The sequence below is a fragment of the Mustelus asterias genome, chromosome 11 (genome assembly GCF_964213995.1).
Source record: "Mustelus asterias chromosome 11, sMusAst1.hap1.1, whole genome shotgun sequence".
Taxonomy (NCBI): Eukaryota; Metazoa; Chordata; class Chondrichthyes; order Carcharhiniformes; family Triakidae; genus Mustelus; species Mustelus asterias.
This window is the reverse complement of record NC_135811.1, coordinates 94,675,765-94,730,890: the sequence shown is the minus strand read 5'-3', so window position 1 is coordinate 94,730,890 and position 55,126 is coordinate 94,675,765. Positions and strand designations below refer to the sequence as shown.

The 55,126-nt window shown below is 42.6% G+C and overlaps 1 protein-coding gene across 1 annotated transcript; it reads right to left on the bottom strand.

Moving 5' to 3' along the window:
• Positions 1–3,338: 3,338 nt before the first annotated feature.
• On the bottom strand, positions 3,339–50,343 carry vat1 (vesicle amine transport 1). Its single transcript, XM_078223986.1, has 6 exons — positions 49,792–50,343; positions 42,944–43,151; positions 33,738–33,908; positions 33,324–33,413; positions 23,119–23,354; positions 3,339–10,001 (listed from the first exon to the last, which is right to left on the bottom strand). The coding sequence occupies exons 1-6, from the start codon at positions 50,113–50,115 to the stop codon at positions 9,915–9,917; spliced, it is 1,116 nt and encodes a 371-aa protein (XP_078080112.1). The 5' UTR covers positions 50,116–50,343; the 3' UTR covers positions 3,339–9,914.
• Between the last annotated feature and the right edge of the window lie 4,783 nt (positions 50,344–55,126).

Here is a 55,126-nt window from a genome sequence, read left to right as displayed (position 1 = left end):
AAAATGTGCCTTAAATAAGCAAATAGATTGCAAAAATGACTTGAACAATGTAAAAAGAATCATTTTGGAATTGTGACTTAATGGTCTGGAGTTGCGATCGAGTGGAATAAGCAACAAGTCATTATTGAACCAGGAGTAAAGAGAAAAATGATAGGGCAGATTTAAATAGAGGCTGCAGAAAGCTGTAGCACAAAGCAGCTTGGGGATCCTTGTTCATGAAACCCAGAAAGCTAGCATACAGGTGCAGAAAGTAATAGGGAAGACTGGCTGTTATTAAAGGGAGCTGGTGTAAAATAGAGGTGCTGCTGCAACTGTACAAGGTACTATTGAGGTCACATTTGGAATACTATGTAAAGCTTTGGCCCCCTCTTTAAAGAAAAGATATATTCTCAGAGGAAGTAGAGGTGGTTTACTAGGATGATGCCAGGTATGAAGGGACTGGCATACGAGGAAAGATCAAACAGATTGTGTGTCTGTATTCCTTGGAGTTCAGAAGAATGAAGTGATATGATTGAAACAAAATTCTTGGGGAAATAGGGTAAATGTTAGGAGGGTGTTTCCACTCAAGAGCTTGCAGGAACAGAAGGCATAGTCGCAGAATAAGGAGGTGCTTATTTATGATGGATTTGGGGAAGTTTCTTCTGAGCGGTGAATCTTCGGAATTCTTTACCCCAGGAAGCTGCAGAGGTCAGGTCCTTGCACATTTAAGACAGAGATAGATAAGAGTTATGGAGATAAGGTAGGAAAGTGGGCTTGAGTGTTAGATCAGCCGTGGAGGAGTGGGCTCGAAGGGCTGAATGGTCTTAAAAGTGAAAGCAGCAAAATTAAAAATGTACACAAATTAATGTAGAAACTGGAGTATTAAACTTGAATTTAGAAAAGTGCAGTTGAGAAATATGACATTTCACAAATTGGTTTTTCACAGTTTCTCAGCCGTAACTGAACTTTGCATCCTATTAAAGCCCAGTTATACCTCACTGAGCAACTGTGCAATTCAGAAGATTTTGTTTTAAAATAGACTAACAGCATAAAAAAAAATAAAGATACAAGTCACCATAGACCCAGGTGACCAGCACACCTCAGGCAGGTTGAGAAGGCAGGGCCTTCATATTAGCCGGAACAGGAATTGAACCTATGCAGTTGTCATCACTCTACATCACAAATCAACTGTCAGTCAACTGAGCTAACCAAACCCCAACAAATCAGTGATTTCTAATCGATTGCAAAGTGGAGTTACTTCAACAGAGCAACCTATTGAGGTGTAGATCCACTGACAGCAACTTCTAAATTTTAGCGTTTGACCACACATGGGCAGATTCCAGATGTCATCTGCTTAAAAAGGTGCAACAACTGTCAACACCAAGTTTTGCTGTCCTTACTACTGCAAAATCCAGGACAATGTTTGTAAATTTTAGCAAATGTCAAAACATGCCTTGATCATTTAGATAAGGATAACAGAACCTGTGGAGGAGTCAGACTTGTCTCAGTGGTAGCATTAGCATTGCTGCCTCAGTTTAAATGGTCATAGATTCCAGCCCCACCAAGCCAGGAGGACACAGTGGCAAGCACTGCTGCTTCACTGCTCCAGGGACCTGGGCTCGATTCTGGGCTTGGGCAACTGTGTGTGGAATGTGCACATTCTCCCAGTGTCTGCATGGTTTTCCTCCAGGTGCTCCGGTTTCCTACCACAGTCCAAAGATGTGCGGGTTAGATGGATTGGCTATGCTAAATTACCCCCAAGTATCAGGGGGACTAGCTCGGGTAAATGCATGGGGTTACAGGGATAGGGCCTGGGTGGGAGTGTGGCTGGTGCAGACTCAGTGGGCTGAATGGCCTTCTGCACTGTCGGGATTCTATGATTCCATGACCAAAAAAAAAAAATCCAGGTTCATACTCCAAGCCCCTTATGAGGGAGTGCTACATTGTCCAGTGGTACCATCTTCAACTGAGACCTCATTTGCCCCTTACAACAGAAAGATCTCAGCACTTTGAGGAGATTGTTACTCAAGATTATGCAACACACAAGCTAAAAATATGACAACTAAGAGCTCTCAGTACAAGTGCTCCAAAACTTGAAACCATGTTTGAAAGCAAACTTATCACTCTGGGGTTGAACTTGAAGCACCTGCCAAAAACACAAGACGATAGTGAAATATATTTTATATTTAACATTTTAGATACTGAGCAGCAAGTTGTATACCCAAATTAATTTTAAAAGTCTACCATGTGGGAGAATGTACAACTAAGATTCCCAATGACATTAAATGCAAGAAAGGGCATCTTTTCCAAGAGTGAGAGGGGATCTCAGAAACTCAAATATAGAATGTTCCTGATGTGGGGGGGGGGGGGGGGGGGGGGGGGTGTGTGGAAAGAGAGTCCAGAACTGTGGGTAAAAAGGACCTTTTAGGACTGAGGCAAGGAGAAATTTATGGGTGGCACAATGGCTAGCATTGCTGCCTCACAGCGTGAGGGACCCAGTTTCAATTCCAGCCTCAGATCACTGTGTGGAGTTTGCATGTTCTCCCTGTGTCTGCGTGGATTTCCTCCGGGTGCTCCGGTTCCCTACCACAGTCCAAAGATGTGCAGGTTAGGTGGATCGGCCTTGGCCATGCTAAATTGCCCCAGAGTGTCAGGGGCTAGATTAGCTTGGTAAATATTTGCGGTACAGGGATAGAGCCTGGGTGGGAATGTGGTCGGTGCAGACTTGGTGGGCTGAATGGCCTCCTTCTGCAGTGTAGGGATTCTATTCTATGAAATTTCTTCACCCAGAGTAGTGAATCTGTGGAATTCACTTCCATGGAAAGTAGTTGAGACCAAAACGTTGTGCGATTTCAAGAAGAAATTTGGGGAGGGGAGGAGGGGGCGGAAAGCAAGATCAGGATATTGAATATCAGCCATGATCAAAATGAGTGACAGAGCAGGCTTGAAGGGACAATTGGCCTACTTCTGCTTCTAGATTCTATGTTTCTATACAAGTTCAAAAGCAAATTAATCGCCACATCTTTGAAATAAAAGGAGTCAAGGCTGCAATAAAACGAGGATGTGGAGATGCCGGTGTTGGACTGGGGTAAACACAGTAAGAGAGTTTTAACACCAGGTTAAAGTCCAACAGGTTTATTTGGTAGCAAATACCATTAGCTTTCAGAGTGCTGCTCTTTCGTCAGATGGAGTGGAAATCTGCTCTCAACAGGGCACAGAGACGAGGAAACAGAGGCAGGCAACGTGTGGAGAAAAACAAGTTAAATTGATGACCTTTCATTAGAACGGGAATGTCTCAGACCCGAAACATTTAACTCTCTCCTCAGATGCAGACCGACCTAGAGTATTTCCAGCATTTATTTCAGATTTGCAGTTTTGCTCATGTGTCATCCTTTTTGAGATCAGTAATTCCAGTCAAAACCTTTGGGTTTCATGTATGCATTTTATTAAACATTTAAGGCATATGGTAACACCTGGCATAAACAGCATTACATTTCATAGTATCCATCTAAACAGCAACTGCACAGTTTTAACTGTTTCACAGACAAAAAGCAGCTTTTAGTACAAGATTAAAACACTGAATAAACCAAGCGCCATTAATGTTTTGACCTGTTTTTCAAAAAAAACAAAGACAGTTTGTGCCTTCAGTGACTTTCCAGTTGCAAGACCCTTTTGAGACTAGCTGTGGCCAAATAAAATCCCAATTGGGGCATGTCAAAGCAATGGTGTTTCATATTTGGCATAAATCAACTCTATTCTAATCCAAGGGAAGTGCTGGGGTCTATTTTGATCACTGCCTTATAAAGATTTAATATTTTTCCCATTCTATGTGCAGTATTGCCAACATAGTATACTGTACTGATTATCCTGGATTAAAAAAAGGAAATCCCTCTATGAAACCCAAGAGAAACAGGATTGGAGTTTCTAGATGGAAGGCATGTTACCCCATGCAAGCTCTTGAGCAAAACTGATACCCACCTATACACTGAGCCACTCATGAGCACCAAATTTTACTTACAGCCATCCTGAAATGAAGGTTTCAAAAACAGTCCTTATAAACTCAGCAGTTAAAGCCACCGTCACTGTTAGAAATGTTCAATCTCCAATTTAACTAAAGTGAACTATTGTGAATCTTGAAGCTATTTTATGTTGAGAAACCTCATCTGCGACTAGAGGAAGGAGGAAAACAAAGACAGCTTGCATGCAAAGACGCATCATTGGAAGATAGAAGTAGTCACGTCATCAGATCTAGCATCGTCAGCCCAGGTAACACCCAATGTGCTTTAACTAAGACAAACTAATGCCAAGTCATTTTTAAAACGGAGGGCCACACGTGAACGGTTCATGAAAAAGCATTCGCAACGTCTCTACCCAGTCTGGCCTCCAGTCCCATTCCAAATTTAGAGAACTGTGCTCCCAAGTTGTTGAGCAAGCTACTTAATTGCAGCAAATCAAGGCAAACCCACATCCATGGAATGAACCTCATTCTACTCCAGCCACAGAAGGTGCCTCCATACAAACAAAGGACTCATGCGAGTAAAGCAGGTTTTTGTTTTGAAACAAAGAACAAAATTCATTCAAGTTCTGTGCTGTCATATTAAAATGGTGACTTATGCATGACAGAATAGAACCCACAAAATCATAGGTGGGAATTATTTGAACAGGGAAGTGGGCAAAAAGCTAATGTTTTTCAATTCAAAAGCCAAACTGTTACCAAGGAAATCGAGCTTCACAGACATTTCATACAATTGACCACCTCTGACAACCACTTGGAGCCAAACGGTTCCCTCCCATAACTCTTTCCCCCGTCCAGACAGCCAGCCAGCAAACCACAGCTGCAACACTGACCGAATGTTTCTCACAGCACCACTCCAACAGCTGTGTGTAGTCACAGATTAAGCAGAGTTAAATCAAGGCTCTTCAAACCACTGTGTACACTCAAGAGGCCAGATTTGTGAACCATGCTAAGTGACCAGCAGGGTGCCGCAGGGGCAAGTGTTGAGTCTGTAGTTCCGAACTTTGGTTTTTTTGGCGGGGGGGGAAGACGGGCGAGGGAGGGTGATCTGCACAGTACTTATGGTGGTGGGGTGCAGTTATACAAAAACCAGTGTAGGTGGTAAATAGGCAAGGTATACATACAGAATTGGACTGCTTTCATACTAGTTGTAGTTTTGCAACAATATCAAATTTCAGTAAAACCCAATGGTCACTGGGGAGATTGAATAGCAACAAAATTTAACTGCTATTGAAATTCATCTCCATCCATTGCCAATCATTTTCAGATGCATCCTGGGTGCTTGTGTGCACAGCAGCAAGATGTGTATGGAACCAAGAGACTTACAGAATTAATGATAGACCGCATCCTTCAAATATGCATTTGCTCAGACTGCAATGAAGAATTGGACTACCTTAAAATAAAATGGCATTATGCTTTATGGCACTTTTTGGACCAGCTTCTTCCAAGCTGTTACCATGGCTACCATACTAGTCTGGGAAAGTCTGCCATGTTGCAACTAGCTGGACAGCACAGACATCAATTGCAATATCCCAATCACAACCAAATGAATACCTTATGCTGGAATGAGCCCACAGTTCCCTTCCAAAATAGAAAGGTTTAAAAGGTCTTTGCAATTTAGATATTATTGGAATCTGAACACCCACTCATGTCAGAATGTACACAGGGCTGCTAATCAAAAAAGGGACTTGCAACTGTAAATCAAAGATAGCAGGTTTACATAAGCCACATGAAGGCTAATTTGGCCCTTTTAAATCCTGACAATGGACAAAAGTTTTATTTAGAATTAGTCCCTTTGATGTCAAGCTCAACCACAGAAATGGTTCGAATCACATTCAGAATCAACTGGTCCCCTGGTTTTTCTCAAGTCATATTGGCACATTTTAAAGTTAAGACATTTGAGTAGCTGCTCAGGCTCAGCTTTGAATAAGGCATGTGAAGTTTCAAACTACCTCAGTGGACAGATGAGTGGGTGCCAAATTTTCTTTGGGAGGGATGGAGGAAAGAGAAAGACAAATACTTGACTGGCAGAAGGCTTCCTGGTTCAATGCCTTTCCAGTAGGGGTTGCCACACTGCAATAGCAGCATGCCTATGAATACAGAAACCAGCTGCATAACTTCCCTGGGCCTCAGTCTATGTTGAGATAACTTAGGACCCCTTTAGCCAAATGGATCAGCTACTTGCTGGAGCAGAGGAAAGCTACAGGAGGCAAAAATGCATTGCCATGTCAGCTACAATCACTCCCTCAACAAAATCCAAGGACAGTCTGCACCAAGTATTCCCAATGCAGTAAACTGGTTGGTGGAAGGGGGGGGGGGGGGGGGGAGAAAAGAGAGACAGAATGGGACTGAGTGGAATAATGAATAGAAAGTTATAAAACAGTGACCAGTGAAATAAACAGCCAAAAGTCACTCAGTTGTCTGAGATTTTGCTTGACAATAACCTGGTTGGTTCCCAAATTGTTCCAAGTTACAAGTCAACATGTCAAGAAACATGTTCCCTTTTTAGCCAAACACAAGACTTGGGCCAGGTCCTTGGTACCTCTACAAAGAAGCTCATCTGTCCACTTGGGCAATACATCATGATTCCAAATGCTCAAATACTCTTTGGTCCCCAGTTATTTCTGTAATGTTGTAGATTTTATTTGGTAAACAAGACATGTCCCCTTTCACATCACATTTTAAAAAAGAAAACCTTAAAAATCTTGGCATGTATCCAAACTAATTTTTCCACTATTTCAAGAATAGTACTCCCTCTCCATTAACATAGCACAAGAAAGGGATTAGGACAATAAGGCAATGTGATAAAGAGTACAGAGTTAAAAAGATTATCCAATTAATGAAGCTTTTGTAGCCAAAACATCAGTTGGACATTTTGACAAGGATTTATTTCTTACACCATCACCTCTTGCTTACCTTTTATCTATGAATTCTCAATCACATTCCCTCTCCCCAACAGAATCCAATCCATCCTTCATGAGAGAGAGTCTACACAGAGATCAGTGATCTCTTCAGTTTGATCCAGGGTGCTGAAGGATTAGGACACTTTCAGATGACTTCTTGTGTCAAAGTCATCCTGTAGGGCAAAAGCTTGTTCATTGCTATTCTGTAGACCACATTCTGATGTACAATAGGTACGGAGTAATCTGGCAAACATTTCCATGTAGAAAAAGGCTTTCCTGGCCCTCAAGACTTGCAATTTTAGTTAACTAACATGTAAACAAGTGGTTTTAGATGGGGTTGGGGGAATGTTGCGATGAACCCAAATATTTCAAACCACGGAAAAAAAAGACTCAACTACTGCAACTTATCCTAGGAGAGCTCATATACTCATTTATCCTAGGAGATTTGTTTATGCTAATTTACTCAACCCAACTCCAAGAGTTGACAAAGCCTACATGCATTAAGCATGAAACCACATGTTGGCTTTCATTCTCTGCAGAGTTGTGGGTCTAGGTTATATTTGATTTTTTTTAAAAACATGTGAAATGCCAAGGACAGATAGACCCCTCATTACCAAAAGAGTTGTCCATGGGAGTCTCAAAGTGGAGTGGCTTCATTGGGTAGAGCTTCACAAGGTTGAACTAGTTTCAATACTGACAAAATATATTTCAAACACTCATCTTGGAATCTATGCACGCTTCTCTATAGATTTTTCCAGTGTTAGTTAGAATGGAATAAAACTAGTCGAGTATTCACAAGGCACTGGATTTGTACTCCGGTTTGGCAGGCATTTGAAGATTTGAGAGGCAGAGGTTACCATTAGATATATTGTTACCTCCAGCACAAAAGACACTAACAGTATTTTAAACTAATATGCAACTTGAACACTTGGGTCTGAATTTGGCATTTTGTCTTGCCTAAAAGCACCAAGTTGTTAAATAAGCAGTCAAGTGCCCCGTGCAGAATAATGCAAATAAACCCTATTGACAAATCTTGAGATATATTTAGCCTCATACAGGGGATGGAATGTGTAAAGTAGAGATGCTTATCTAAGCACTAACCCAAAACAAGAAAATAATTTTGGCTCTAGTGCAGGATTGAGTGCTTAGTTGGAATCATTGCTCAAGTGCAGGAGGCAATTGTGCTAGTGCCACTACTAAATCCACATTGTAGCCATTAGTCCAAGCCTACGCAGCTGATGCAAAAATATAGGCAGAATACATGCTTTAAGAGGTCCAGCATCCAGCCCCGTAGAATTACACTTCAAGCTCTTCTGTAATGTAAACAGAGCAAAGGAAGTTTCTTGGAGGAACTCGCATTGGTCTTAGTGGCTCAAGTTGCTCAGTCAAGGGGTCACCAATTGCCTTGTGTCATGTTACGATTTAAATCATAGATCCCAGATGTGCATAGCATAGACAAGCCACCTGGTTTCAAGATCGATTTGCCAAAGCATGGAATGCAAACAGATGGTGTTAGATCATTCCAGGACAGCTCCTAAACAGTTGGAGGCAATGGTCCAAGATATGGCCAGAGTTTTCATTCTAAATATGGATCCAGTTCAAGTACATTTATATACCTAGTCCCTGCACCATGCCCCTAATTTACCAGTGCACCTTCTACGCTCACTAAAGGTCAGAGGCTATCGCTTACACCAGCCAGGAAATAGCAAGTAAACAGGGGAAAAAAGAAAACCTGTTAAAACAAGAGCAAGGCACGGTTAGTGCAGTTAGATCTGCATGTATTTGAGGCGTACCTTTAACACAACAGCTCGAAGCAGCACACCCATTTGGAAAGGACAAGGGCAGAAGTGCATGGGGAAAAACAAAAAGTGGCTGGTTATTAATTCCAGGTTAGACCAAGTAGCACAGAAATAAATTATTACCTTTGGTTAGACCATAGCTGGGAACGTGCAACAACTTCAGGATTTGCTCATTTTAGGGAGAACGGGTCATTTTAACTGGGAATTGGCGAATTAAAACTCTGGTTCAGATTAGGTTTCAGATAATTGAAGAACAATTAATCGTTAGATCAATGCAGAGCAAGATCAGGCTCCAATGAAATAGTTAGTGGTTACTGTTTCTATAGCGACGATTGATACGAAAACGAACGCTGGTGTTGTTCTAGGTGATGATTTGCTATTCATTGGGTTATAAACATTCGCTGAGCCAAATCAACCTGGATCAGTGCACAACCCCAGCTACAATCCTGGTAAACACACATTTCATGAGATCAACTGAAATAAAGCAAATGGGAGTCCTTCAAACCTCACCCCCCCACCCCCAATACAATTAACATTTCCATGGGTTCAATCTAGTCTCTGGACTGTGAATCAGTTCGTACTAACCCTTTAGGTTTCACACATGGACAGATGGAATTTGAATTGCAGATGGTAATGAATAATTGAATCAAATAAAAAAAAAGACAGGGGAAAACACAAGGGGGGCATTTGCTGCACAGGTTACATGTACAGCAGATGGTGGAATTGGAGCATAGCTGTATGCCGGTAGTACCTCCAACTTCAAGGCTTTTTACAATTACACCAACCCATGCTGTCCACAGCAATTGGTCAAACCTGTGCCTCTGATTAAAGAATACATTGTGAATCTGTTTCAGTTTTATCCTGCTGGATCTTTGATCTATAGTATTAGAACCATTCACAGTAGTTTTGAATCATTGGAGAAAAGGGTGCCAAGACAGAACGAAGTCATGTCAATTGGAGAGGTTGAACAAATTTGGAATTGAACATTCTTGGGGATAGGAAATAATAAAAATTTGTACGAAAAAGGCCCATTAATAGGGTGGTATCCTGCAAGCAGCAATCCAGCTCTAAATAATCAGATTACAAGGAGCAGTGAGGATTGGCTTCCCTGCTTCAAGCTCAAGTTAGTCATCTGTCCATCTTCAGGTCATAAAAGGTTAGAACTTTTTAAACTAATTTACAAATGTTATTCCCTGCCTTGTATCAGAGGCAGCCAGACTAATCTTCAGTCTTCTTTACTTCGGGGACCAGAATGACTTTTCCAATGTTTTTGCGTTCCTGCATTTGCTTCATGGCATCCCCAATCTGCAAAGTAAAAGAAATGTATTTACCTTTCGAGAACCTGCATTGTCAACTCAAAATGGTTCCTTTTCTAACAAAAAGACACCATTGTGTCATTACAACTCTCAACAGCCCCAATGGATTACTTGAGCAATTTTACTCTGAGAAACTTGCAAACCTTGACCCAAAATCAAGCCAAACTGTATTGTAATCGCTCCAGTTAAAATTAACACAATGGGAGAACTTCAGCGCCTTGAGAGCTGAGGCACAAATGGTGGAACAATTACACCACCAATAATAAACGTCATCCAAATATTCCCCACCCCAATCACCATGAAAAGAAACAGAGGATACAAAGTGTGCACTTTCCAGTTGCCAATTAGCCCAGTAGTCCTACAATACAAAGAACAAGGCTACTTGGAGCAAGTGGAAATTCAAAATAGAACCTTACTTGCTAGGTGAGTCATTGGCTGCACCACATGGGCCATATAAAGCAATAGCATATTACCAAGCATGAAAAAAAGTTATATCCACAAAGCACTAGGTCCCGGCCGAAGTCCCCCACTATAGTTTAAGCTGTGATCATTGAGTCACCACATGGCACCCTACACAATATTGCTGAAATCAAGTTCAGCAATTACTGACAATATTGCAAGTAGAATTAAATGATGGAGCACTTTGTTCTGATCTACAATTGGACCAGTCAAATAAAGAACAAAGAACATAGAAAATTACAGCACAGGAACAGGCCCTTTGGCCCTCCAACCCTGCACCAGCCATGCTGCCCGACTTAACTAAAACCTCCTATCCTTCCAGGGAATATATCCCTCTATCCCATCCTATTCATGTATTTGTCAAGCCGCCCCTTAAAAGCCACTACCATATCCGCTTCCACTACCTCCCCCAGCAGCAGGTTCCAGGCACCCACCACCGTCTGTAAAAAAATCTGCCTCGTACATCGCCTTTAAACCTTACCCCTCACACTTGACTCTTCCACCCTGGGAAAAAGCTTATGACTATCCACTGTCCATGTCTCTCAATCTTGTAGACTTCTATCAGGTTGTCCCTCAACCTCCATCATTCCAGTGAGCTAACCACTGTGCTATCATGCCGCCCGGTTCTGCCATTTACTGTATTTCCTTTCTGTATTAGACCTTCCAAAATGCATTACCTCACATTTGTCCGGATTAAACTCCATCTGCCATCTCTCCGCCCAAGTCTCCAACCAATCTATATCCTGCTGCATCCTTTGATGGTCCTCATTGCTATCTGCAAACTTACTAATCAAACCAGTTACATTTTCCTCCAAATCATTTATATTACAAACAACAAAGGTCCCAGCACTGATCCCTGAGGAACACCACTTGTCACAACCCTTCATTCAGAAAAGCACCTTCCACTGCTACTCTGTCTTCTTTGACCGAGCCAGTTTTGTATCCACCTTGCCAGCTCACCTCTGATCCCATGCAACTTCACCTTCTGCACCAGTCTGCCATGAGGGACCTTGTCAAAGACCTTACTGAAGTCCATGTATTCAACATCCACTGCCCTACCCTCAATCGTCACTTCCTCAAAAAACTCGATTAAGTTAGTGAGACACAACCCCCCCATTTCACAAAACCATGTTGCCTCTCACTAATACATCCACTTATTTCCAAGTGGGAATAAATCCTGTCTTGAAGAATCCTCTGCAACAATTTCCCTACCACTGATGCAAGGCTCACCGGCCTGTAATTACCCGGATTATTCTTGCTACACTTCTTAAAAAGGAACAACAATGGCTATTCTCCAATCCTCTGGAATCTCCCCTGTAGCCAGTGAGGATACAAAGATTTCTCTCAAGGCCCCAATAATTTTCTCCTTTGCCTCAGTATTCTAGGGTATATCCCATCAGGCCCTGGGGACTTGTCTACCTTAATGTTTCTCAAGAACCCCAATACATTCTCCTTTCTGATCTCAACATGACTAACATCTAAACTACTAGCATCATTGTGTACATGCATGTAGTGGGTGGGGGGTAATGAAATATTTAATATAGTACCAATTTGGAAGAAATTACTTCAAAATTTTAGTGTCACAAGTAGGCTTACATCAACACTGCAATGAAGTTACTGTGAAAATCCCCTAGTTGCCATATTCTGGTGCCTGTTCGGGTACACCAAGGGAAAACTTAGCATGGCCAATCCACCTAACCAGCACATCTTTCAGACTGTGGGAGGAAACCCACAGACATGGGGAGAACATGCAGACTCTGCACAGACAGTTACCCCTGGCCAGAACTGATTAAGCACTTAGCAAACATTTTACCAATGACTCTACAAGCCTGAGAGCAGTAGCTACCGACTGATTTGCAGCAAGCACTGGAAGGTCATACATTGATGACCAGCCATTAAAATGATAGATGGGGTGGGGGCAAACTTACAAATATGTTCTGATAATGAGGAGTTTTGCCAAAACTGGGAAACAAAACCTTCTAGAGTATCACCAAAACAAAGGGCAAATATTAATTTGTTGCACAACAGGGTCATTTAAGTAACACCCTCAAGGGTGGAAACCAGAGCACCTGGAGGAAACCCACGCTGATACAGGGAGAACGTACAAACTCCACACAGACAGTGACACAAGGCCGGAATTGAACCTGGGGCCCTGGCGCTGAGAGACAGCAATCCTAACCACTGTGCCACTTCAATGGCAATGGCTAAAGTTCTAGCCATTCCCGCCACTCTGCATTTGTATAGCACCTCAAATTGACCAAAAATGCCCAAAGGTGCTTCACAAAAATTTCCATTAGGTAGATTTCCACCACCCCTCCTTCATTCTTTAATGGGATGTGGGTATTGCTGGCAAGGCCAGCACTTTGCCCATCCCAATTGCCCTTGAATTTGCATGGCTCAACTACCCTCTGAAGTGGCTTGGCCAGAGTCAACCACATTGCTGTGGGTCTGGAGTCGCTTGTAGGCCAGACAGGGCAAGATTCTCTTCCCAAAAAGGACATGAGTGAACCAGGTGGGCTTTTAAACAAGTGGTAGTGACCATGAAACTATGACCAAAAGGCTTGGTCAGCGAGGTAGATTTTAAAGGCACATCCAAGTGAGGACATAGTGAAAAGGGAGAACTTCAGGGCCTTGTGAGCCAAGGACACAGCCAATGGCTGAACAATTACAAAAATCAAGGATGGTCAAGAGGCTAGAATTGGAGGAGAAGTGTAGAAATCTGGAAGGGTGGAAAGCCAAAGGAAGTTGTAGAATGGGAAGGAGGGACAAAACCATGGAGAAATTTGGAAACAAGGGTAAGAAATTTGAGCTGCTCCTGAATCAGGAACAAAACATAGGTCAGTAAACACAGGGGTTGAGAGACAGGGGCAATGGGGGGGGGGGGGGGGGGGGGGGGGGGCGTGGGAGACCAGTCAGGAGTGCACTGGAATAGTTAAATCGAGAGAGAGAACAGGGATAAAGATTTCAGTGGTGGGAAAGCTGAAGCAGCTGGAAGAGTCAGGTAATTTATGAAGGTGTTAGGGGCAGTGCAGAGGCAGAGTGGTTAGCACTGCTGCCTCACAGCTGCCAGGGACCCTGGTTTAATTCCAGCCTCGGGTGACCATGTGGAGTTTGCATATTCTCCCCATGTCTGTTTGGGTTTCCTCTGGGTGCTCCGGTTTCCTCCCACAGTCCAAAGATGCGGAGGTTAGGTTGATTCGTCATGCTAAATTGCCCCTTAGTATCAAGGGGACTAGCAGGGTAAATATGTGGGGGTACAAGGATCGGACCTGGGTGGGATTGCTTTCAGTGCAGGCTGAATGGACTCCTTCTGCACTGTAGGGTTTTGATGATTCCGAGGGGAAATAGGCGATTTGGTGATGGTAATGAGGATGCATTAATGACGTGCTTTTTCATGCAAGGGATATCCCAAAAACTTCAGTCAAAAATTGACGCAGAGCAAGGGAGAGATTTAGTAGGGGCAAGTAAAAGTTTTTGGGGTTACATGGGTGTTAAAGGAGGAGAGAACTTGAGTAAATATTAGATGTGGACATAGATGGTCTTGTGACGGAAAGGATTTCTGGCTGGAAGCTTAGTTCAGAGGTAGCGAGTGTTTGCCATCAACTCAATGGTCACTACCACTTGTTTAAAAGCCCACCTGGTTCACTCATGACAAAAGGAAGTTGTATTTTCTTCTGTTCACAACACCATTTTCACTAAGCAAATTCAATGATGTTAAAGACACAAGGGCGAATGCAGTAACACATTGGCGCTAATGAATTTACCTAGCTAGTCTGGAAAAGAGCAAAACAAATCATGGGATATTCCTAAAATCATCTGAGATTAATTCAAAGGCTGTCTTTCAGCCTTTCAAATATTGTGCCATTGTAACCAAGATTGTTATCCAATCCCACACATGCTCTGTTTCACCTCTAGCTCAGAGCTGACGCCAAACAGCACTCGAACCAGACTGGTCACCTGACATGCTAATTCAGCATAAACCACCCAACTTGAAACTTGACCTAGTTTAGTAACTGCAGGGCCATAAAGAGAGTAGATATTTCAACCATTGCCAGTAAACCAAGTTGGCTCGCTTGCTGGCCGTTTTTTATTAAAAAAAAGACAGAAGTTTAAAATAATTTCACATGCAAGATAATTCAATCTAAGAAACATTCCAAGACTTATCAAGTTTAACCCCTCAACATAATTCAGGAAGAGAGCCAAGTGACAATCCATCATCAAAAAGGATTTTAAAAAAAATGTTTTATGCTTTTTTTTTCTGCCATGCATTTAAAAAGTGGGCAGGTACCTGCCAATAGACAAACTTCATGACCTATTGAATTCACAGCAATTATTCTTCAAAGAGGATACAATCAGTATAACACCAGCTATCAACTTGCAGATGGTTATTGTTGGGAAGGACTAGGAGGAATCAATACAAGTTGGTCAGCAAACAATCAGTATGCTGCCATACATATTGCAGAACGTGGATGCATTGTAGGTTCTCAGGAAAAATAGAGGGGGAGCCGGGCTAAGCAGGACAAGCTAATGAATAAACTTTACAGAAGTGTCACAAGTAGGCTTACATTAACACTGCAATGAAGTTACTGTGAAAATCCCTTAGTTGCCACACTCCAGCACCTGTTCGGGTACACTGAGGGGGAAATTTACCAGGGCCAATGCACCTAACCAGCACATCTTTCAGACTGTGGAAGGAAACCGGAGCAAACCCACGCAGACACGGGGGAAGAACGTGCAGACTCCGCATAGTAACCCAAGCCGGGAATCGAACTTGGGTTCCTGGCACTGTGAGGCAGCTGTGCTAACCATTGTGCCACTAGTTAGAAAAACAATGGTTTAATGAGAATTAGTGAAATGAGTCACTGTGCTTTCTGGAATTTGCTTTGTTATTTTGAGAAGTTAAAAAAGTTTTTTTAAAAAAGTCTTGTCCAAGTAGAGATAGAAAAGGCTCGAAAGTTATGTACATAAAGGGAGCCAAAAACTATTAAACTGACCAATGAGAGGGTGACAAAAAAAAGCTCAAAGTTTAAAGTGGAAAAACAGAATTAAACCACTTGAAGCACCAAACAGGAATACAGATGTTAAAAAATTAGGTAAACCTAGGGACCAGAATACACAGCATCCAGTGAGCTTGATATCAGTGTGAAACCTCAATTCTGAGAATGGAATTGTTCTAACACTCCTGAAAATAAGTTTAAGGTGGGGTGGAGAGAGAGGAGGCCTTTCACAAACTCGTAGTTGACTCACAGCAAGACAGAGGCGTGAGATAATGTCGCTTTATGAACAAGGTTATGCACACAATGCAGAATAAGTGGGATATGCATGTTGCATTTATCCTCAACATTGTAATTTCCTGACCTGTCAAAACAGCCAAAAAAAGTCAAAACGATAAGACTGAATACAACAGATTGCATTCTATATGGAAATGGCAAACTGCACCATCTTAAAGCGGCCACAGATGACACGCTAAACATTTGTGCTGAAACAGGATGGACAATGAAGCAGATGTTCAAGTGTGCAGCTCTCCAACACCTCCGATACAAGGCAACAGCACCCCAGCTGCCAATTACTTGGCTCTTATTTAACCTTTAGCACTGTTGGATTTGACACCACTGCACTTTTCCATTTGTCTCACACACAAACACCAAGTTTCTGAATATCATCTCTGTAAAACAGCTGAGTGTTAACATAAACACTGCACACTCTGTGGTCTTCCATATCTAACTGACTTTCCCCAAGGACACAAACCATTTGTGCTCAGTAGGATAGGGACCCATTCTGGGTGTGCCAACAGGACAAGCCATAAATTGCATTCATTTCTCAGCCAGCCTCACTCCCGCACGTAAAGAGGCCAAGCAAAGCTCATCACCAATGTCCTTGTACCAATAGCTTGACTGATAACAAATCAGCAACAGCCAATCAATAAAAGTCAGGGTCAGCTCTGCGAGGTAGAACTGTACTCCATCCCTCACCTTCCAACTCTTCGGGGCAGTGTACTATACGAAAGTTGCATTCTAAGCATTGCATACGTTTTTGGCTGGGAGTCATCCCATCACTTCTCAAAAGGCAGAACAATAAAAACAAAAATCAGGGAAGCATACACATTAAAATTGGAGGGAGTATTAAAATCCAAAAATGAGCCGATTTGCTATGGTCTGGTTTCACTTAAGTTTAGGATCAGTCTCATTGAGCCATTTTTTTTACTATGGTGGAGCTCCTCAGCTACAAGAGCCATCCCTAGCTGCCTGGATCACCCAACTCAAAAAAATAGATAAAGGTTCAGCCAGAAGTGCAGTATTAGGGTATTTGAGACTGTTGAGGGTTAACGAGGGCCTGGGGAAACAGTAATACTGCCCACAATATGGTAGAGAGTCACATGGAAGTAGTAGAAAGCAGCAAGAAGATAGCACTTAGTCAGGGTACATCCTATATATGAATGTGTTATTATTCAACCATACAAGCCTCTAGACTTCATGGGACAACATACAAGAAGCAAAAACAATCACAAAATATCTCGCTGCCACCAAGTCGTCAATCAGTTCAATGGACTTTGCCCAACTGACCAATTGTACAGGAACTCCACTGCGTACTCAAAACTGAAAATTTAGCTCAAGCCTGCACTAAAGCGAGATGTGCGAGTTAATCAGAAACTCCTTCATCCACTGTTGGAAGAACGAAGCACATCCGACTGGATGACACCACGAACATTGGAGAACTTGCCAGCTAGCATCCTGTAACGTGCATTTCTGGCCTCATTTTTGTGAGCGGATAAACAAAACAAACGTTTCTGGTTCTAAAAATTATAGACCACAACCTGGCTCTTAACTAATACATCAAATCTGATGTCGAACTGGCCCAGTCAAGCTCATGACAGGAAGTTTACATCTCCAGTTCCTGCTATTGAAACCACAAACACAAACACCAGTAATCTTCAGACCTGAACCACTAGATCCATCAGTGACAACATTCCATCTAATTGAATTTTTTAATGAACTTTCCCACTGACCACACTATTTCTTTATTCTTCCTCAAAACATTGAGACAACTCCAAAAACCTGGTACTGCCATTAAGTTTCAGGGTTTAAGCTAAAAGAGTCATAGAAGTTTACAACATGGAAACAGGTCCTTCGGCCCAACTTGTCCATGCCGCCTTTTATTTTTAAGGCCCTAAGCTAATCTCAATTGCCCACATCCCATCTTACCCATGTAAATATCTAAATGCTTTTTAAAAATGTCAGTGTTAAATCCCTAAAAAAAAACATGCCCCATTTGAAAAGGATTCTAACGTGCTTGACATCTAGATTTAGCAGAGATACAGATACTAATTTACATATTACACATTCAATTTGACATTTAATATTGACATGTCCTACTAACTATCTCATCTGTTTGCTAATGACTATGTTGGTTATCTATGTGGAAACATCTTGAAGCAAGCTTGGCTCAATGACTTCTGCTAACAGTGGCATGGATGGCACAGTGGTTAGCACTGCTGCCTCTCAGCACCAGGGACCTGGGTTCAATTCCCGGCTTGGGTCACTGCACGGAGTCCCTGTGTCTATGCAGGTTTTCTCAGTCTGAAAAAACGTGCTGGTTAGGTGCATTGGCCATGTTAAATTTTCTTAATTGTACCCAAACATGTGCCAGAGTGTGACGACTAGGGAATTTTCACAGCAACTTCATTGCAGTGTTAATGTAAGCCTACTTGTAACAAATAAACTTGACATGTCTAAACACTATCCTCTTTTGTCAAAACCCTGTATTTTTCTCATTACAAATAGTATTCCCTTCAAAACTTGCAATAGTCTTTGTCGTGACACAGCCTACAAGTCAACCTCTGGCAATAACTCCCAAACCAGAGGGCATAACGTTTCCGGACTCAAAATCATTGTACTTTCCACCCCCAGAACATCCAAAAAAAAAATCAAGCCTTAGACACTCTATTCCAAACCAACAATAGTGCCACAAGGTCTTCACTATAGAGAACACAAGCAACATTCCAGAAATAGCTGTAATCAGGAAATGGGGAGGGAGGAATTGGGAAAATTTCAAGCGGCATGGAGCAAATGGTTGGGTCTGCAGGCTGACCAGTCCCTGAGCCCAGATGAACTTAACCCCAAAAAAGTCTGAAGGAATTGGCTCATAAGATAGTTGATGCATTGATTTTATTATTCAAAAATTTCCCAAATTCTGGCAAGGTCCCATTAGGTTGGAAGATAGCAAATGCAATTCCTTTATTCAAAGGGGGACAGAAAGCAGGAAACTATAGGCCAGTTGGCCTAATGTCTGTCATAGGGAAGATGTTAGAAGTCATTAAAGATTTTGGGTGCGATTTTCCCACCCTGCTGCACTGGTCAAGTAGCACAACAGGGCAGGAACTTTCAGCGGGAGACAAAAAATCTGAATCATATCCAGCTGTGATCTTGCCAGGCCACTTTGGGTCCAGGGTGGGAGAGGGGCAGATGGAAATATTCATGCCCCCATTCAAATGTGTTTGGCGAGTCCAGGATGTCATTGGCAAGGATCACAGCTGGTCCCCACCAATGAGGTCAGTAGGAAGCAACTCTGCATCAAGTGGCGGGGGCTACAGTATACAAAAGATCCTAGCGTTCTCCAGCCAACTGCTCCTGTGAACTTGGGCTCTGTCCCATGGGGTAGCTTGCTGAAAAAAGCGGAGTGAAACTGTTTTGTCATTTAGAATTTTCGGGTGGTGGGGAGGGCATTTGGAAAATTTAAAGGCACATTAGGCAGAGTTAACATGGTTTTGTATGAAGGAATTCATGTTTAACCAATTCTATTGGAGTTTCTTCAGGTGCTGCACTAAAGGGGAACTGGTGGATGTACACACAAGCTTTTTCTGGTTGTAGTTTGCAATGAGTGATGTGGCACAGCAATTGGTGCTGGGGCCTTCCAACTTTTTACAATTTATTTCAATGACTTGGATGAAGGAATTGAAGGCATGGTTGCTAAGATAGCTGATGGCAAAGATAGGTAGGAAAATAAGTTAAAGAGGATACAAGAAGGTTACAAAGGGTTTAAGGATACCATCAAGTCAGCCATGACCTTATTGAACAACAGTAGGTTTAAGGAGCCAAGTTGCCCTACCTAATTTGCAAGTAGGTATAAACAGTATAACTGCACAAGAATATCTTCCTTCCATCATTCGCTACTTTAAAATTCTTCCCTCACGTACTACAATTGCACACAAGTTTCACAGGCTTCTAGAGGTTATATCCATAAACCTGTCAAATGAACTGCTGGAGTCCAATGACTTTGTTTTACAATTATATTGAGAAGCTGCTTAATATTTAAAGACTACTTCAGTTTCACAAGCAAAATCACCTGCTTTGGCAGGCGGCGTTAGAAATCCCAAGGCAACTCTTTCCAATAATACACGGACTTCTGCAAAAAGCCAAGGGAAAGGCCACTACAGGGCTTTTCCCAAGCATAGAACCCAATTAGACCATTTGGCTTCACACTGGATTTTATTGGTGCATATGGCAATATTTTAAGTGGTCCAGATGAAATATAGAGCAAGTGCTGTGGGAATCAAATATTGCACAATATTTACAGGTAAACATCTACCGTACTGTGGCAGAGCTCATGAAAAGTGATTTAATGGGATAAGTGGTTAATCTGTGCTACTGCAAGCTGCCAATATGGATGAAATTAAATTTCCTATTAGGCCAATGTTATTTTAACAATAATCTGGTTAAATAGCCAATAAAGCTCTTTATGATCCAGGTCATTTCTCCAATTGCACAGAAAACCCATTATTTACCAAGCCAACAAATCCAAGTAAGTATTCAAAGCATTAGGCTATAGTACAATAGTATTCAAAGCATTAGACTAGATAGGATTGATGTACTGTCAGAACGTGTATTACAGAAATATAGTCCCTTTCACAACCCCAGGACAGTACTTTACACAGTGCAGTCTGCTGTTAACATGGCAGTCTACTCTTGCAGAGTGATTAATGAGGAGAATTGTTTCAGCAATGTTAAAAAGGATAAACCAGCTAGGAAAATCCCTGATCTTAACGTTCACCTGTGCCTCAGCTAAAAGCTAGGGTACATTCATGGCCAATACTTAAAATCATTTTGCTCTTGAAATGCAAAAAGCAGAGTGACTTAATGCTCAGGTGCTGGAACGTTGGGCTTCCAATCATCACATTCAGTGAAGAGTTTACACTGGTAAAGAATGTGTAAATAAACCGATAGGAAAGCTTCATGACATTTGTGCCAAATCAGAACAGTAAAACAGAAAGGTCGGGGCTGAGCAAGAGGGAAAGTGGCAATTTTGAAAACAAGGTTCATCTTAGTAGGGAAATCAGTGACAAAAAAGGATATTATAAAAAGGTGGGGAGGGGTGGAACGTTAAAGACATGGAATGCTTTACCACAAGTGGTCATTGTAACCATTAAAAAAAAAGGATTGGACAAGTGTCCCTCTCACACATTCCTGCAGCGCCACTGGCTCAAAACTGTCACAGTAACCATGGTTAATTTTAAGCTTCCTTAGCCCTATGACAAAGAGCAACTGAGTCACGCCCCATTGCTGCTCTGTTTGGAACCAGACTTAGCTGACGAAGGGGCATTGCTCCAAAAGCTAGTGGCTTTTGCTACCAAATAAACCGGTTGGACTTTAACCTGGTGTTGTGAGGCTTCTTACTGTGTTTACCCCAGTCCAACGCCGGCATCTCCACATCATGGAACCAGCACCAGAGGGACGATATTTCCAGGGTGGAATGCTGCAATCGTCATTGGCTACTAAAGGAGCTCCAGAAGGCAGCATTTATTAATTTGGCCTCAAAGACCAGAAGAACTTCAAGCCAACATATTTGCTGGCTTTACTGGTTAAAAAAAACTTCAAAAGTTTCAAGTTCAGGAATTTGTAATAAAATGTGAACTTGTAGCCAAGGTTCATAGACCCAGTTCCTTTTACACAGACTAGTAAAAAAAGAACAGCAGCCCGATTTAAGTCTTGTGATGCTAAAGAAAAAAAACTACTTGAATGGACACATTCTCAGGACTTCCCAAAGCACTTTGTACTCAATTTACCTTTGAGTGTAGTCAGCATGTTACACATGCTATATTAGTATTTGAACACCAGTCCAGTTGGGGTAAAAAGGTCAGCACTGCACTAAAAGGCTCTCTTTCTGGCAATGCAGTCCTGAAAAGTTTGGCAATACTTGCTTGCAAAATAAACCTTAGGCTCCTGTATTCTAAATTTTTTCAGAACACTGAAGACGCAGAGGTCCGGAGCAAAATAGCAAGAGAAGGATGCAGGCATGTCCATAAACCCTACAGCTGTTGGCCTTTCTTTGTTCCAATCCATCTCATGCCTCCAACCTCAACCCTGGGTTCAGTTCGTCCAAGTATTCTCCTCTCCTGGACTGCTCTCTGAGGCAGTACCTTGTGCTTGGGTGCAAGGTCCTTGTCTGTACAATGGTGACCACACTTCCAAAGTACAAAATGGGCTGTAAAACACTTTTGGATGATTTATGGTCATTTATGCAAGATGCAGAAGAGATCAACCAGAATAGGTATTCGGGGTGAATGGGGCTTCAGCTATGTGCAGAGACTAGAGTTGTTCCCATTAGAGAGATTTAATAGATGCCCAAAACGTGAACGTTTCTGACCAGTGGCTGCAGGGTTAGTAACCCAAGGGCACATCTTTAAGCATGAGTCACGGCACCTTTCACCAAATTTTTCAAGTTGCTATTTGGAACACTGCCCAATGATGGTGAAAAGCAACTTCGATAACTATATTTTAAAATTGGATAGATACTTGAAAATGTATAGATCTTTGGGACAATAGGAGAGGAGTGTAACTGGATAGCGCGATCAAAGTCATACCAAATAGACATGATGGCTTTCAGTGCTGTATTAGAATGCTAATAGTGACCATTCTTGAAGTTAGAATCCCTACATTGTAGGAGGCTATTCAGCCCATCAAGCCTACACCAACAACAATCCCATGCAGGCCCTTTCCTTGTAACCCCACTAGTCCCCTGACACTAAGGGGCAATTTTATATGGCCAATCAACCTAACCTGCATATTTTTGGAGTGTGGGAAGAAACTGGAGTACCTGCTGGAAAGCCACACAGACACGGGGACAATATGCAAACTCCACACGGGCAGTGACCCAAGCCAGGAATCAAACCCAGATCCCTGGCGCTGTGAGGCAGCCGTGCTGACCACTGTGCCACCCAAAAGTTGGATCCTTTTGCAGGTTGTTGAAACGATAAGCAATAAAGCCGAGCCCAATTAAAAACTGGTGTCACTGAATAACGCTCAAGTAAAAATACTGACTTTGGTTTCTCTTCAAGATTTGAAAACCCCCAAATCATTTTAGCATGATGCCTACAGTGCCAACATTTTACCATGACTCTTTCTTAATCCATTCATTTCTTCAAGAAAAGGTGAAATTGATTTTATGGAGCAGGAAGTTGAAGAAATAAAAGGACAGATATAATTCCCAGGGAGATCCTGTGGTTTAAACAGTCTTAGTACTCACGCAAATATACCAGAAAGAAGAGAGCACAGGAAGATAGTAGATGCCAATATTAATAAGGCAGTATGTGGATGAGGTATTGTGTCACCAACTTCATTGGAAGCACCAAGTTTGTTAATGAAGCTTCTTACCTGCTCAAATGACCACACAGAATCCACTCGAGGTTTGATTTTCCCTTCTTTGTACAGAGAAAGCAACTTGGTCACAGCATCTTTAATCTGGTCAACCTCCAGGTAGCCCAGATGATAGCCGCACACAGCTTTGTTGGAATGCAACAACTGCAGGCTATTAATACTGAACTTATTCCACCACATCTTAGCGATGGCTAATGGATTGCGTTTTGGTCCAGTCAGTAGATTCGCTGCACCTAATTAGGAAAAAAAATCAATTAGGACATTCAAATAACTGAAGGAAATATGCACAAGATGAATGCAACACAAGGTAGCCCCTAGAAGGCCTCAGCCAATTCTTTTCAGTCTGCAGAGTTTCCCACATTTAGCAAAATCCAGGGGCGTGATCTTTCCAGCCTGCTGCGCCAGTCGATTGGGCACGAACCGGTCTCGCACCGAAAGCGATCTGCCCAGCTGTGCTGGCATAAGTGGCTCTGCAGGGGTGGTGATCAGCCGGTGGGGTAGGTGGACTAGCACAGGGAGCAATTGGCGGGGTGGCAGGAGATCTCCCAGTGCACTGGCGCTCCAAGCACTCTGCACGGGTAAGTTTTGGGCTCCATGCCACTCTCTCTCTCACCCCCCAGTGAGCATCTTACTGTCTAAAAATGTGTCACAAGATTGCATTTTCAAACTCGCCCAAAAACATGTCTGAAACTCTCCCGCTTTCTCGCTCATTCGGCACCTAGAATTTTTTTGGGGGGGGGTGGTGGGGAGAAGGATGATATCTGGACACAACATTCCATCTGAAGGGTGGAATGGCCAGGCCATGTCACAAGCTGCTAACAACAACACCGTCATTCGCAGAGTGTTACTACGTTTTTTGCCATGCGCAAAATGATTTGTAAACATGTAATGTGCATTTTCAATACAACATAAACCACTCGTCAGAGCCAGCCAGTCAGTAATGTAGCAGCTCTTCTGTTCTCCGTACAAGAATAGCAATGTTCAGGCGTGGGGGCAAGTCAGGGACCTTGTTCTGTTCCTCCTCTGCCATACCATTCTCCTCATATTTATGAGCATAGAACAAATGCCGCTCTTTACAAGTACGAGATTCATTTGCCTGTAATGGGAATATACTGAATGCTCTGCAGTGTCAGGACTGCAAGATCAATTTGATTTCTTTGACTATTTTTCAAGGAGAAGGGAATAAACATTGACCTCATCTGTGCGTCATCGAGTGTCAGAAGGATGAGTCGCACAGGACCTTGTAGGAGCTAATAATCATGAAGTGAATGCATGGGGTCATCAACATTGAAGGGCTGTTTTAACAAACACACACATCTACTTGTATTTACAGCATTTAGCTTTGGATGGTTTTATCTTGATTAAAATGAAGGATGTACGATGTGGAGGTCATGAAATTTCTCTTCAATTTGGTCAGGTTTAGGATTAAGTACAGTGAGTCAGTACTCAGACAAGATAAATCTCACCCCATTTCTCCCTCCCCCATCCAAGTGGTCTGTTCTCTACACTATAAAGCAGACTCGGTGAAAGGTCACTTCACACACGTCCAGAAATTCCCACCCACACATCAACCAGGGTGCCAGAAAAAGCAAGATAACAAAATCATCAGTGGAAAATGTAAGTAACATGTCTTCATACCCACACAATTTCAGAAGGACATATCCAAATATTCTACAATTCCAACCGGTGGCACAGTGGTTAGCACTGCTGCCTCAGCACCAGGGACCTGGGTTCCATTCCCAGCTTGGGTCACTGTGCAAACTCCACACAGACATTTTTTTCATGTCTGCGTGGGTTTCCTCCGGGGTGCTCTGGTTTCCTCCCACAGTCTGAAAGATGTGTTAGTTAGGTGCATTGACCCAAACAGGCGCCAGAGTATGGCGGCCAGCGGAATTTCAAAGTAACTCCATTGCAGCGTTAATGCAAGCCTTACTTGTGACTAACAAACAAACTTCGATGGCAGCAGCAATATTTGCTCTGATTGATGAAACGTTGGGGACACCTGCAATTTAGATTACAACAAACCCGAGCCCCATGATACATCTGAGGAAGATTTACATGCCACACCAGTCAACAATTGCTCCAAGCTCATTCACTCTGCATGGACAAGATCCTCATTCCAGGAGGCAAGTTGAAAGTGAGATCCCCCTGCGTTGCTTCCTTTCTCAAGTCTATAACAGTGACCACAGCTTTTGATCAATGTTAAAATGTCTTCCTATATACTTAAACTACTTTGAGATGTCCAGCTTACAAAATAGGAATCCTGGTTTCAAATCAATCATTTCTGACAATGAAGAATGCAATATTTCAGCAATAAAATTCTCTACACGATATGGCCAGTCTCACAATCATCTGATGGAAGCTAAAAGTTAACAACTTGAATAATCAAAAATGCAAAGCATGGATCTCTAGCTCAAAAAGTCTTACCAAAAATCCATTTGCGTTCACGGTTTTTAATGTAACCAATCTGGATCTCAAGCAGATGAGAGAATATCGAATTAGTGATATTGCGCTGCAAGAATAATGATACACTAACCGAAGAATGCGCTGGGAACAAGGGCCAAGAATGGAGCCAGTGAAAGCAAGTCACATTCCAATCTGACTGTGCTGTGAAACAGATGTCAGTGTCACTGATCCAGCAAAAGGAGATTATTCACTGCTGGTGCACCATGATGGGACATTTTGAACTAGGAGGCATAGTAGTGAATGAGCAGATAGGAATCTGGCCAGGTTAGGACATCTGAAAGCCTCATTAATTTGAAATGAATGCCTCCACACAATATAGATACAACAACTGCTGTTTTATTTATTTTTTTAAAAAAGAATCATTCCTGGGGTGGGAGCATCACCGCCCCCATCTCAAATTACCCTTGAACAGAGTGACTTGCTAGGCCATTTCTAAGGGCAGTTAAAAGTCAACCACCCTGCAGTGAGTGTGGTACCAGACCAGAATGGTAGATTTCCATCCTTAAAAATGGAAGAAATTAGTTCACTAATGGACATTTGAATCACAGCTGTTTTTACAACAGGCATCAATAAACTTAATTCCAGATATTTATTGAATTCAAATTTCACTGTCTGGTGGGATTCAAATCCAGATCCTACTAGCCCATTGGATAAAAGCAAAATTATTGCAGATGCTGGAATCTGAAACCAGAGGAGAAAATGCTGGAAAATCTCAGCTTTGACAAAGGCTCATCTGGATTTGAAACGTCAGCTCTTTTCTCACCTTACAGATGCTGCCAGACCTGCTGAGATTTTCCAGCATTCTCTCTTTTGGTTACTAGCCGATTGACAATAATCACTGTGCCACTGCCTTCCCATCATTTATGTTTTACACATTAGCACAGTGCCTCCAAAAATAGATGGCCTAGCCTAAAAGCTAATGCATTTTGTTGTTTGTGACGTACGGTTAAAGTAACCTGTTTTTTAAAAAAAAACTGGATTAGTTATCTAATTTTTTTTAAAAAAGAGCTCCATGTCACATCACATACAACTGAAATACAGCCAGGAAATATCCATTGAACAGTGCTTAGCAGGAGTTGTTTTCGTGTTTCACTGAACAAAGTTTAAAAAGGAACAATAACTTGCTGCAATGTCTTTCCTCCCCTCAAAAGCTTCAATGATTTAGAGCTTTGGCAGTTATTGCATTGCACAAATTAGGTAACAAGTACAAATACAAGCTGCAGGCTTCCACTCTCCTGTGCACATTTTTCCTGTCACTTTTCACAATGTGGATCCAAATACAATTCTTTACCGTTTCACCCCCGCCCCCCTCCCCTCATTACCCAGCAACAAAGGCATCCTGCACAAACTGCAGAGAAAACTAGTAAGCAATCCATTAGGCTTGGCAGTTTTCCACAGAGTACACTACTTTTGTTTAATCATGACAATTTAAGCTCATACTTTGGCCCCAGCGTGATCACAGCTATCAAAAAAAAAGGCATCATGTTTTTCATTACTACTGTACTGGCATTATAAAACTGTTAAATAAGTGCATAGCCCTGTTCAGCATAAGATAGTAACCAGGCCCAAATTAAAACAGATTAACTGGCCCTTTATCCAAATTTCTGTAGGACTTTGCTCTGAACAAATGGATTCCTGTTTGGCTTTTTTTATTCATAGAACATGGGCTGGCCAGCCTTTATTGCCCATCCCTAGTTGCCCAAGGGAGAGTCAACCACATTTGGGGTCACATGTAGGCCAGGTTTCTTCCCTAAAAAGGACATCAGTGAACCAAATGGGTTTTTCTGACAATTGACAATGGTCATCAATAGACTTTTAATTCCAGATTTTTTTTATTGAATCAAATTCCACCACCTGCCATGACAGTATTCAAACCCAGGTCCCCAGAGTTTCTAGATTAATAGTGTAGCGATAAAACCACTAGGCCATCGCCTCCCCAATACAGTTCCAATTCTGTTAGCAAAGTGCTTCACAGATGTGTAAAGGCACTGTCTTTTTTATACTTCAGTGAAGCTTACTCCTGTACAAAATACCAGCACTAATAAAGCAGGGCTGAGCTACCAAGTTGGACAAATACCCACAGTTTGGAGGGCTGGCTAAGCCCAATTTTCCAACACGATTGTAACACGGATGCTTACCAGAGCATAGGTTGTGGTAGACTTGCTGAATTTCAAAATTCAGTAAAGCTCTTCTTAAAAAAAGGGAATGCTAGCTAGAAAGGTAAAGTTGTGGCAACTGTAGAGGGGCCTGATCACCACAAGACCGGGCAACACTACTGTCAAGATCTACTAACCATGCCCGATTAATAGTCGTAACTAATGAATGACCTGCAATGGTTTCCCTTACTACTGATACATCTTTACGGTCTGGTATCCCAAAGATTGGCTCTCCATTTCCCTGTCTAGCTACCAACCCTTGGTGACGTACATGGTCTATTTTTACATATATATGGACAAAAGCCAGCTCTAACTTCACCTCCACTGTCTCCAAACCATATACTTTATTTGCTGGCCCTCCAGAAGTTTCCTCCAGTTGAATATCAGCAAGATGGAAGACCTCAATATCACATCCCATCACAAATTCTGTTCCAGCCACCAACTCCATCCCTCTCCCTGAAGCTGTCCGAGGCTAAACCACACTGACTGCCATCTTGGAGTTCTCAGATGAGCTTCCCATCACATCTTCAAAAAAAAAAAAATCAAGATCAGCTATTCCACCTTCAAAACATTATCCTGCTCTTGCCCATCTGCTCCCAAATCCTTCATACGTGCTTTGTTACCTCCGGCTGGGATTATTCCAACACATTTGTAGCCAACTTCCTTAGTTTCATTTATTCTATAAATGGTCATTCAAAACTGTGGCCAATGTGCCAATTTGCACCAAGTCCCATTCATTTCTTCACACAAATTGACATTCCCATCTTGTGCCCTCCATGCTCTCACCCCTTCCTATCCCAGATCCAGTCTTTAACCAATTTTGCCCTTGGAAATGTTACCAATCTAACCACCGACAGCCATGCCTGGGGAACAGTTGTCAAGGCTCCCCAAACTCTCTTCAGGCACTTGCTTCGCTATCTCATTTAGGACACTCAAAGCTTTTGGGCATCTTGCTTAAGGTAGCTTGGTATCAAATTTTGTTTAATAATGCTCTTAAAAGATCCCAAAGTGTTTTACATATTTAAAAAGGTGCTGTATAAATTCTAGGTTGGTTTATTTACTCATTGCAATCCAAGCTGACAAGGAAATTCTCCCACGTTTCCTGAAATTTATCTTCACTACGAAGTGATTTTGCTGGTCATGTTAACTCAAAATGCCAATAGCAAAGGCACAATCCATGCAACTGATAAGAGCTCGGCAACTATGTAGAAGCCCGAGGAAATGCTGCTCCCACTACGTAAAAAGCCAGTTCCTGTAGCCAAGTGCTTAAACAAACAGGAATACGACTTTGACAGTGGTAGATTCAATGAAGAAAAGCCCAGTTAGGATGGAAGGGGACAATGCTGCGGAGGAGTGGGGTGGGGAGAAGGAGGAGGAAACAATCTACCCCAGGGATTTACAGCTCAACTCAGGGCAGTTAGGAGAGGCCCAGTGACAGGTTCTGCTTCTGGAGGACTAATTAGCCAGATTTTTGTTTAAAGTTCAATTTGTGTGGTTACCTTTATTTGGTATTTACATTAATACCCATGGTCAGAATCAGCAAACAGGGCAAAGAGGCACAGAAAGACAATGGTAAAATTAAAAACACACCGAAAGGAGAATGATTACAGCTCCCACAAAACAAAATGGGTATCATCTGAATCTTAAAATAGAAAATGTCTCAGTCCCGAACGTTAGAAAGAAAAATCCAAGACATATCGTACTGGGGCAAGAATAGGAAGCTGGTCAGGCCGCTGCTTTCCCTCCCCCCCAAAAGTCATTACAGTTTATCTGTGGCTAGAAAGCAACTCAAGAAAGTCAGGTCTAGGCAGAACTGTTAAGGATTTTTGCTCACCAAGATGATACTACAAATAGGCCCAAGTGTTCAATTTCCTTGAAGCCATTAGCATTCAGCTAGGGAAGTGCCCATTGACTGTTTAAGAAAAAAAAACCCAGGAAAACCCAACAACGCAATCTGCAGCTGTTCAATGGTTAGAAACATTACCCACAATTCTTTGAACAAAATGGTGCTGCGCTTTGTGACAGACTGATAGGGTTTGTCTGCTGACACATTAGGAGATGCTGGTGTGACAAGATGATTGTTACAATCTGCATTATAGTTAACTCAAACAGAGGGATATGTCGTTGTTCAAAGTCAATAGATTTTCATACTTTTACGGACAAACCTATAAAATTCTGATAGTGTTAACAATTTGATTTGTGCTTCAAATCCATACACTGTTCCAAGTTTGGAAGATATTGCATAGCAGATGACACTAAAATAGGTGGGATAGCTAAGTTGCAATGATGAAATAAGCAATTTACAAGTGGATAGGTTAGGTGAGTAGGCCAAAATTTAGCAGATGGAGTTTAAATGTGGATAAGTGAGAGATTGGAAAAATAGAAAGGCAATGTACCCAAATGGAGAGAAGCATCAGAGCTCACAGAAAACTGGTATGCAGGCAATAGGAATTTTGGTATTTATAGCCAAAGGAGAGTATAAAAGTTGAGAAGTGTTGCTGCAACTATGCAGGTCCACCTGAAGAATTGGCTCCCTTGAGGAGCGATGTGGTTGCATTGGAGGCAGTTCAGAGGACGTTGACTGGAGATGAAGGGTTTGTTATGTGAAGAGAATTGAACAGTTTAGGCCTATAGTTTAGCATTTATAAGAATAAGGAGGTTAGTTGAGGAATAAAATATACTAAAGGAGACGGACAGAATAGCTGTAGTGAGGGTGTTTCCTCTTTTGGGGCAAGAGTTTAGGATAAGGGGTAGCAGATTTTAAAACTGAGATGAGGACAAATTACTTCTCTGAAAGAGTCTTGAATCTGTGGGATTCACTACCCCAGAGTGCGGTGGGTGCCAGGACATTGAGTAACTGAGGAGATGGGACAGATCTTTAAATGAGTAATGGGTTGAAGGATTATGGAGAACCAGCAAGAATGGCTGAGACATGGTCAGCTATGACCATATTGAATGATGGAGCAGGTTCAAGGGGCTGAATTGCCTGCTCTAGTTATGAAGTTTTGTACATTAGCAGTCATAGTCCATTCAATTAAAAAACAACAAAAGCACAAGACCAAGAGGTGGAAATCAAACAATATTTGTCCCAGATCTTCTAAAGTTCACCAAATTGGGTTATTAATTCCTTATGGACATGCTCATTAATGAGCCGCTTTAATAAAGTCAGATTCTAATGCCCATTATCAATAAAACTACAACTTTTCAAATCTTTTACCAGGGTTTAATTATACCAGCTAGCATGGTATTAGACTACAGTTAACCCATTTTGCAGATTACTAGCAAAGAATGTTAAAAGAAAATCAATACTTAGCAACTACTGAGAATGTAAAAAAACTCAATATTTGGTACACAAAATAGATTTAAATGCACCAATATGAACCTTATGTGCTGCTGCAAAGCTATGCTTATAATTTACATTCCTAAAATCTTGACCCGAATATAGGAACCTCCAGATATGGTGGTCTAATGGTTATTGTATCGAATTAGTACAGAGGCCACAAGTTTAAATCTTCATCACTGGACCCTGTGAAATTTTAATTCACTAAATCTGTAACCAAGAAGATACAGGATTGTCATTAAATATCCAACTGATCAGGAATGGCAATCAGCCATTCCAACTCAGTTTGCCCTACACTCGACTCCAGTTAAAGTTTATTAGTGTCACAAGTAGGCTTACATTAACATGAAGTTACTGTGAAAATCTAGTCGCCACATTCGAGCACACCAAGGGAGAATTTAGCATGGCCAATGCACCTAGCCAGCACATCTTTCAGGAAATCAGAGCACCCGGAGGAAACCCACACAGACACGAGGGGAACATGCAGACTCGGCAGAGACAGTGATCCAAGCCAGGAAATGAACCCGGGTCCCTAACACTGAGGCAGCAGTGTTAACCACCGTATCACCCAGTCAACACAACTGGCTCCAAAATATTCAGAGCAAGTAAACAAAAAACAAATAAATTACCTTGTCACACCCCAGAATAAATTACAACAGAAATCTCCAACTCCAAAATCTCTCACCATCCCGATACAGACATATCACTCAGACGCAGGTTTACAGCATGGAAACAGGCCTTTCAGCCCAACTTGGCCATGCCGCCCTTTTTGTTTAAACCCCCAAGTTAGTCCCAATTGTCCATGACCCTCTATACACATCTTGCCCATGTAACTGTCTAAATGCTTTTTAAAAGACAAAATTGTACCCGCCTCTACCACCACCTCTGGCAGCTTGTTCCACTCAGAACAAAATGCCCCTCTGGACCCTTTTGTATCTCTCCCCTTAAACCTATGCCCTCTAGTTTTAGACTCCCCTACCTTTGGGAAAAGATATTGACCATCTAGCTGATCTGTGCCCCTCATTATTTTATAGACCTCTATAAGATCACCCCTCAGCCTTCTACGCTCCAGAGAAAAAAGTCCCAATCTATCCAGCCTCTCCTTATAATTCAATCCATCAAGTCCCGGTAGCATCCTCGTAAATCTTTTCTGCACTCTTTCTAGTTTAATGATATCCTTTCTATAATAGGGTGACCAGAACTGTACACAGTATTCCAAGTGTGGCCTAACCAATGTCTTGTACAACTTCAACAAGACGTCCCAACTCCTGTATTCAATGTTTTGACTGATGAAACCAAGCATGCCAAATGCCTTCTTCACCACTGTCCACCTGTGACTCCACTTTCAAGGAGCCATGAACATGTACCCCTAGATCTCTTTGTTCTGTAACTCTCCCCAATGCCCTACCATTAACTGAGTAAGTCCTGTCCTGGTTCAATCTACCAAAATGCATCACCTTGCATTTATCCAAATTAAACTCCATCTGCTATTCGTCAGCCCACTAGCCCAATTGATCAAGATCCTGTTGCAATCCAAGATAACCTTCACTGTCCACTATGCCACCAATCTTGGTGTCATCTGCAAACTTACTAACCATGCCTCCTATATTCTCATCCAAATCATTAATATAAATGACAAATAACAGTGGACCCAGCACCGAACCCTGAGGCACACTGCTGGTCACAGGCCTCCAGTTTGAAAAAACAACTCTCTGCAACCACCCTTTGGCTTCTGTCATCAAGCCAATTTTGTATCCATTTGGCTACCTCACTCTGGATCGCGAGAGATTTAACCTTATGCAACAACCTACCATGTGGTACCTTGTCAAAGGCCTTAAAGTCCATATAGACAACATCAACTGCACTGCCCTCATCTACCTTCTTGGTTACCCCTTCAAAAAAAAAACTCAATCACATTTGAGAGACATGATTTTCCACTCAAAGCCATGCTGACTGTCCCTAATCAGTCCTTGCGTCTCTAAATGGTAAGTGACTTGAGTCAAAATTCTTTAATTCCCTGAAACCAATCACAAGAGCTAAAATGGATTAAGGAGAAAGTCACCACCACCTTCAGGGCAACATGTTACCAACGTTACAGAACAAGAACAAAATGCTACATGCACAACATTTGTCAATGTCAAATATTTCATTTTAAAAAATCAATCGTTTATGATGTTTCTACAGTGATTAGAACAATTCTTCCGATACACCAGTCAACCACTGCAAATAATGTTATTTACCATATAATACAATTTTTCCCATTGGCTTAAGCAAATTAAAGCCTTTAGTCGTGTCACCTCCTCCCAGGGGATCCAAAACAATGTCAATACCTTAAAAGAAAGAAGAAACAAGTTACAAACGATGAAATCTCAGCAGTTACATGACCAGAGTTGATTAAATTAGAGTTAACACTTGAGTGAGATCAAGTGTGGAATGATGCAAACCAGCACTTAGTGAGAAGATCTGCATCGTCAAAATTGTAAATTTCAAATGCTATGCCATGCACATCCCTGCAAGATTAGAGCCATTATTCTGCCCAATGTTTAATTTAATAGCTCATCTGTGAAGATAAACAAGACATGAAGGATATTCAAACCAGTGAACCTTCCAGCCATTGAAATTAATTAATTTTGCTTCTCTTTTCATGCCATTACCATTGGGAGAAATCTTCCTAACTTCTTCGGCATAATCCACGGTAGAGTAGTCAATGGGATGAGTCACACCATTTTCTTTGAGGATTTCATGTTTAGATGCCAAGGCAGTGCCAAAGATGGTCACATCTTTAACTATTTTACACAGTTGTATTGCAGCAGTACCCACGCCACCTGCAAACAAACCACACAAGAAAATCCATCAGTAACGACCCAACTTGTGTTGGTGGACGCAAATGGTGCACATACCCGAGGAATGGATTAAAACTGCCTTTTTGTACAAGAGTATGTTAGGCATCAGAATGTTCCCATTTCTCACTGAGAATGGAGCTCCAAATCATTTTCCTGCATAACTGCAGAGCTTGCGTTAGTCCTTGACCAGTGTTGCAAAACAAAGTTACAATCAAGTTAGACAATGACAAGGAATTACTACTTTGTGCATTCTGACTTAAACTTTCTGCCACCTACAAAAAGTTACTTTTTTAAAAAAAAAGTTAGGCACAGCCAATTCACAATACAAGTAGAATAAAGTCCCAACAGTTGTGATGATTTGATGTTTACAGCAATTTGGAGATTTATTAATGAAGGGTTTCAGTGTTAGTAGGCAGAAAGGAATCTTTTGGAACATCAGTACTGAAACCTCCCACCAACCCTTCCCCCTCCCTGTCTGTAGTGGTAAAGCAGGGAACGACATGGGAAAAATAAACAAGCTCCATTTCTTTTGTAGATTTAAGAAAGGTTATTCAGCATATTATAGTTTGGCCGATTACTTCAAACTGAAAATGCCTTTTGTCAAGGACTTCAGTTGGAATCAGTGAGGTTATTGAAGAATAGAGTCAAAATTGAAACCAGATTCTTGCCAAGTGCAGGCTAAATGAAGCGCACTTTTATTTATAACTTTAAACAATGCCATGACAAGAAGTTAGTCAAATCTGCTCAAGTCTCACTTGATAGTGGCAGGACATTAATCATAAACAGGGGAAAAATGGTTGGTGTTTGTAGAAAATATAGAAAGTAGAAAAAAGGGAACAAGTTTGCACAAATAGGAATGGCATATATATTAGACAGGACAGTACACGGAAGCCAGAACCAGCCATAATTAGATTTTAAGGTGAGCGTTTTGAGCAGTAGATTAAGCATACCACAAGTGAAAGCTTTGAGCAAATTCAGCCTGATTAGCATGTAAACATAATTTGGATTTTATTGGTCAAATTATTGTCCAAAATGATTTTAACTATTAGGTTTTAAGTGATTGAGGCTAACAAGCATCATCATGGTGGATAATAAATTAGGTAATGTCATAGATATCAAGGAGGGGAAAACCAGCAGAGGACAGACTTAGAAATAAAGCTCAAAAAAAATGAAGACTTGAAAATTACATTGGTTTTCATAAATTATCCTGGGAGGATTTACTGTAACTAAAAGGCCAAATACACAAGACTGCATTCAGATACTGCAATTACCAGGAAGTGTTGAGCAGTTAGTAATTCTCATTTCATTGACAAAGATCATCTAATTTAACTGGCGGTTAGAATCACAATCCCTACAGTGCAGAAGGAGGCCATTTGGCCCATCGAGTCTGCACCGACTACAATCCCATCCAGGCCCTATCCCGCAACCCCACTCCCTGCTAATCTCCCTGACACTAAGGGGCAAATTTAGCATGACCAATCCACCTAACCCACACATCTTTGGACTGTGGGAGGAAACCGGAGCACCTGGAGGAAACCTGTGCAGACACAGAGAACGTGCAAACTCCACACAGACAGTGACCTGAGGCGGAAACTGAACCAGAGTTCCTGGCGCTGTGAGGCAGCAGTGCTAACCACTGTGCCACCATTCTGGAAAGTGAAATTATTTGGGATATATTTTCAATATGGATTGGAAGTGTAATAATTGAACACCTACAGAACACTATGGTAAAAACAGTGACGGTACTAACTTTATTGGCTAGGGGATTTTCACAGTAACTTCATTGCAGTGTTAATTTTAGACTTGGGTCGCTGTCTGTGTGGAGTTTGCACATTCTCTCCATGTCTGCGTTTGTTTCCACCCACAATCTGTAATATGCACTGGTTAGGTACATCAACCTGAACAGGTGTCGGAGTGTGGCGACTAGGGGAATGTCACAGTAGCTTCATTGTAGTGTTAATGCAAGCCTTACTTGTGTCACTAAAATAAACTTTAAAAACAAAATATTTGGACTGATATTATGAAAAGGCAGTATATAAAGAGTCACTTTTCTCTCCCCTCACCCACTACCACTGTGTAATGGATCAAAAAAAATGCTGTCACTTGAATACATGAAGGAAATAGCTGAACTCTCTGCTCAAACCCCCCTCCCACCCATACAAAGATCTGCCAAGCAATTATTTTCCATGCTTCTCTAATTGTACTGAAAACTATCTGTTTAACATGGCCTTGAACTGCCTTCTGGAACAGTCATTTGTTCAGGAAAGACTGCAGTGTTTTTCCTTAATGGCATACACCCAAGAATCTGCTTAACTCAAAAAACATTCCAACATACCAGAAATCCATTACAACAAATACCACCACCCTTCTAAAAAAAGTTAAAGCTATCAAGTCTGTTAAGACATTGGTTTCTAAGTTTGATTTTAAGTTGCACACACAAACTGCTACCTAAACTATATTTAACAAAAAATAAATGCTAAACAATTCCCACAGCAATCTTATCTTAATGGGACATTCCTTCCAGAAACAGGTCAAAGGACCATTTGTCGTCTTCATGACTCCGAGCACTCTAAACTAGCAATAATCCCAGTGTTAGCCAGTTGCAACAAAAAGGACACAAAGGTATTTGGGAAGTTGCAACATCCAAGTATCATCATACATTTATGAAGAGAGGTTTCTTTCCATCCACTATGAAGGTTTTTTAAAAAATAAACCTTAAAGTAAAAATTTATTAATTAGTGTCGCAAGTAGGCTTACATTAACACTGCAATGAAGTTACTGTGAAATTCCCCTAGTCGCCACACTCCGGCACCTGTTTGGGTCAATGCAGCTAATCAGTGCATATTTCAGATTGTGGGTGGAAACTGGAGCACCCGGAGGAAACCCACACAGACAGGTTGGCTCCACATTCTCAGTTTTTTCTTTAATCCAGGGCAACATGGTGGCAGTGGTTAGTCTTGCAGCTCCAGGAACCTGGATTCAATTCCAGCCATGGGTGACTGTGTGGAGTTTGCACATTCTCCCTGCGCCTGCATGGGTTTCCTCCCACAATCCAAAGAGGTGCAGGTTAAATGGACTAGTCTTGGTAAACATGTGGGTTTACAGAGATAGAGCACGGGAAGAGGGCCCCGAGTAAGATACTCTTGTTGGAGAATCAGTGCAGACTCAAAGGGCTGAATGGCCTCTTCTGCACGAGGGATTAGAATACAACAATTCTGTGGGTGACAGGCATCTCAATGGCTGTATGCATTCCAATAGAGAACACTACTAGTCCATTGAATAGAGTGCAGAGAACCAAACTGCCTCCCAGTGTTAGCTCCTTTCCTTGTCCCAGGGAACAGCATTTATAATGCTAATCTTATTGCTAAGTTAACATAGCACAGAACAAAATGGAGAGAGAACTTGAAACCAGGCATTTTAGGGACCAACAATTAAATGCTTTGGCTATATTCCCTTCGGAACTGCAAGCCCCTTTGTCTTTGCAACAAAGTAAAGTGGAAGGTACTTCTAATAAAGGAGGAATCCATTCTCTAGCCCCAATGGCCTTTTCATTGTGAAGTATTTCATATTTCCAAGCTGCTCAAGTAATTAAGGTCACAACTTTCTAGAAATTTATTAGAAGCAAACTTGCACTCAGTTGTGTAGAACAGAGTGAAAAACATTCCATTTGAAAAGACAGTTAAAGAGTAAGCAGAATCTCATATGCCACGATTTTGGCAGCTGTGCCTTCAGCTGCCTTAATCCTGAGCTCCAGAATTTGCTCAAAACCTCTGCCAAGAGGCTCCTTAAAACGTACCACAGAGCAAGCTTTTGGTCACCTGGCCTTCTCTGGCTCAGTGACAAATTGTGTTTGGCACTGATGAAGAGACCAGTGATGTTTCACTACACTGAAGCTGTATCCTTTTGTTGCAGCTAAGAGGTGTGGTCAGACTCGTGCTGCAACTACCCGCTGTTATAAACATTTCATCACTATTTGAATCACCGGGGATATTTCCTGCAGATTTGGCCTGCGCCAGCATTACGAAAACATTTACAGGTCAAAATTTTGTAGCTGTTTGTGGGACCTAGTTTTGTGGTCCATTAGAAAACGGTAACCACGTCTGCAAAAAGGTAGTTTGAAAAACATTTTGGGATATGGAGGATTCGAAAGGAACATGCAAGTTTAGTCTCCATTGAGGTGATGACCAAGTGGTATTATCACTGGACTATTAATAAGAACATAAGAAATAGGAGCAGGAGTAGGCCATCTGGCCCCTCAAGCCTGCTCCGCCATTCAATAAGATCATGGCTGATCTGATAGTGGGTTCAGTTCCACTTACCCGCCCGCTCCCCATAACCCTTAATTCCCTTATTGGCTAAAAAACCGATCTGTGACTTAAACACATTTAATGAGGTAGCCTCTACCGCTTCATCGGGCAGAGAATTCCAAAGATTCACTACCCTCTGGGAGAAGTTCCTCCTCAACTCTGTTCTAAATTACTCCCCCGTATTTGGAGGCTATGCCCCCAGTTCTTGTTTCCATTGCAAGTGGAAACAATCTCGATGTTTCTACCCTGTCTAGCCCCTTCATTATCTTATATGTCTCTAGAAGATCTCCCCTCAACCTTCTAAACTCCAAGGAGTACAGGCCCAGTCTGCGCAATCTCTCCTCATAAGCCAACCCCCTCATCTCTGGAATCAACCTAGTGAACCTTCTCTGCACCCCTTCCAAAGCCAATACATCATTTCTTAAATAAGGGGACCAAAACTGTACACAGTACTCTAGGTGCGGCCTCACCAGCACCTTGTACAGTTGCAGCATGACCTCCCTGCTTCTATACTCCATCCCTCTCGCGATAAAGGCCAACATTCCATTTGCCTTCTTGATTACCTGCTGCAGCTGCAAACTGTGTTTTTGTGATTCATGCACAAGGACTCCCAGGTCCCTCTGCACAGTAGCATGTTGTAATTTTTCACTGTTTAAATAATAGTCCCTTTTCCTATTATTCCTTCCAAAGTGGATAACCTCACACTTACCAACGTTATACTCCATCTGCCAGATCCTCGCCCACTCACTTAACCTACCCAAATCTCTCTGCAGACTCTGTGCCTTCCATGCAATTTACTTTCCCACCCATCTTAGTGTCATCCGCAAACTTTGTGACCCTACACTTGGTCCCCTCCTCCAGAACGTCTATGTATATGGTAAATAGTTGAGGCCCCAGCACCGATCCCTGCGGCACGCCACTAGTCACGGATTGCCAACCAGAAAAGCACCCATTTAACAGAAAACAGTAGGTATAGATAGCCAATCCTCAATCCACACTAACGCTTTACCCCCAACTCCATGCAGTTTTTATATTTTGTGCTACTTTCCTTTCTTTATTGCTTTCTTAGTAGTTTTGTTGCTTTTTAAAGCCTTCCCAATCCTCTAATTCCCCACTAATCTTGGCTACTCTGTATGCATTGGTTTTTAATTTGATACTCTCCTTTATCTCCTTAGTTATCCAGGGCTGGTGATCCCTTTTCTTACATCCCTTCTTTTTCACTGGAATATATTTTTGCTGGGTACTGAGAAAAATCTCCTTAAAAATCCTCCACTGTCCCACCAATTAGTCTGTGTTCCCAGTCTACATTAGCCAACTCTGCTCTCATCCTATTGTAATCCCCCTTGTTCAAGCAGAGGACACTGGTTTGGGACTCTACTTTCTCACCCTCCATCTGTTTTAGAAATTCAACCAAATTGTGATCGCTCATTCCAAGAGGATCCCTCACAAGGAGATCATTTATTTTACCTGCCTCATTACACAGGACCAGATCCAGGATAGCTTGCTCCCTCGTAGGTTCTGTAACATACTGTTCGAGGAAACTATCGCGACAGCATTCTAAGAACTCTTCCTCAAGTGCACCACGTCCGACTTGAGCTGACCAATCAATGTGGAGGTTAAAATCCCCCATGATTATTGCTGTTCCATTTTTACATGCATCTGTTATTTGTTTGTTTATGGCCCACCCCATCTCGAAGTTATTATTTGGGGGCCTATAGACTATGCCCACCAGTGACTTTTTCCCCTTACTATTCCTCATCTCCACCCACATTGATTCCACATTTTGCTCCTTAGAGCTTATATCGTCTCTCACTACTGCCCTGATGCTATCCTTAATTAACAGGGCTACCCCACCTCCTTTTCCTTCCTGTCTATCCTTCCGAATTGTTTGATACCCGTGGATATTTAGTTCCCAGTCCTGGTCACCCTGCAACCACGTTTCTGTAATGGCCACTAGATCATACCCATAAGTACTAATTTGTGCCGTCAACTCATTTCACTTTGTTTCGAATGCTACGTGCATTCAGGTAAAGTATCTTTATGTCAGTCTTTCTTACCTAGACCCGATTTGTTAGTGCATTCCTTTGTTTGCCTGCTCTGTCCCTTCCTGTCACAGACTGGTTATTCTTCCCAAGACCAACTCTCTGCACTGTGTTGACCACCTCCCTTCTCATACTGGTCACCCTTTTTTACTCTGCCTGAGGTTAGATTCCTGCCATCCTCTATACTCCGTTCTATTACGTGGTCTGGAAACTTTACTAACCTCTCCTGAGCTCTCATCTCCTTTAACTAATGGAAAGTCCAGAAACTCAGCTAATGTTCTGGGGGTTCAAATCCCTTTGGGGGAATTTGAATTCAATATAAAAAAAACAAATCTGGACTTAAGAATCTACTGGTGACCATGAAACCATTGTCGATTGTCAGAAAACCCATCTGGTTCACTAATGTCCTTTAAGGAAGGAAATCTGCCATCTTTACCTGGTCTGGCCTACATGTGACTCTAGAGCCACAGCAATGTGGTTGACTCTCAATTGCCCTCTGAAATGGCCTAGCAAGCCACTCAATTCAAGGGCAACAAGAGCTGGACAATAAATGCTGGTCAACCAGCGATGCCCATGTCCCACAATACATATAGAAAGATCAAAATAGGTAAACCGAACGCTAGAGACGGTTAACATCTGTGGAGAGGGAAAAGTTAATGGACAGGATTTCCCCCATGGTCTTCAGAACCCCACTCATTGGCTGGGTGGGGGTCCAGAAGACTACATTGTGTAGCAAACTGTCACTTATCCCTCAGCTCTGGTGAATGTTCTTTAAAAAAATAGTTCCTCAATAAAGTACTGCTTGTAAATTTAGTCAAGTCCTTGATTACTATACAATTGCAGAGTTGAGGTTAGAAGAGAGACAGATGTTATCAAAAGCAGGTGCTGTTACATATTTATAACCTGAACTTTTCCCTAAGCACATGCACAGCTCATCTTCCAGTCTGAGAACGGAGCCAGTTTGCAGTTACCCACTGGATATTTGTATCCACATCCACCTCAAGATTCTGGGCATGAACTGATTTTAATCAACTGAAGCTATCATCTTAATTAAGATTCTCATTATTGGTTTCTGCACAGAGCCATTTGGAGGTACCAATTCTTCACTTCAATATTAAACATGGATACATGCCATCCACCACCCACGATGAGGAATTATTTACTCAAGTTCCAATTTGTACTTCAGTACATAACCCAAGTTGAGGCTTCACTGATGGGGCTTCCTGCATTCTCTCAACTGCCATTTTTTCAGGTCATCCATTAAACCAAAGGCACCTAATGCACAAAATCCAATGAAGCAATTCACGCAGCAAGACATTCTGCCTTTTGCAGCAACAAAACCACACGTTGAAGTTTATGGGACCTTGCAGTGCACAAAATGGCTGCCATATTCCATCCATAATCTGCATTTGGCAGGTTATTGACCCAAGCTGTTGATTACACAAGGTGCAGCAGAAATTATTCAAAACTTGCTATAAATTTAAGTTTATTTTATTAGTGTCACAAGTAGGTTTGCATTAACACTGCAATGAAGTTAGTGTGAAAATCCCCTAGTTGTCACATTCCAGTGCCTGTTCGGGTACACTGAGGGAGAATTTAGCATGGCCAATTCACCCAACCAGCACACCTTTCGGACACCTTCGGATAAGCACCCAAAGGAAACCCACGGGGAGAATGCACAGACAGTGATCCAAGCCGGGAATCGAACCCAGGTCCCTGGCGCTGTGAGGCAGCAGTGCTAACCACTGTGCCACCCATAGTCAAACAACAAGTGCCAGACCACAATACACAAATTATGGACCATAGTAAAAAAGACACTTCTGATCCGTTCCCTGGTAGAAATGTCAATTCCTAGGGGTCATAGGCAAAAGGGGAAAGTTTAAAGGAGATGCAAGAGGCAAGGTTTTTTTTCGTACACAAAGGGTGTTAAGTGCCTGGAATGCACTGCCAGAGGCGGTGGTAAAAGCAGACACAATAGCAACGGTTAAGAGGTATCTTGACAGATGGGCAGGGAATAGACCAGTGGCTAGCACTGCTGCCTCAGAGTGCCAGGGACCCAGGTTCAATTCCAGCCTCGGGTGACTATGTGCAAATTTCATTCTCCCCGTGTCTGCGTGGGTTTCTTCCAGGTGCTCCGGTTTCCTCAGTCCAAAGATGTGCAGGTTAGGTTGATTGGCCATGATAAATTGCCCCTTAGTATCAGGGGGAGTAGGAGGGCAAATATTTGGGGTTACGGGGATGGGATTGCTGTCGGTGCAGGCTCGATGGGCCAAATGGCCTCCTTCTGCACTGTAGATTCTATGTTAGAAAGGCTTCATGCATCGGCGCAAGCTTGCTGGGCCGAAGGGCCAGTTCCTGTGCTGTACTTAGCTCCAACTCAGTATCTCATAAGGCACCAGTGGTTTAGGAATTGTTAACTACACATGAAACTTATTCCTGTTGCGCACATGCCAAATGAAAATGAGTAATGACCAAATTAGCAGTTGAGCAGATTGCACCTTCCTTGGCAGGGTTTAATTGTTTAACGATGAATTCTCACTCCTTCTGGAGTCCATTGGTGCCCACTTACAAGTAATTCAGTTTCGAAATTGGACATTACAGTATAGTGCAAATTTCCTGTATGGAGAAGTGAAGCAAAGAGATGAGACAGTGACACAGGGATGCTTACCAGCTGCCATATGGATGAGGATGCTCTGGTTTGGACGCAGGTTTGCAAAGTCGTAGATCATCATGTATGCAGTGACGTAATTGACAGAGATAGCCGCAGCCTCTTCAAAACTCATCCCATCGGGCATCAGGAAGGTGTGACTGACTGGAATCACAACCATCTCTGACCACAACCCTGCTCGGTTCATCACAATCACATTGTCCCCAACCTTAAAAAGAAGCACAGCCACACAGTCAGGTCTGAAGCAGCAAGCAACAATTAAACACAGCACTGCATGTCCAAAGAAATTGTTCCATTACTGACCCCCAGATTACTGTTTACAACTTGACCCTGCCAATAAATTAGAAAAGGTTCCCATTATACATGTTGAGCCACTTAGGTCATCATTGGAGATATTCACACCTCCCCTCCCTCCCCCCAACACAGCAATCTGTACACTTCATTTAACAACTGTTAAACTTGGAGTTCAGGACCCATTTCAAGTCAGTTACTGAAAGAGTGCTAAATAGAGAGTGTAGTCTAACTGCTAAACTGTAAAACAGCAGTGCAGAGTTCTAATTACCCGTGACCAATGATCAGCTAAAATGATAAGGGAAGCAAACAGTCCAAGGAGGTGAAAGGTAAAGAGGATAAATCAGATTCCTGACAGTGCAGAAAGAGCCCATTCAGCCCCATCAAGTCTGCACCAACTCAGAGCATTTTACCCAGGCCCATTCCTCCCGCCCTATCCCTGTAACCCCACGTATTTACCCCACTAATTCCCCTAACCTACACATCTAACAGGCAATTTAGCACAGCCAATCCACCTAACCCACACATCTTTGGACTGTGGGAGGAAACCGGAGCACCCAGAGGAAACCCACGCAGACACGGGGAGAATGTGCAAACTCCACAGTGACCCAAGGCTGGAATTGAAGCTGGGTCCCTGGCGCTGTGAGGCAGCAGTGCCAGCCACTGTGCTGCCCCATAAATGATCATCTTCCTGGACCACTTCTGCCTGACATTAAGTGCAAGAAATGAGATGGTTGAGATGCCAATACATTTGCTTTACCCTTCACCCTTCAAGGTTTTGCAGCATTTCATAGGTTTTCTATTTGAAATGTTTTGTCACAGAAGGCACATAGCTTGACCAGTGAAAACGGTAACTTGTGTCCCTCAGCCACTGTGGTATCCATTGGTCACAGAAGATCCTCAGGATACTGCTCTTTTACATAGGAAAAAGGAGCGGAAGTTGGCAAATTCAGCCCTTCGAACCTGCTCCATCATTCAATTAGATCATGGCTGATCACTCCCTGGTCTCAGAGCCACCTCCCTACCTGTTCCTCATATCCCTTTGACCCATTTTATCAGAAATCTCTCTCTCCTTCTTGAAACTATTTGATGATCCACAGCGCTATGGGGCCGCAAGTTCCACAAATTCACCACCCTCTGCGAGTAGTTCCTCATCTCAGTTTTAAACCTACCACCTCGATTGCCAGGGTCACCTGGGCAGCCAAATGACCATCACCACCAGATAGTAATTCCAGATATTTCAGCCCGAATTCCAAATCTCACACTGCTATGTTTGGATTTGAACTCATTCACTGGTTACTAACCTGTATTCTAGGGCACTGCAATTTGTTATTTTCCTGAGGGGGAAAATTGTCCAACTGGACAATTTAGTTTTAAAGTAGTGGTTTGAGTTCTTAATAGTTGTGCTCCTAAACGAGCATTTAGTTTTTATTTTCCCTACTTGATGCCACTGGGAGGAACCCACTGCTTCCTTAAGAGGCAAGGAAAAGGAGCACCTATTATAAGCAGCCTGAAATTACTAGACTCCTGATGTGTTCAAATTGTACTTTGAAAAAGGTAGAAGATGGGCAGCACGGTGGCATAGTGGTTAGCACTGCTACCTCAGCGCCAGGGACCTGGGTTCAATTCCAGCCTCAGGTGACTATCTATGTGGAGGTTGCAAGTTCGCCCCGTGTCTGTGCGGGTGTCCTCTGGGTGCTCCGGTTTCCAAAGTCCAACAGTCCAAAGATGTCTGGGTTAGGTGGATTGACCATGCTAAATTGTCCATTAGTGTCAGGGGGATGTGCAGGGTAAATACATGGGGCTAGGGCCTGGATAGGCTTGTCAGTGCAGGCTCGTTTGGCTGAATGGCCTCCTTCTATACTGTTGGGATTCCATGATAATCTAAATTCTGTTCCACCGGGACTTCATTGTTAATGGTTACAGATATACAAATATATATGGAATCATGAAAAATCTCATAGGTTCAATACTATACTATCCAATGGAAGCAAATAAAATCAGAATTGGGACTAGTGTTCAGGTTGCTATAATTGTAGCCCTGGTGGCATTGCTACAGTATGTTAATAGACCAAAAGTCTAGTGATAATAATAAGATACAGTTGGGCATTTGCAATGGTTTCTTCCACGTGGCTAATCTTAGAAAAGACCACAGAAGCTCAAGAAACTGAACTCCGTACTGGCTCTCTCCCCCACCCCCAATAGCAAATCCAGCCACAATTCAGAATATCCCAGAGCAGCAAATGTGTTACTGCAAAAAAACAGAAAAGCCCTTTTCTTTTTTAACTTCCCCTCCCCCTCCCCAAGCAGCTGCACCCAAAGCACTCTCACAAGAAGTTCATAGATGTTTAGTGACGCTGACACTATACCACTCGAGCTTGGGGAGATTTTCTTCCAAATCTAAAACTAGCATCTGTTCACAGGAACAGGTTTGCAATAATAACTGGTTCACTTGGTCCGAAAACATTTTTTTTTTTTAAAAACCAAGTATTGACTTTAAATTCATTATATCGTACACAACTCCTGATCTAGCTTTCCCTAATGTAGCTATCATCTATCATTATTGACCACTTATAAAAGTTGCACATCCTTCACAAAACTTCTAATTGGAATAGAATCTACTTAAAGAGCAGTTTTACTTAATTAGACACTGAAATCAATACAGTATATTTTTTACAGTTTAATTTTTAGATCCTTTGTCTCGTAGCTTAGTCTTGTACAGCAAACCTTTCTTACATCCATTGCACAACTTCATGATCTGAAAAGATCATATCCTCATTGTTTCCCCACCTCTTAAATTGCTTTGAGACTCAGTGAACCCTTGGTTGCTGTCTGTATCATCTGTTGTGGCCAATATTGTACATTTGGTTTCACTTGTGCAATAATAGTATCACTTGATTAGACCACAGTCTTCTACCTCATCTTGCTCATTGCATTGTGATCACACAAGTACTCCTAGCTTTACCAATAAATCATTTCATTCAGACTTATCACAAAAGATAAACATGTTCTGCCTCCCATTGCTCTGACAACCTAGTCATATCGGCCATCTTAAAATGTAAAATCATTTAAAATGACTCATCCTCTCTCATCTCAATCTTACACCCACATACTTTTTATGGGTTAGACAATTATTAGTATAATTTCTTCTTTTTCATCAGATGTTTTATCATTTTCAATTCTTTAATGACTTTTTTCCATTACTAATGGTGTATGTGTATCACCATATCCATTATCTACCTCAGATGATATACATTTCACTTAATGTGCTGTACAACCACTGATATTTGGCCTGAAACTTTCAGCTAGTTCACCACAAGAACTGCAAATTAAAAAGTGATTACTGTGCGTCTAGGTATTGATGGTAATTCTCTGCCATTAACTGTCAAATGCTATTCCCAAAATACACTTCAAGAAAATCTTCCTACAATTGCTTGTACGGTAGATTAAGACAAATAGGCAGAGGTTCTGAATATGAAGAATATAATTATATGCAGTATAGAAGGTTATTGAAGTTACATTTCCCAGTCACTGATCTCCCAGAACCCGTTTGATCATCTTCAGGAGTAACAGAATCCCTACAAAGCAGAAAGAGGCCATTCAGCCCATTTCAGGAGTCATAGAATCCTTACAATGCAGAAAGGGGCCATTCAGCCGTTCAGGAGTAACAGAATCCCCAGAGCAGCAAGAGGCCATTCAGCCCATCGAGCCTGCACTGAACAACAATCACATCCAGGTCCTATCCCCATAACCCCATGTATTTACGCCACTAATCTCTGACGCTGAAGGGGCAATTTAGCATGGCCAATCAACCTAACCAGCACATCTTTGGAGTGTGGGAGGCAACCGGAGCACCCGGAGGAAACCCACCCAGACAGGGAGAATGTGCAAACTCTACATAGACATGCACACGAGGCCGGAATTGAACCCGGGTCCCTGGCGCTGTGAAGCAGCAGTGTTAACTGCTGAGCCACTCCAGAATTTCTCACTGTAAATTGTTCCAAGGTTTGCCTGATTTTTCTTTCGGGCAATTGCATGTGTGGAGCAAGAGGGGCAGCACAAGATGGAAGTGAAGTTGTGCATTGAATACAATTGGACACTCTTGACGGACCAGATACTCCCCTGTCCTTTGAAACAAAGAATATCAAAGGTAGAACTGAAGATCAGTTTTCCATATATTTTTCTGCAATAGTTCCCTCAAGATTAGCACTACAATTGCCACGACTATGCAATCCTCCTTCTTGAGCATGATTTGGATTTTTATAAAATTCTAACAGGATGGAATCAGAAAGAATGTTCCCGATGAGGAGCAATTTCTTCACCCACCCAGAGTGGTAAATCTGTGGAATTCACTACCACAGAAATTAGTTGAGGCCAAGACACTCAACCCCACAGCTCACTATACACATTTGCTCAATCATATAAACCTTCAGCAAGTGCTACGTGATCTCAATCCAAGCATTAATGCACATACTACAATTGCTGTCAGCATCCCTGGATTGAGAGTCAGGGTGGGAAAGGGAGAGAATAGGTAGCCAGGTTGCTGCTACTCATTTACTCTTGCTTTAAGCATGGTGTATGGACAATAAGCAAGGACTGATTGACCTTAGCCAACTATCCTTCCCTAGTTCAACTGCCTACAATGCCTCAAACAGTCATCAAACTTCAGCTCATCTGAAACTCTGCTGGCTGGATTCTACCCCATAACCACGTCTCAGTCACTCACTTGTGCTGACCTCCCAATTGAGAATTCTAATCCTTTATAAAACATTGCCCCATCTACTCTAGTCCCACAATCCTCAGCACTCACCATTTTGCCTGCCCGCAGCCCTACCCCCACCAACAATGACCCTACTTCATGGTTTGGAATGCCTCCCGAAACCCTTCTCATCCCTCCCATGCCTTTAAAACCTACCACTTCTCCCAAAGTCTTGGTGACTCCTCCCAACTGTCTGTCATTTTTGTCTGATCATGTCTCTGAAGCATCTTGGGACATTTTACAACGTTAATAAAAAAGGCACTATATAAAAATACAAATTGTTGCTGTGAGCCTCATGAATAAATTTATCCCCCCCCCCCCCCCCCCCCAACTGGTACCCAGTACCATGAAGGAACCAGCACAATCCAAACTGGGTGAAATTCTACATGGGAGTACTTCAAATTTTTAAAAAAACAATTAGAGTCATGGAGCAGGATTTTCCAGCCACGCTTACCCAAAGACTGGAAAATCCCATCCGAGGTCAATGGTTCTTTGCATGGTCCATGCCTCACTCACTACGATTCCTGTTGCCCTCTTTTTAGGTCAAACCAAACCAAGTAAACAAACTCAGATTAAATCAGGACAAAGTAAAAGGGGCAGCTCCTCAAAAAGGAGGGGGAACAACCCGAACAGAAATCAGGCAGGACAGAAAAATTAAGCCCATAGAGTCACACAGGCCCTTCGGCCCAACTCGTCTATGCCGACCAGGTTTCCCAAACTGAACTAGTCCCATATCCCTCTAAATCTTCCCTATCCATGTACCTGGCCAAATGTCTTTTCAATGTTGTTAATTGTACCCGCCTCTATCACCTCCTCTGGCAGCTCATTCCATATAATAGAGATTGTTATTCTTATAGCCAAAGAATGGAAAGTGCTCAATGTCTACAATTATCTGCACTGCTGCAGGGAGTGCCCAGACTCGAGATGCGAGACACAAGGCACCTCCCACTGCAGGGAGCAAATGGGAAAAAAAAACTGACCAACTGTTAAATCCCCATTCAATCTTGCAACCAGACAATTAAGTGCTGCATTAACTGTACAAGCATCTCGCTTCCTTTAACACACACATGAAGTTAACAGAAAAGGTAAAATTAACTCAGTTAACATGACAATAGTGTTAATTGTCAAAAGGGAACAAAAAAAAGCAAAGCATTTGTTTAGAATGGTCAAGTATTACAGAAGCCTTTTACTGCAGTATATAACAATACTTTTTCTTCAAAAATACCATTCCTAAAAAGATTTCAAGTTGGACATTGTGAATCCAAAGGACTGGTTGCTCCAATTTCTATTCAACAAAAGGGGAAGTGATGGGAGTGGCATTTCCAAATCCATTTAAACATATGGCGCTCTTATTTTCTCTTAAGGGCAACATTTATCGAAAACAACGCCTAGCTAAAAGTATGATGGTTTCAAAACTACACAAGAGCGTAGCGTGGAGATAACAATAAATGCCCTTTATGAACCCCCTCCACACGTTTTAAAACACAGGGATCTGATCAGAGTTCAGTAGAACAGACAGTCTGGGAGATTACAGAAAGCGGGGAGTAATGCCAGCCTCGCTCATTTGAAAAAAAATAAACCTACAATTCGAGACGGCAAAACTCAGTCCCAAACCCTCGGAGCTGCATTTCTATTGGGTTCAGAGAAGTTTATCATGTGGATCCCCCAACCCAACACCCTTGGGGAGAATTTGGGCGGTGGCTGGAGACAGATCTGAGCCATAAAATAGACATGGGTTTTTGTTGGGGGGGGGGGGGGGGGGAAAGAGAAACAGCAACAGGTAGCCCCAGCACCTTACCTTTCTGTCGGTCACGTCGTCTCCAATCACTTCCACAACCCCGGAGCACTCCATGCCCGGAATCAATGGGGGAGAAGTCGGGAGTCTATCATACAAACCCTGCCTGGCCATCAAATCAGCAAAATTCAAGCCACAAGCCTTGACTCGGACTAAGATTTCACCTGATTTAGGAGTGGGGAGATCTTTCTTGACCTCCACTTTGAGTTTATCATAGCCCCCGAAGCCAGTGAGCACAATGGCTTTGTAAGAGATCGCTGGCTCTGCCTCTTTGGCTTCTGGCTGAGGCTCTTGTTGTTGGGGTTCTTTGACTTCTTCCTCAGACATTGCTGATTTTCTTTCCCCCTTTTCTTTCCCCCGGCCCCGCAACTTTAGAAAGAAAGCGCAAAAAAAATAACACGGGAACGAGTTAACGCTTATGGCATAAAGCCGCTCTACAAAAGAAGAAATCTGGTCAATTTCTAGCGGTTTCAAGCCACTTAGCAAGAAATCTCAGCTACTCCTAGCAAAGGATACAGCGCTGGAAATCACACTGAAAATATGGAGCTGGAATTTCAAGCTTCAGCACAAAACGTCACCGGATCTGCAGCCAGTGGATTCATTTGTTTTTTTAAAGCGGTAACCCTCCCAATATTTGTCCTCCATTCCAACTTGCAAACATTGCTGCATAACTAAAGTGCTGATTATCTGTAGATTAGCATGTTTGAATACTTGTCTGAAACCGAGCTCAGAGCTGGAAGCTTTTGTTCCTCCCTCCGTTACTTTAGAGATACATTCAATGTCAAAATCCACTGTTGGGTCATTTTTTTTATTTGATCAACTAGCGTATTATTGTGCTAGCTTTCTCCCCTTCAAACAAGGAAAGGATTGGTGAATCGGTCTTCATTGTCATTCCAATAAGGTAGTCTCCCTTTAAGAGTAAAAAAGACCCAAATCCACACACTTAGGAAAGCAAGTTTCCAAAAACAAAATTGGGGGGTCACTAAACAGTAGCACAGTGGAGTTGTCGTAAAACTACCCAAACTGAAGGAGTTCCCACTATCAATCTCTCCCATACAGTTTTTAATTTCAATTTTATGTACACCAATGTTGCTTATAACAAAAAAACATGGTCTCACCCATTGTGCTGCTTCCTGTGGACAGTTGAGAGGATGTTTGTCAGAATGTGGCTTGTGCAATTTCTCTTTCCCCCGCCTCCCCCAGTGCTATATGCTTTGCCAGTGCAATACAGGCTTCCTCTGTGAATATGGAGAGTTCAAAATATCTCCAGGTGTCAATGCTAAAAGATTACATTTGTGTACATCGATTAGTATGGTTTGGTGGATAACCGGAAATTATTTTTTAAAGTTTATTTATTAATGTCACAAGTAGGCTTACATTAACGTTGCAATGAAGCTACTGTGAAAATCCCCTAGTCGCCACACTCTGGCACCTGTTCGGGTACACTGAGCCAGAATTTAGCATAGCCAATGTACCTAACCAGCACATCTTTTCACAGAATCCTACAGTGCAGAAGGAGGCTATTCGGCCCATTGAGTCTGCACCGAGCACAATCCCACCCAGGCCCTATCCCCATAACCTCATGAAATTTACCCTAATCTCCCTGACACCCAGGTGCAATTTAGCATAGCCAATCCACATAACCCGCACATCTTTGGACTGTGGGAGGAAACTGGAGTACCCGGGGTAACCCCATGCAGACATGGGGACAATGTGCAAACTCTGCACAGAGAGTCACCCAAGCCGGGAATTGAACCCGGGTCCCTGGCGCTGTGAGGCAGCAGTGCTAACCACTGTGCCACCATGCCACCCCATGGTTAAGAGGTGCACGTCACAAACTAAAATAGACTTGACACTTTTTTTAAATGTCCATTACTCCCCATCTTTTGAAGTTATTGGGGGTAGATTTTGATCTGACTTCTGAGCATAAAACCAATATTGGCTGCCTGATTTTTATTTGCGTCAACTACAACACAAATTAAAGTTACTTTTTTTCTCAAAGGCAGCCGATCTGCTTTGCCAGTTTTACACCTAGGGAGATAAGCTGAAAATCTACCCCAACAACTCTGCCTGGGATAGGGTAAGAAGCCTCACAACACCAGGTTAAAGTCCAACAGGTTTATTTGGTAGCAAAAGCCACTAGCTTTCGGAGCGCTGCCCCTTTGTCAGGTGAGTCACCTGATGAAGGGGCAGCGCTCCGAAAGCTAGTGGCTTTTGCTACCAAATAAACCTGTTGGACTTTAACCTGGTGTTGTGAGGCTTCTTACTGTGTTTACCCCAGTCCAGTGCCGGCATCTCCACATCATGGGATAGGGTCCCAGGAATGCTGGGCAGCATGTCACTCCAGGTCTTGACATGTGTGCCCAGGGAATGTTTTGACAGGAGACTTAACAATGAGGTATATCACTGCAGAACTCAATCCAGTCTGCACCTGATGTCTAATACCCCAGTCCTTTCCAGCAGGGGTTGTCAGATATCAAGTGTTTTCACCAGTTTAAACTTCCCTGGCCCCAAGCTGTTAAAGACAACTATAGCAGCCAAACTGGTGTCCTAATTTTTTTCAGTCATTCATGGGACATGGGTGTCACTGGCTGGGCCAGCATTATTGCCCATCCCTAGTTGTCCTTGGAGGGCAGTTAAGAGTCAACCACTTTGCTGTGGCTCTGGAGTCACATGTAGGCCAGACCAGGTAAGGATGGCAGATTTCCTTCTCTCAAGGACATTAATGAACCAGATGGGTTTTTCTGACAATCGACAATGGTTTCATGGTCATCAGTAGATTCTTAATTCCAGATATTTTTTATTGAATTCAAATTGGGCGGCACGGTAGCACAGTGGTTAGCACTGCTGCTTCACAGCTCCAGCAACCTGGGTTCGATTCCCGGCTTGGATCACTGTCTGTGTGGAGTTTGCACATTCTCCTCGTGTCTGCGTGGGTTTTCTCCGGGTGCTCCGGTTTCCACCCACAGTCCAAAGATGTGCGGGTTAGATTGATTGGCATGCTAAAATTGCCCCTTAGTGTCCTGAGATGTGCAGCTTAGAGGAGTTAGTGGGTAAATATATAGGGATATGGGGGTAGGGCCTGGGTGGGATTGCGGTCGGTACAGACTCGATGGGCCAAATGGCCTCTTTCTGTACTGTAGAGTTTCTATGATGATTCTATGATGATTCTTCTATGAAATTCCACCATCTGCCATAGCGGGATTTGAACCCGGGTCCCCAGAACATTAGCTGAGTTTCTGGGTTAATGGTCTACCAATAATACCTCTAGGCCATCGCCTCCCCATTGAGACCAACTAACTCAGTTACAGCCCTGGGAATGAATGCTTTCGTGTTCTCGCTATGACTCACCACCACTTAGACAGCAGCCTTCCCAGGCCTGACTGGAGCTGCTGCATAACGGGCTGATGTGGGATTGAAATCTGTTGGATCTGTGGAGGCAGAGGCTATGTGTGTCAACTATTCTCCCCAGCCCTCCCTCACCCCATGCTGAGATCGGAAACCTGGCAGGACTGGATGAATGAGGCCACGTGTTGGAAATCCTGGCAGTTCTACCTGCGTACTAAGCCTTGGTTCACCTCTGAGTCAGAAGACTCTGCGTTCAATCCCAGGTCTAGAGACTTAAGAACTAATTCCAAGATAATACGTCAGTGCAGTACTGAGGGGGCTGCGACACTGCAGGATGTGCTGACTTTTGGATGAGATTTTTTAAGCCAAGGCAATGTTTGTTCTGTGCAATTGACATAAAAGATCCAATGGCACTACTTGAAGAAGAGAATCATAGAATCCCTGCAGTGCAGAATGAGGCCATTCGGCCCATCAAGACTGCACTGACCACAATCCCACCCAGGCCCCATTCCCGCAACCCCTCATATTTACCCTGCTAATCCCTCTGACACTAGAGTTGATTTAGCATGGCCAATCAACCTAACCCGCACATCTTTGGACTGTGGGACAAAACTGGAGCACCCGGAGGAAACCCAGGCAGACACGGGGCGAACGTGCAAACTCCACACAGACAGAGACTCAAGACCGGAATTGAACTCAGGTCCCTGGCGCTTGTGAGGCAGCTGTGCTAACCACTGTGCCACCGTGCCGCCCATGGGCACATGGTGATCTCTGTTTAAAAGCACGACTAACAGAGAGGCAATATCTTTAAGAGATTGTTGTATTAAAAATATGCAGCCAGTAAGGCCTCTAACCTCGTAGGGCTGCGTGAATGACTGTCCCAAAAAATGCAGACTGCAATGTTTTCTGTGCTTTGCAGGTTCCCTAAGTTTAGATAACTCCGAGGCAAGTTCTCCTCCGTGACCTGGCCACTATTTATCCCTCAACCATAATTACTGAAACAGATCGTCTGCTCATGGTCTCATTGCACCTTGTGCGATCTTAATGTACACAAATTGATTGCTGCATTCTTTACATTGCCACAGTGGGGCCATTTCAGAAGACTTAATTGGATGGAAAGTGCTTAGGGCCTTCTCAGGGTTTGTTGCCAGTGTTATATAAATGCATATAATTTCCATCCCTCCAATGCAAAGCCTGCCTGTATGATCAGGTACACAGGATACCAGGGGAGAACTCTGATACAACTGTGGCCCACAATACCAGTTTCCTAATTGGAACTTCAAAGAGTGGCAGGAGACAGCTCAGAAATTCCTGACTCTTTGTGGTGAACCATAGATGGTTACCACTATGGGTACTGAACCATAGATGGTTATCACTATGGGTACTTGTACATATGTTACTCTTGTTACTGTTGGGGTTAGGGTTGGGGTGTTCCACCTGTTGGTATTGTTCTGTGGTACACTCCGGTTGGCTCCGCCTATCTATAGGAGTATAAAGGTCACTGCACTTCCTAGTGACCCTTTAGTCTGGGATTGTATTGTTATGATGTGGAGATGCCGGCGTTGGACTGGGGTAAACACAGTAAGAAGAGTCGCGGAGCAGAAACTGATAGCCAGGTTCCGCACACACAAGGACGGCCTCAACCGGGATATTGGGTTTATGTCACACTATTTCACATAAATATTTCTGCTTTTTTCCTCCTGAGTCTTTATCATGCGATCCTAGAATCAGAATTTATGTCACACTATTTGTAACTCCCACAGTTGCGTGGACCTGCAGAGTTTCACTGGCTGTCTTGTCTGGAGACAATACACATCTTTTTAGCCTGTCTTGATGCTCTCTCCACTCCCATTGTTTTGTTTCTTAAAGACTGGATTAGTTGTAAGTATTCGCATTCCAACCATTATTCATGTAAATTGAGTCTGTGTCTTATAAGTTCTGTTTGTGAACAGAATTCCCACTCACCTGAAGAAGGGGCTCAGAGCCTCGA

What these genes read in the sequence shown, in the direction of transcription:
- vat1 (XM_078223986.1), bottom strand. Translation starts at nt 50,115, where the DNA reads ATGTCTGAGGAAGAAGTCAAAGAACCCCAACAACAAGAGCCTCAGCCA. An exon ending in CCTCATCCATATGGCAGCTG is followed by an intron (nt 33,909 to 42,943) that starts GTAAGCATCCCT and finishes GTTTGTTTGCAG; the next exon opens with GTGGCGTGGGTACTGCTGCA. An exon ending in GGGAAAAATTGTATTATATG is followed by an intron (nt 23,355 to 33,323) that starts GTAAATAACATT and finishes TTTCCTAATTAG; the next exon opens with GTGCAGCGAATCTACTGACT.